This window comes from Etheostoma spectabile, unplaced genomic scaffold (assembly GCF_008692095.1).
Source record: "Etheostoma spectabile isolate EspeVRDwgs_2016 unplaced genomic scaffold, UIUC_Espe_1.0 scaffold00018528, whole genome shotgun sequence".
Taxonomy (NCBI): domain Eukaryota; kingdom Metazoa; phylum Chordata; class Actinopteri; order Perciformes; family Percidae; genus Etheostoma; species Etheostoma spectabile.
In genome coordinates, this window is record NW_022604307.1 from 4,159 (window position 1) to 75,003 (window position 70,845).

The window sequence follows — 70,845 nt, forward strand, 5'->3', positions numbered from 1 at the left end:
AAATTGTGCCAAAGGCAGAGAATTGTGTGTAGTGTTTTGAAAAAAGTGTGTTTTAGAACTGCAGTCTGAGTGTAGAGCAGGAATTGTGCTTGTAGTTTGGCAGAATAAGTTCAGGGGGTTGGTGACTGAGTTACATGTTGTGGTTATTGTGTCTCAAGTACCAGTATTTGTGTGTAAACAATTGAGAAAAACTGGTCAGAACATTTCCTGATAAGAAACAATGTCCCTGTCATCCAGAGTCCATTTGACAGTCCAGTACCCCCGGATGGACCTGTTCAGTCTCATCTAATCACGTAGTCCTAATACTTAAAAAAAACCTCATAGAGTCCATGTGATAGTCCCCCCCCCCCCCCCCCCCATGGAGGTATCTTTAGATGCCTGTTGACTACAGGGACACAGAGGACATGTCTTAATATGCTGTTACTACAGTGGACATGAAGGACATGTTGTTTATATGCTGTTGGCGTGTGTGTGTGTGTGTGTGTGTGTGTTGGGTGTGGGTATCTGTGTCTGGTTACACATCTGACGGCCGAAATATTTTCATTAAGAACATTTCCCTGTTCAGGAACAATGTCCCTTTCATCCAGAGTCCATGTGATAGTCCACACCTGTGTCTCTAATCTCATCACGTAGTCCTGATACTTCGAAGAAACCCTCAGAGTCCATGTGATAGTCCCAACATGTGTCCCATTCACATGCCATTATTAATGTAGCACTTGCCATTACACAGAAACACACACAGAACACACACTAACACACACAGACACCACCACACACTCACGCACACACACACAGAACACACACACACACCCTACCACACACAGACACACACCACCACACTAACACACACGACACACACACACACTCACTCACGCACACACACACAGAAACACACACACACACCCAGAAACACACACAGACACACACACACACCACTAACACACACAGACACACACACACACTCACTCACGCACACACACACAGAAACACACACACACACTCACTCACGCACACACACAAAACACACAACACTAACACACACGACACACACACACTAACACACACAGACACACCACACACTCACTCACGCACACACACACAGAAACCACACACACCACACTAACACACACAGACACACACCACACACACTACATACACAGACACACACACACACACACAGAAACACACACACCCACACACTAACACACACAGACCACACACACACACACTAACATACACAGACACCACACACACACACTCACTCCGCACACACACACAGAAACACACACACCACAGAAACACACACAGACCCACACACACACACACTAACACCACAGACACACACACACACTCACTCCACGCACACACACAAAGAAACACACACACACACACTCTCACTCACTCACACCACACAAAAAAACCACACACACTCACTCATGCACACACACACACACACATACACACTAACACACACAACACACACCAACACACTCACTCACGCACACACACCACAAAAACACACACACACTCCCTCATGCAACACACACACCCACACACATACACACTAACCACACAGACACACACACACACACACTCACTCACGCACACCACCCTAAACACACACACACACTCACTCACACACACACACAAAAACACACACACCTCACTCATGCACACACACACAAACACACACACACACACACACACATACACACTCACTCATGCCCACACCAACAACATTTAATAAAGTCTACAGTAATATTTTAAATTTCTACATTCTGTTGATCAATGTCTTTCAGCCTGTCACATGTCAGACGCATGTGACATGTGACATGTGTCTACGGGTCTACTGGTCTACGTGTCTACGTGTCTAGGTGTCTACGGGTCTATTTGTCTAGGTGTCTACGGGTCTACGTGTCTACGTGTCTACTGGTCTACGTGTCCTTCACTCTACAGGAACAAGGAAGTCCCCCAACCAGGGCAGAGTCGAGGAATGCTGTTTCTTATTTCCATCCAGATCGACGCAGGTGTATTCATTAGTCTTCTCAGGTCTCAGATGAGACTTCTGTTCAGTCTCATCTAATCACGTAGTCCTAATACTTCAGAGAACCCCTCATAGAGTCCATGTGATAGTCCCCCCCCCCCCCATGGAGTGTCTTTAGATGCTTTTGGCTACAGTGGACATGGAAGACAAGTCTTAATATGCTATTTACTACAGTGACATGAAGGACAGTTGTTTATATGCGTTGGCGTGTGTGTATGTGTGGTGTGTGGTGTGTATCGGTTCCTGGTTACACATCTGACGGCCTGAACATTTTCATTGAGAACATTTCCTGTTCAGGAACAATGTCCCTTCCATCCAGATCCATGTGATAGTCACACCTGTGTCTCTAATCTCATCACGTAGTCCGATACTTCGAAGAACCCTCAGAGAGTCCATGTGATAGTCCAACATGTGTCCCATTCACATGCCATTTTTATTATGTAGCACTTGTCATTACACAGAAACACACACAGACACACACTAACACACACAGACACACACACACACTCACACACACACCACACACACACAGAAACACACACACACTCACTCATGCATACACACAACACAAACACACACACTCACTCACGCACACACACACAGAACACACACACACACCACTCACATCACGCCACACACGGAAACACACACACTCAATCATGCACACACAAACATTTAATAAAGTCTACAGTAATATTATTACATTTCTACATCTGTTGAATCAATGTCTTTCAGCCTGTCACATGCAGACGCATGTCTACGTGTCTAGGTGTCTACGGTCTATTTGTCTAGGTGTCTAGGTGTCTACTGGTCTACGGGTCCTTCACTCTACAGGAACAAGGAAGTCCCCCAACCCGGGCAGAGTCAGAGGAATGCTGGGTTCTTATTTTTCCAACAAGAAGAGACGCAGGTGTGTTCATTCTTCTTAGGAAGACATCTTACACCTGTGTGACGTGTTTCTAATCTCTGAAAGCTCCCAGCTGTCATGACAACCCCCCCTAAATCAGCCAGACCTGGTGTTACAGTTTTTTTTGAATGCTTAAGCACTAATCGTGATTCTTGTAGCACAATTTCTAAAACTATTATACGTATAGCAAAACCACTCACTGAGTTTGCAAAACTAAAAGCACAAACACTGCATTGCACTCAGTTTGCAATTTTGTAACACACATTTTGCAAAACTGTAGGCACAATTCACTGCACAACACTCTTTTTTGCAGAACTTTAAACACAACTCACTGCTTACACTCAAGTACCACATTTCCAACACACTCCTAGCAAAATTATACACATGTATGGTTATCATTAACACTATTTTGCCAACTGTCTGGCACACTTTCACATGTGAAAACTGTTTTAGATAATTAGTTCACTTTGCAATCAGCCTAAGCACTATAAATAAGCCACAGGTAAGCTGTCTGTGTGGAGTACAATGGATGGAGCAGTAAGAGTGAGAAGACTGAGAATCAGAGGAGGCCGAGGGACGTGGAGTTGAAGAAGCAAGAGGGTTAGAGGAAGTTAGAGGAAAAGGACAAGGAGGAGCAAGAAGAGGACGAGGAGGGGAAAGAGGAAGGGTAAGAAGAGTAAGAAATAGAATAACTGATGACATCAGAGCTACACTAGTGGACCATGTCATCAACCATGGGATGACCCTGAGGGAACCTGGCCAACGGGTTCAGCCTAATTTGAACCGCTACACTGTGGCAAGCATCATCAGGACATTTCGAAATGAGAATCGGTAAGTACTTTGTGGCACTGCCATACTCTAATGAGAAACACAAGAGTGCCATACATGCAAAAACACTGAAATTGTTACTTTACAGAATTGCTAGACGTCCAGATGTTGGGGGCAGAGGAAGAATGTTCACTCCAGAGCAAGAGACCCATATAGTGAACATGGTGATTGCCAATAATGCAATAAGACTGCACGAAATACAGCAGCGCACGATTGATAATGACACCATCTTTCAAAATATACACAGTGTAAGCATTTCTGCACTAAGTCGTGTACTTGCGCGCCACAGACTAAGAATGAAGCAAATTTACAGAGTTCCTTTCGAGAGAAACACAGAACGTGTAAAGCAACTGCGATATGACTATGTGCAGGTAAGCTACAGTGTCATTGGTTCTGAATCTGGGATATGACTATGTGCAGGTGAGCTACAGTGTCATTGGTTCTGAATTTGGAAGTGCATACTGTAGTGCTGTGCATGGGCCTGATGTGATGCATTTGTTTTGTCTTGTCCAGAGAGTGATGGAACTAGAAGCAGATGCCATGGGACATGAGCTACTTTTTGTAGATGAGGCCGGTTTTAACCTCAGTAAAACCAGGAGACGTGGCAGGAACATTATTGTACACCGTGCCATCATCAATGTCCCAGGACAACATGGTGGGAACATAACCATGTGTGCAGCCATAAGCCAAAATGGTGTTGTTCACCATCATGCAACCATAGGCCCATACAACACTGCACACATTATTGCATTCCTGGACACCTTACATGACATGCTCACTGTTCAGAGACCAGAGCAGACCCCATATGTCATCATATGGGACCATGTTAGTTTCCATAGGGCTGCTTTGGTCCGCAACTGGTTTACAGACCACCCATTCTTCATGGCACTCAACCTCCCGCCATACTCTCCATTCTTAAATCCCATCGAGGAGTTCTTCTCTGCCTGGCGCTGGAAAGTGTACGACCGTCATCCTCATCAACAGGCAGCCCTTTTACAGGCAATGGAGGAGGCATGTGGAGATATTGACCAGGCATAATGTCAGGCCTGGATACGGCATTCAAGGAGATATTTTCCCCGGTGCCTTAGACTGGAGGATATCGCATGCGATGTGGACGAAATTTTATGGCCAGACCCAGAAAGACGACATGATGTAGGCTGATTGTTTTTTTGTTTTTTGTGAAATTACTATTTTGTGTTCTGACTTTGTCTTGGTTTTGATGAGTGTGAATAAACACCAATACTTGTTTGGATCCTTGTATGTTTACATGACACTATGACAAAAGTATGACCTCAAATTGACATCTGTACACAGAGAAAGAGAAAGCCAGATGTGTTTTGTATTCATACCATCAGTGTGTAGTTGGCACATTGTGTGCTTAGTAGATGATGGCTTGTGTTTACTGTTTGATACGAAAACACCATTTTTACGAAGGTGTGAAGAGTAAATCTAGCTGTGTTCGCTTTTGCAAGAGAACTACAATGTTTTGATAATTGGGTGAAAGGTTTCTTATTTGTGTGTAGAGTTTTGCAAAAATAGCCAATAGTTACAAAAATGTGCTTAAGCAATCAGACAAACTGTAAGTTTCAAAATATTGGATAGAAATTCAAGAAAACAGCGAGTCAACTTGTAAAATAAAAAGATCTGTTAAAATGATATTCCTAAATAAAGACCTTATAATACACAGTAGGCTTAGAGGCCACGTCAACTGTACGTAACCTTACGTGGTGTCCTGACGTAAGAACGAACGGCTGCTGACTAACTTTTTTAGTTTGTCATATATTACCTAAATGTGGTCTGAATTATGGTTTATACTACACGTGCTTTAGAACATCGTAACTCAAGCTGCGTGTCGTCAATAAAACAAAACTATTATACATAAATATACAGTATATATATATTAAATATTATTTCTTTGCCATTTATGATCCGTTAGCTTCCTCTGTGGCGAAAAGCTGATTGGCTCTCACGCGGCTTAGGAGTCCCATTTCTGGATTGTCATTGGCCGTCCCGTGTTGTCAGTCAGAAAATGACTCCCGCCCCTCGAGATATTTGACAGAGGCTAAATGCTAATGCTAATCCCTGTTAGCTTCGAATAGAAAAAGGTTTTAAAATAACTCGACGGTAAACTGCGGCTGATTCGGAAAGGAGACAACAACATGTCTGACGTTGTTCAGTGAGGTCGCGGAGTTTAACGGAGTAGTACTCCGCTCCATTGATAAGCTAACGCAGCTAACCGTTAGCCTCCGCTCGGGTTAGCCTGAGTGTGAATGGAGTCGTAAACAGTTTAATGTCTGCCATATGAAGCTGTCTGTCTACGGTTCTGATCGATTACAAAGCATTACATGTGGCATTACATGTGTAAATGAGAATCACAAAAAGCTTATTTACCTCTCGCGCTAACATTGCTTGTACACTGCACTCTTCATACTGTGATGAGCGCAGAGCGCATGCGCGAGTTGAGACCGCTGTGTGTTTATGTTTTAGGTTCATGTTCATCTCTTTGGTCAGTACACAAGAAAAATATAAAAAAAATACTATAGTTCTATACTATATATACTGTATATATAGTATGTGTCAGGATGGATAAGAACAATATAAATAGTATATTATACTTTACTAGTATACTATATATAAAATACTATATATAGTACATGTCAGGATGGCTATAAAAACCTCTTTATTAACGGTTTTAAGCTGTAACTAATGTTTAAATGACATAACAGTTCAGAAGAAGAGCTTGTCTTGTTGCTAAGAGACAGATAATTATTATCACACTCTTAAAAACCTTTGTCTTTGAAATTCACTCTTAAAAAAGTCTTTATTTCATTTTGGCATTTTTTCCCAATTACACTTTTATTTCTCATTTTATGATCAAATATAACAAGAAAAGCATCTAATCTCCATATAATATATTAAGATATAATCAAATAAAACAAGAAAAGCATCTAATCTCCATATACTATATTAAGATATGATCAAATACAACAAGAAAAGCATCTAATCTCCATATAATATATTAAGATATTATCAAATATAACAAGAAAAGCATCTAATCTTCATGTTTAAGAAGCTGCAAAAAGATGAATTGATTATAAAAATAGTTGCGACTAATTGATTAAAAGTGTAACTTCAGTACTTTTCAACATGGACCCTATTTAGTTAAAGAGTAAGATCCTTTTATTTTACCATGAAACAGAAATCACCGTCACCAAACCACCAGACTCCATGTAAATAATCACTACTTTTAGTGTGTATAGAGCAGCATATCTCCACCAGACTCCATGTAAATAATCCCTACTTTTAGCATGTATAGAGCAGCATATCTCCACCAGACTCCATGTAAATAATTACTTTTTTAGCGTGTATGGAGCAGCATGCGCATGGGAAAATAGGGTCCAGGTTGAAAAGGAAAATCCAGAACTGACTCTGAATCAGCTGATAGTTGCAGCTCTGTTGTGCTCCGTCACATCTTAGAGGAAAGAAAGAGACGCAGCAACTCAACACTACAGCTCGTCCCTCTTCCTCCTCCTCTTGTTGGTCTTCTGGTCTTCCTTGTGGAAGACTTTTCCATCGGCCTGCTTCCTCCAGCTCAGCTTGATGTTGTGGTCCAGCCCCTGGGCCCTCAGCTTCTGTTGGAGCTGAGACACATATCTTATTAGATTGGTTCTTCATGAAGGTAAAACAGTAGAAAACATGATGTACCTGCTCCAACATGGCCGCCATCACATCAGACTCATTCAGATCCCCATCCCCCTTCTTCACAAACTTCACTTTCATCACTTTCTTTGAAACAGGAACCACTTTGGAAAGATCAAAGAAACTTTATGAGTTCAAACATGACTTACATCTCAAAATATACAGCTCAATATCAACGGAAGAAGGTTTCTGGAGAACATCAACGCAGATCATGGTTTTAAAAGTTGGAACATTCAATGACAGCCAAAGACTTATTTAACAAGGAGAAATGAACGTGCACACAAGCAGGCAGACCCACTGGACCAAGAGCCCTGGTGGTCTAGACCTGCTCTATCTGTAGATTATAGAGTGGTCTAGACCTGCTCTATCTGTCAATTATGGATCAGTCTAGACCTGCTCTATCTGTCAATTATAGAGCGGTCTAGACCTGCTCTATCTGTAGATTATAGAGTGGTCTAGACCTGCTCTATCTGTAGATTATAGAGTGGTCTAGACCTGCTCTATCTGTAGATTATAGAGCGGTCTAGGACCGTGGTCTAGGACTGAAGCCCCTGCAGGATCACAGGACGCTGCTTCCATCATTGGGGGAGCTGGGGGGGAACGTGAAGTAACACCTCCATCACATTTAGTTCTGGTTACCTACAGAATATATTTAGACTCTTTTATGTAATTCAAAAAAAATATAAACATGGTGGTATATATATACAGTATATATTACTCATTTATAATATACTTGAGTCTGATGCGTTCCACATAAAAAATCTAAAATTTTGAACAATTCAGATAAAAAAATCTGAAATGAGCATCAAAGCTCACCTGGACCGTACCACTCACCCGGACCGTACCACTCACCTGGACCGTACCACTCACCTGGACCATAGCAAATGAACGCTCTCTCCATGTCACATGGCCAGTCCTCCCAGGCTCCGGATTGGCTGAAGTCTGCAGCCACGCAGGTCTGGTTCCCGTTCTTGATATCAGGTTGCCCGGTCTTCCAGAAGCTGAATGAGGAGGAACTTCCATCAGACCACTTCCAGGGGTCTCTGGAGAGGCCAATCCAGGGTTGAAGGGGTACTCCAGCTATCACCGCCCTCATCTTCTGGATATCTGCCATGTTTCTCACGCTGGCCAGGTCTGTGTAGTTAGCTCTGCAGTAGCTCTGGGCTTCAGTCCATGAAATAGTGGTGTTGACGTGGACAAAAGTCACATTTGACCCTGAAAATGGAGCAAAGAGAATTTTGGAGGCAGCAGAACATCCTACCTCCATCCATCCACATCTGGGATTCAAGTCTTCATAGTCTCTCCACTTTAATAAGAAATGTCCTCCTAAAAAACAAGATTATATTGTTTTGATTATACGTATATCTGCATATGAATATTTCCTCAGGGTTATTAAACACACATATGTTTATATTGTAAGATGTGTGCACATGAACATGCACAAGTTTAATCTCTTTAATAAGAGGACTTCCTCTGGTGGGGGTGCTGGTGTCCCCTCTCATTCTGCCATCTCATTATCTCTGGAAAGCTCTTTGAATGGCACCACCTGGCCAGAAGCTGCTGTTGGTTGGAGTGACTGTTACCACGGAGACCGGAGTAATGAAAACAAAGAGGCAATGCAAAGCAGTGAAGGGAAACTTCACTAGTTAATACTCTTACCTCTGACATCTGCGCAGACTGGACACGCCACTGTGTGAAAACCTCTGTCGTTACAAATGTAGTCGAACCAGTCTCCATTATTAGTAACTGCGACGCAGGCTTTTTCACTGTATTTAACATCTGGTTCTCCTGACCCCCATCGTGTGAAGTCCGTCTCCCCGGGTTTGTAGAAACTTGGGTCTGACAGGGACCACCTCCAGCTGTCCCCGGACAGTCCTACCCAGGCTCTCTGGTTGCAATTAGACACTTTGTTAATTTCCATAAATGTAGTTTACATTTCAGTTTTCCTAGGTGAGAGACACTTTAAGATTAGCTGAGCTAGACGGACCAATATTAACCAAACAAAGGTTTCTTTCTTTCTTTCTTCCTTCTGTTTCCTCTCTATCACACACTTCACAAATTACAAAATCTTGTAATTCTCAATCCCAGTTGGCAGCACAGAACCATTTGGCGGTGAAACTGTAGTGAAGCGTCACAAATATAATTAAAATGTATTTAAGAAATAACTGTCAGCTCTCTGGTTGAGATATGAAGAATTAGACTCTACTGTAGCTTTTTGTTGGAGACCATATGTTGACCTAATCCTTCCATTAGTTCTTAGTTCCTCTGGAGGGTGTAGTACCTCCGGTCAGCTCTCTGGTTGTGATATGAAGAATTAGCGATAGTTTCTGATTTTGAATTAGCTTCTCAAGAACATAGATCTCTGCTGGTGTAAATACTGTTTGATGATTTAGTTTTGTTGAATGTTTTGCTGCATTAGTTGTTTTTAGGTTTCAGGGTCTGGTATCGACTTGCTTCTATTGCTGCCTCTTCAAATACAAAGAATTGAAGCAAAACTAAGTAAAAGCGATATTTGACCCTGCTCATTTGATGCTTCTATGTTAAAGTGCCCAAATTGATGGTATTGCTCATGTTCAGGTCCATATTTGTATTTTGAGCTTGGACCAGAATAGGTTTTCATGGTTTCATTATCAAAAAACACCATATTTGTCCCATTGGCCCCCCCACCTCTGGGAGGAACTGCTGGGGTCGGGTGCGTTGCCACATAGGTGGCAGTGAAGATCAGGGGGCCTTGATGGACCAGACCAGGGGGGCAGAGGCTCTGGGGAGGTGGAACGTCACCTCTTTGTGAGGGAAGGAGCCAAAACTTGCGCGGGAGGTTGAGCGCTACCAGTTAGATCTGGTGGGGCTTACGTCTACGCACATTCTCGGTTCTGGAACCGTACTCCTGGATAGGGGTTGGACTCTGTCCTACTCCGGAGTTGCCCAGGGTGTGGGGATACTCACAAGCCCCCGGCTGAGCGCCGCTGCGTTGTTGTTTACCCCGATGGACCAGAGGGTCGCCTCCCTACGCCTGCGGGTGACGGGGGGGACTCTGACTGTTGTTTGTGCATATGCACCAAACAAGAGTTTGGAGTACTCTATGGAGATTCTTGGAGTGGATGATTGGGATGAACGATTCCCTGATCTAAATCAGAGGGGTGGTCTGTTGTTGGACTTGTCTTGTCATGGATTGTCCATAACAAACACCATGTTCGAACATAGGGTCCTCATAAGTGTACGTGGTACCAGAACACCCTAGGGTGCTCATAAGTGTACGTGGTACCAGAGCACCCTAGGCCGAAGGTCAATGATCGATTTTATAATCGTTTCATCTGATCTGAGGCCGTATGTTTTAAAGGCCTCAAGGATGAACCAGGACTAGGTGGAGAGAATAGATCTCCAACCTGGCCTGGGCACGCCTTAGGACCCCCCAGTTGACATGGTTAACATGGCTCGGGAAAGGTAAGTATGGGGTCCCCTGCTGGAGCTGCTGTCCCCGAGACCCGACACCAGATAAGTGGACGAAGATGGATGGATGTTCAATGTAAGTGAAGAAAACCACTCAGTAACAATATATATTCAAATGTTTATGTTAATTTGAGGGTTGAGCTGTCCGTGGACATCTTCCAAAGTTACAGTCTTTGTTTTTCTGCTGCAGCTCAACAAGGAAACTCTGTCTGCTGAAGGTTAAACTCAAACTCTTTAGACTTCTACTACATTTCAAAGATGAATATTGTAGTTTTTCCTGCTCTACATGTAGTTCTTAGTTCCTCTGGAGGGTTTCATCCCTCCTGTCAGAAAGACTTAGACATGAAGGAGAAAGGTGTACTCACGTAGCTGTTCTTGGAGTAGAACATGTGGTCTAGATCTGCGGTGTTGTTTAGGATTGTCACAACCTCCTGTGTATCTACAGAGACCAGGTCTGTGTGTTTCTCTCTGCAGTATCTCTGGGCTTCAGTAAAATTCTTCCTGTCATACACAAAATAGTACTGACGTCCAGCAGCTGATGAGACAGCACTCAGCCCTGTATACACACACACACACACACACACACACACACAGCAGATTTAATATTTATAGCAGAGTGTGTGGGGGGGGGGGCTGCTAGTGCTGGACCAGCGCCCTGAGTGGTTGGGGGGTAACGGTGCCTTGCTCAAAAGCACCTGATGGTGCCCAGCAGGTAAAGAGGCATCTCTCCAGCCAACAATCCACTTTGTACTTTGGTCCTAAGGGGACTTGAACCAGCAACCCTCCGGTTCCCGACCCAACTCCCTTTGGGCTGAGCTACAGCCCCCCCCCAATAGTAACCCCAAGAGCACTGTAGGGACAGACACGTTTAACATAACCACCTTTTTCAAGACCGTTCCATGGATAAGACCCTGTTGTGTGTTAGTTACACCAACAGGTTTCATGGTAGAATAGATGTGTGTTGCCATTTGCACAGGTACAGGGTCAATGACGCCATCACTGATTGGTCGACAGCGACTTGACTGTCATCACCTCAGAGTCGACTTTAATATGGAGCTGGAACTGGTTCTGAACCCTCGGAGCGCGAGGCAGAGAGGGACTGACCCGGCCCAGAGGAGGCCCGGGGCCCCCGTCTGGAGGGTTAGGGTTAGAGCATGAAGATGGATAGAACTGGCCAATAGGAACGTGGCCCCGCACAACTGGCCAATAGGAATGGGGCCTCTCCCAACTGGCCAATAGGAATGTGGCCCCGCCCAACTGGCCAACAGGAACGTGGCCCCCCCAACTGGCCTATAGGAAGGTGGCCCGCCCCAAGTGGCCAATAGGAACGTGCCCCCACCCGACCAATATAATGTAAAATTAATAAAAATAAATAGTCTAATAGGGCTCTTTAATGAGAATGAAGCCCTAAAATAAGAACTTTATATGCATGACTGAGACAATGAGAACAATATGGTGAATACTGCTGAATCACCACAATATAGTATATACATGTATATACACATATATATATATATATATTATATATATATATATATATATATAGTAAAGATCCCCAGCAACATGCACTGTAAGAAAGCTACGTGTAAATGTAGACGTAAAAATACGTAAAAATATATCATTAATATTATTATTATTAATATTAACAATATTATTGATATTGTTAATAATATTAATATTATCAATATTATTGATATTATTGACATTATTGATATCATAGATAATATTAATATTATTAATATTATTGACATTATTATTGTACCTGAGATGTTTCTCATGGTTATGGTAACTCTGGAATATTGGAAACATCCGTAGTCATCAGTTAGTTATTTTAAATTGTTAATCATTGGCTGCCCCCCCCGGAGGATCTTTACGGTTCCTGTAAAGGCTGTAAAAACATCTTATGACAGTATCAAGACAATCTTTATGGGCCATTACAGCCATTCCCCTTGATGTCAACGAATCTAAAGAACACAGAATAAGATATGGTGATACCTCATAATAGCAGTTAGAAATGATACAAACACAAATCCACTACTGTTACCACTGCTACAGTAGTACTAGTACTGTTACCACTGCTACAGTAGGTACTAGCACTGTTACCACTGCTACAGTAGTACTAGTACTGTTACCACGTACTAGTACTGTTACCACTGCTACCGTAGTACTGGTACTGTTACCACTGCTACCGTAGTACTAGTACTGTTACCACTGCTACCGTAGTACTAGTACTGTTACCACTGCTACCGTAGTACTGGTACTGTTACCACTGCTACCGTAGTACTAGTACTGTTACCACTGCTACCGTAGTACTAGTACTGTTACCACTGCTACCGTAGTACTAGTACTGTTACCACTGCTACCGTAGTACTGGTACTGTTACCACTGCTACCGTAGTACTAGTACTGTTACCACTGCTACAGTACGTACTAGTACTGTTACCACTGCTACAGTAGTACTAGCACTGCGCATTTAAGCAACTCTATGACAATATAGATTTACTCCAGTTGTAGTGTAGGAAAGAAGGGACCAGTATTACAGTGTACCCCTATGGTTGGTTTATGCCTTCCCTAAACCATCTTGAATTATATTGTTATTAGGACGTGGGTTAATAGGAAAGACGTCTTTTCAGAAAACATTAAAGTTTGGTTAAACAACAATGAACACAGTTTAATTTAACATATGTTTTTTTTTATTTGAGAACAAAGCGCACCACTTTAAAATAAATCCTTATGGAAGTTTTTAAGGAAGGAGCTAAATCAATATTTTACGGATTACGATTAGCTGAGAACTCCATTAAACATTTTCACAGTATACTCAACAGTACACGTATTTGTACACCGTTGTATCCTTCAAAAGTTTTTTTTGAAAGCTTTTCCGAGTCCGTTGTCTGTGAGGTTGAAACATCCACACCAGTCCAGGATCTGGATGAGTCATGGAGCTCAGACTTGGTCTTAAACTGAGAATCTGAACTTCATTCCCCTGGTCTGCAGACTGCTCGCCGCAGATGCAGCTTGGCTTCCACACTCGTGGTAGGACGCGTCCCTCCAGGCCGCTGTGTGGTACGACGCGTCCCTCCAAGCCGCCGCGTGGTAGGACGCGTCCATCCGGGCCGACTCGTGGTAGGGCGCGTCCCTCCAGGCCGCTGTGTGGTAGGACGCGACCCAAAAATAACTGCAGGTCGATTGTGGGCGACAACGCTGTCGTGGTTAGCTCGCCGAAACTCTACTACCGAAGTTGCTGGCTGGCTACGCAACGTTAGCTATATCCGCTAGCATCCGTACAGGCTAACTATAGCCAGTTAGCTTTGTGTGTAACGTAACAAAAACCCACCCATCTCGTAGGAGCGAAGCTTACTATTTTATTCAATACAAATATGGTATAAAAGGTGGACTACTGCCACATGTATGATGTTGACAACATGGACGCATATATAGGCAACACCAAAGGCAGTCGTAATATTTACCTAGCAGGCTAGGCTAACACTGTTGTGCTAACGTCCGGCGGCATAGCGTTAGCTAGCGTCTAAACTTGTGAAAAGCCAAACAACTTCCCCGTCTAAGTTGTGTTTCACTTTCCCTCCAATATTATTATAAACATAATAAAGTCACCTGGACTCAGGGGAGACCATAGACTGTTAATTTTAAAAGACCAGAAGCCAGATTAGATAATATGTTATGTTGTTTGCAGACACCTGGACACAGTTCCCTCCAGGGAGTTTCACAGCATCCGTCTAACTTTCCTCGTCTCTTTAAAGTGGACGGGGCCGAGTCCTCTGCCGTGTTTCAACAGGAACTATTTCACCAGAAGGAGCTCAGAAAATAACTTATGATTACTGAGCTGGACGTCTCTTATTTTATGGATTTGATTTGCTAATAAATGAATAAACTGTGATAAGAGTCCTGTTGTCACACGGATATGTAAATGTGTCATAATAATAAAGGCTAGTAACATTTACGAAACATGAAACACTCACCTGATGCAGCCATGATGAGCAGAAGAAGTCTGTCCATCTTGCTCTCGGTCGTCCTCGCTGTGTCTTCAGACAGGACGCTGCTCTGGGTCGTCCTCACTGTCTCCTCGCTGTGTCTTCAGACAGGACGCTGCTCTGGGTCGTCCTCACTGTGTCTCCTCGCTGTGTCTTCAGACAGGACGCTGCTCTGGATCGTCCTCGCTGAGTCTCCTCGCTGTGTCTTCAGACAGGACGGTGCTCTGGGTCGTCCTCACTGTGTCTCCTCGCTGTGTCTTCAGACAGGACGCTGCTCTGAGTCGTCCTCACTGTGTCTCCTCGCTGTGTCTTCAGACAGGACGCTGCTCTGGGTCGTCCTCGCTGTGTCTTCAGACAAGACGCTGCTCTGGGTCGTCCTCACTGTGTCTCCTCGCTGTGTCTTCAGACAGGACGCTGCTCTGGGTCGTCCTCGCTGTGTCTCCTCGCTGTGTCTTCAGACAGGACGCTGCTCTGGGTCGTCTTCGCTGTGTCTCCTTGCTGTGTCTTCAGACAGGACGCTGCTCTGGGTCGTCCTCGCTGTGAGGACGCTGTTCATATAACTCTTGTTACTTGTTCCAGCTCCTCTACTATTTACATGTTAGGTAAATAATGATCAGAACAGATAATGGAAACGGTTCCTCTTGGAATTTAAATGGTTGATGCCTACAGTAATATGCAAATAGACAAACTCTCTCACACACACACACACAGACACACACACACAGACATCCTTCCATGGTAGGGTGTAGTGAATAACGCACATAATATTGATAAGACACATGAAAGTCTGGAAAACCTGACCTCCGTTTGCGGGGTTCAGCGGTTTTCCTCCAACCCTGCGTAACATGTTACTCCTGCACCAGATGGGTCCAGATTCACTGTTAGCAGCTCGGTGGGGGGGGCTGTGCCATGTGATAGGTGATCAATGCTGAACATTCATCCCAGACATTGAAGGGAACCTCACTGACACCGTCCATCAGCTAGACCACCTCGCCACTAGTCTTAGGACTCGAGATGTCTCCCAAACTGGACTGGGGTGCTTGTAAATTGGGGGGGGGGAGGCTTGGGGGGGGGGAAACTTGTGGTTCCAATAATCTCTGTGATCTGTTTCTGTTTAGAAGTATTTGCTGTATTCTCCCATTAATAATGATTTCCTCTTTGTTCAGTACCAAGCCTACAACTCACAGATGGTGGTCCTGAACAGTTTCATCTGCTACTCGGACTCAGCGTCCAAATTTGAGTTGATCCAGATTCATAAAATCCATTTTAATTCTCATTTTCCTTCTTTTGGACTAGATGCAGTGGTCGCTTAACCCTTGTGTTGTCTTCCCATCAAGATTGAAAATCAATGTTTTGAACTTTTTATGATGTTTTTGCCCCTTTTTCAACCATTTTTTCCCATATTTGCAACATTTTTGACGTTTATCACTACGTAACACTAACTCTTTATTTAGTTTTACAGTTGTTTTGGGAATTTATGGTCAATATACCTAATTTATAGGAAATTATAGCTAAGGTTTGAGTTAGAAAAAGCAGAAATTAGGAATTATTTAGACTAAAATTAAAGGAATAGGTCTTTTACTCGATACTATTTTGAAACCACTTTTTTTTTTATGCTATGAAAATTAATAAGACACCCAAAAAATGATTGAAAGCAGTGATTTGTACTTTCCAAAGAGCGTTGTGTGGACTCAATCATGTTATTTTGGGGAATTAAAAAGAACATTGATACAGGAAAACGGGTCAATTTGACCCGAGGACGACATGAGGGTTAAACTAAGAGGTTTAGATTCCTCATTTGGGGACATGCAGATGTGCAATGTCTTCTTTTCAGTTATTTTCCATTGTGTTGTGATTAGTATGTAATCAAAAGGGGGGAATGTAATGGAAAATTACATTTAACCAATGATTTTCATGTTAATTATTCATAAGAAACACACAAACAGGCACACACATAAACACACACACACACACACACACACACAGACAGACAGACACACACACACACAGACACACGCACACACACACACAAGCACACATAAACACACACACACACACACACATGTTCCTTCAGGTTATTCATTGACGGCGTCCCTGGGGCCTCTTGCATGAAAGTAGAATAAAGATATCCAGGATAAGTGAAAAAGCGCAGCTTGACTTAGTGTGATCTGTTCATTGCGGCTTAATCGGTTGCACGCTTGCCGAGCCAGGATGAACAGGTGAAGATACGGCTCTTGTCAAACGGAGAGAAAAAGCCCAACATAGCGGACCCTACTGAATGTGTGGGGGTTTAAAAATATAGCCTTTGCCTCAAAAGAGAGCAGAGGGAACTAATGTTCCTCGGGAAATGGACCAAGGACTAAAGGCTTAATTTCAAACCTTTATTCACAACGCAAGAACATGTTTTACAACCATGCACTAATCTCTATAAGATAATCCTAATTCTTTGTACAATTAATGTTCATACAGAACAATCAGAAAGGGACAACAACTAGAAAAGGAAGTAAGTGACTTCAATACACGCTCTGAGCATATGAAAAACAATATTCATGTTTTTTTTATTCTTCTAACAAGTGACCGCACCAAAATAAAAAGATTAAGAAGCATTGTGGTGTTCCCGGTGTGATGAATATAAACTACACTACGTACGTGCTGTATATAGGCCACGTTATTAGTCCAGGGATGTGAGACTAATTGAGAAGATTATAAAACCAAAGTAAGCTATAATAAAACAACATTAGGCCCACTTATTAAGGAGTAACACAAACTGTCCTTTATTAGAAAAGGACAAGTAACAAGAAAATGAAATCATGAATGTATTGGTCTCTGACCAGTCTGCCGTTAATATCATCTGGGAATATCGCTACATTAACTTAATCTTCGGAGCGCGTCCTGTATAAACCTGAAGCTGAGACCACGGACGCTGCGCTGCTCATCTCTACTTTTACAGAGAGAGTGGACACTGACGCGACTCGCAGGTCTGCCGGCAGGCAGCAGCCACCGGCCACCGGGCAGCGACCGCACGCCAAGAAGCCTCGACATAGTACCGTCCCACCGGGAAAAGTCCCACTCCGCATCAGGGTGCCAGTTCAACCATTTCTAACATCTAAACAACTGTAGTAGGGTTTAAATCCAACTCGCGACAACAATAGTGACAAGTAGGCTAATGCATGTTACAGTTTTTCTCCATTGGTTTGGCTCATTTCTTGAAACAGAAATTACATTCTCAAAACTCTAAGATCATTTGGCAAAACATTCTTACAGTTTAGCACAACACTATAGCTCACTTGCAAAAGCTCATATCTCTCCCAAAACAGTTCACTCATGCTTCAAAACTAAATTCATTTCTCATATAAAGAATCAGTGCCACCAAAATGGCAAAGATGCTTCTCAATTGCTTCGCTCATTTCTCAAAACAGACCGGACGTTCTCCACACTCTTGGTGCTTTTGCCAAAATAACGTGGATGGTTCGGCACAACACCATGGTTCACCTGCAAAAGCTCACACCTCTCCCAAAACAGTTCACTCATGTGTCAAAACTAAATTTCCTTCTCATTTAACCAGTCAGTGCCCCCAAAATGCTTTGTCCCTTTAGCATTATGTAAGCACTGCAAGTCAGAATGTTTAGATATTTTGTCACTATGGCAGAGGACATGGAAATGTCCCTCATATCCACCTTTCAGTCTTAGCCCAGTCCTTCATTAACAATGGTGACAACCCGACAATGCGTGAGCTTAGAATTGTAAGGTTCTATCTCCGTTTAGGGTAGTTCTGAGATATTGAGCATCAAAGTTTTTACATCCCAGCTGACAAAACCGTTATGTAGTATAATCTTCTATTATAGCCTTATCTATTACATGTAATCTTTTTATTTTTATTTTTTTTTTACAAAAATAACACCACACAGGCATTACTGTAATAAACACCTAATGGATCAGATTGTGTCAAAAACTCAATGTCGACCAAAAGTGGAGATATAACCTTATAATTCTAAGCTCACGAATGGTACTGTACTGTTTTTTTGTGCTTACACAATACAATTATGTATAAAACTGAAAAAAGAAATAGGATTTAACAAAAATATATACTGTAATACAGAATTTTATTATCATTCACACACATACTGTAAAGTAACTTCTATACATCAGAGTAAAAAGAAAATGTATACAGCATAACACTGTAATATAAACACACAAATAAAAAATCAATGAAAATTATATACAGCCTACAGCGCCCTCACCCTCCCTCTCCTGACCTATTCCACCACCACGCACCCTTCCTCCTCCTCCTCCTCCTCCTCCTCCTCCTCCTCTTCCCTCCTCTACCTCCTCCTACTCGAGCAGGCAGTTGCTCTTGTTCATTTACCTGGCCAGGTGCCTCCATGTTCAGAATTGTGCTGGTCTTGCACTGTCAAGATCTTTCTATACATGTTTGGGAGCATTCACAGTCCTGGACAGCACCTGCGATGTAACTAAACATACTGTTTGATTGGTCATCTGAGATGTGTGAAACTCCTCCTTCGTTAGTAAAGTTCTAGTTTCACCTGACTGTCAATTGCTGTGAAAAAAAAAAATTATCAAATGTTCCAAGGGATTCATATGTGGTATTCATGGTATTATGTTCTTGACTCATTTTGACAATTGAACAGACTATTGTGCATGTAATGGCTTATACAATGAAATGATGCTGACAAGTTTTGGAGTGAACAACCATTAGACCGAGAATCAACAATCAGTTTAGATCAGCAAGATCTATTCACTTGGAAATTGTGCTAAATGTAGGCTACCTGTACTTAATCATTTGCAAAGATGTACTGAGACATTGAGGCATGTACTTAGGCATTTGCAATTTGATGAAATGAATGAGGAATTCATTTCTGTTGTGAACAATTGCCAAGTAGTTTGGAGGTTTGTCCATGTTGTTTTGAGAATGTAATTTCTGTTTCAAGAAATGAGCCAAACCAATGGAGAAAAACTGTAAAACGTGTTATTATATCTTGGTCTGTATCTATAATCTATCGTCTGAATAATAAACATTATTAAAAATGATTGATAGTTTTGATTCATTTTTATAAACAACACGCACACACACACACACACACACTCACACACACAGATACATACACATACACAGAGACACACACACACACACACAGATACATACACATACACAGATACATACACATACACAGAGACACACACACACACACACACACACACACACACACACAGATGCACACACAGATAGACACATACATACACACAGAGACACATACACACATACACACACACACGCACACACACACACACACACACCTTCTTACGTCAGCCTCTGTGTGTAAAGTTTCCTCTGATGATGAGATAAAGAAGTCAGAAGATCAGCTGATGACGAGCGTTGCCATGGTGATCTGACGGCCACATCCTGCGCGGAGATATCAGCCGACGCAACAGAGTAGAATCTCAATGAATTCATATACAGTATATATATACATATACATATACACATACACACAAAACAATAAAAAGTACAAAAAAGAACCTTTAAAGAACAAAAGCTCGTCACTGGGGTGGTACCCTCAGGCACGTAGTTGTACCTTGAATAAGAGGATCAAAGTTGTACCTTACCTGTTTGTACCTTCTAAGGGACAACATTATACCTTTGAGGATCAATAATGTACCTTAAACCAAGGTACAACAAAGTACCTGTAGAAAAGGTACCATGTTGCCCCATTAAGGTACCGCCCCAGTGACAAAGCCATTTTATACCTTTTAGTTGCAAAACAGTTCCTTTTTAACTCCTTAAGTGAAAGAAAAAAAGGCAAACAACTAAGTGAACTTTAGACATTTATTCTAGTGCGTTAAACGGAAATGTTTAATTCACAGGATCTCAAACACAACACGTAACATCCCAAAATAAAATGCAAAAATGTTTTAGGATGTCTAATATGTCTAATATAAAAAATATTTAAATAAAGGTTATTAACAATTTCATACTGCCATGTCAAAAACAAAGAGAATAGTCAACAATAGCAGAGAATAAATACAACAGCACTATTTATCTTTGCTTTAAAGAAGTCAAACCAAAGAAATGTACGTCATCCAGTATTTCCTGTTGAACAGTATGAGGAAGGTGTTTTTTTCCCTTGATTTCAGAATGAAGCCCAAAAGATTCTTTCTAAACTGCACAAACAGTTGATTCATATCAGGAGGTTCATGAGGACTGACAGCATCACGGGGCCCCCGCTCCTCCTCCACCACCACCGTTTCCTGCATATCATGAGCAATGGCTCGTCTCGCTATAATGTCTTTATGCTTCCTGTAAATATGTGGTCGAAAAGACTCATATTTAGAGAAAGTCGATTGACAGTTGTTAAGGCCACACGTTATGGAAAAATGGGGCTCATGTGCATGGACAAGTCCGTTGTGCTGGGTTAACTCCACCAGTGTGAAGGCTCTTTGAGAGCATTTAGGACAGCTGATTGGTGGAGGTATGGCTGTTGTTGATCAAGTTAAAATGTTGATTACCCCGGTCACACTAACAGGTGGAGGTTTGTCACCAATCTCAGACTCTTAGAACATATCGCTGAATGAAAATCAGGCTGCTCTTCAGACGAGATGGATATTCCACGTTGTAGACGAAGTACTAACACCTTCCTCCAAACCAAGCGTCCTGCAGACTGGGTGCCCATCCAGTCTGACCACTGCAGGGACAGTCCTCCAGTCAGAGACATCGTGGAGTTGGACAGTAGGATAGGGTGACGGTGGCTGATCCTGCAACAGATGTCACATCATAATGTAGTAATCACTCCGTTAAATTGTAGCAATACACCACAAACATTCATATAAATGTGTATAAATATGTATTAAAAAAAAATATATATATATATATATATATATATAACCAAAAATCCTTGTCACCTACTTACCTTGTCACCTTTTTACCTTGTCACCTCCTTACCTCGTCACTTTGTCACCTCCTTACCTCGTCACCTCCTTACCTCGTCACCTTGTCACCTCCTTACCTCGTCACCTTGTCACCTCCTTACCTCGTCACCTAGTCACCTCCTTACCTCGTCACCTCCTTACCTCGTCACCTACTTACCTCGTCACCTAGTCACCTCCTTACCTCGTCACCTCCTTACCTCGTCACCTAGTCACCTCCTTACCTCGTCACTTTGTCACCTCCTTACCTTGTCACCTCCTTACCTCGTCACCTAGTCACCTCCTTACCTTGTCACCTTTTTTTAATTTTTTTTTACAATTGTCACTTTTATTGAGATTTGTTCACATTTTCTTCACTTTATTTGAAAATTTTCTCTCTTTTTACATTCTTTAACTCTGTGTTGTCTTCATGCAAATGTGTGTGTGTGTGTGTGTGTATATGTCTGCCTGTGTGTGTCTGTCTGTGTGTGTGTGTGTGTGTGTGTGTGTGTGTGTGTGTGGTGTGTGTGTGTGTGTGCGTGAGATATATGTTGTTAATAATAATGAATCAGAACTCACAATCATTCTTAATAAGGTTATTATCCAGACGATAGATTATAGAGATGAGACCAAGATATAACACGGTAATAACATGGTAAAAACATGGTAACAACACACAATAACATGGCAATAACAAATAATAACATGGTAATAACACATAATAACGTGATAACACTACATGGTAATAACACACAATAACATGGTAATAACACGGTATTAACATGGTAATAACATTGACAACACTGCAACATAAAACTATTATAAATGCATCAAAGACAATTCATGTTCCTTCATAGATAATATACAACATCCCATAATCTTAAGATTTAAAATACATCTGGAATACACACACACGCACACACACACACACAGACACAGACAGACACACACACACACACACTGACACAAACGCACACACAGACACAGACAGACACACACACACACATACACACACAGAAATGCACACAGACACAGACACACACATTCAACATAAGTAATAATCTCTAAGGTGACTGTAAAGTTAAAAAGTGAATCCCCAACATGTTAAACTATTAAACCAATGCCCCCCCCACATTACCCCACAACAACACAACGACAACGACAAGATCAACTAACCCAATATATATATATATACATGTATAATAAAATACATATAACATATCATAAATACATATAATATCATCTATATATACACAGCATACTAATGTTGGGGTCAAAGGTTACTTTGTACCACTCAACTTATTATCTATTATTATTATATTATTGTAATAATATTATATTATTATAGTATTATAATAACAGTATTGTGATAATAGAATATAATTATATAATTAGATTTTTATTATCATATTATTTTATTATTGTAATGATATTATATTATGAAAATAATATATTATTGTATTTATATTATTGTAATAATATTGTATTATGATATTATTACAATAACATTATATTATTGTTAAATAATATATATTGTATTTATATTATTATAATATTATTATTATAATAATATAATAATATCATTGAGTATTTATGTTTTATTTCCATAATTTGAATAATTTCCATAATTTGTCTGTAATCTGTGTGTGTGTGTATGTGTGTGATCATATTAAGTGTGTGTTTTTGTGTGTGATCATATTAAGTGGTGTGTGTGTGTGGTGTGTGTGTGTGTGTGTGTGTGTGTGCGTGTGTGTGTGTGTGTGCGGTGTGATCATATTAAATGTGTGTGTGTGTGTGTGTGTGTGTGTGTGTGATCATTTTAAGTGTTTGTGTGTGTGTGTGTGTGTGTGTGATCATTTTAAGTGTGTGTGTGTGTGTGTGTGTGTGTATCTCCTCACAGCGACTACAGCAGCACAGAGCATCAGCAGCAGGACGCTGAGCACTGAGCATCTCACTTTGTAGAAGGTGGAGTAGACCCCAAAGGGCTCCACGTAGACCACCACCGTCCTCTCTGTGGACACACACTGGAAATCATATGGGTTATAAACTGCACACCAGTACCCCCCCGCGTCCCCCACTGAGACATTAGAGATAACCAGGGTCCCGTTATCATCGTCCCTGCTCACTCTGCTCATGCTCTGATCAGACCCTACACTAAAGACTCTTCCCTCTGTTCGGTCTGACTTGATGAACCATTCATGCCACCTATCCTCTCTCCTACCTGCGCACCTGAGAGTGACATCATCTCCCTCTGAGAAGAGCTCTACAGCGGGGGGGCCAAATGGGGGACACACCACCAGATGATACACTTGCACTCTCATAGAGGCTCTACAGTAGTACCAACCTGAGTGATTTAACATCAGAGATGAAAACACCAGCGAGTAGTTCTGGTCTACTGAAGGATCAGTCTGGTTCAGTAGTCCTGGGTCAGAGGAGATCAGAGTAGACCAGCGGGGGGGCTGTTCATCAGTCGAGTCAGCGACGGTGCACGGCAACACAGCGGTCTGTCCCTCTGAGCCGTAGATTGTCTCAGACGATGGGCTCAACTCTACATCCTCACCGCTGCTGACACACCGCTGCTGGTCCATCACCAGACAGCTGTAGTCTCTAAAGTCTGTTGCCGTGACGTTGGAAACACGAAGATCTGATGAGTTTGTCACCACTTGGTATCTTCCTCTAACATTGTCCACCACTTGGTATCTTCCTCTAACATCGTCCATCTCTGATGTCGTCTTGTCCCCAAAAACTCTGCTCCATGTCCCCTGCTCATATCCAGAGTCCCGTTTGAGCCACTGGACGTCCTGATGACCAGCTGGTCCCTTACATTTCAGGTCCACTGTTTCTCCGAGTCTCACTCTGATATATCTGTCTAACAATGAATTTAACCATACTGAAGAACAAACCATGATAGTGATGTTGTTGCCATGGGTTACGGTGCCCTCGGTCCAGCACTCCTCTCGGTACGGGCCGGAGTCGGACTGGGTCAGGTTGAGGATCCTGTAAGAAGAAGTCTCCACATCGCTGACCAGTCGTTGTTTCAGGGGTCCATGTACGGAGGACTGGTTGGACCAGAGGTCAGAGGTGTTCCACAGGACCAGGTTCTCCCCACCAACAGACCTGGAGATCAGGCAGGAGGTGGTGGTCTTGGGGGGGTTGAAGGTGTAGTCGTCTCCTTCCTCTCTGATGAAGATGTGTTCTCCTGCATGGATGCTGCTGATGAGAGAGACCACAGGAAGGAGAGCTCTGGGACTGCAGCCATTCTGCTCCGAGGTCCAGGACCACTGACACCGCTGTCACTCACGTAGCTCAGATACACTCTACACCCCCCCCCCCCACTGACACCTCCCAGCTCAGATACACTCCCCCCCCCCCCCCACTGACACCTCTCAGATCAGATACACTCCCCCCACTGACCGCTGTCACTTTTTCCGACTTCTTTATCTCATCATCGGAGAAACTTTGCAGCATCAGCTCTCTGTCTGTGTGTGGTGTGTGTGTGTGTGCGTGTGTGTGCGTGTGCGCGGCTAGCGTTAGCTCGACAGCAGGCGTAGATTGAGATAGATTGAGTTCCAGTGAAATATTATCAGTTGGGTCACCATGGCAACCGTCATCATCTCTTTTCCTGTTTTTACCAACCATGACGTCTTTATCTCCTCATCTCCAGCATCAGCTCTCTACCCAGGGATCGGGGGGGGGGGGGGGGTCACTTTGACTCTAAAGTAGCTACTCGCTCACTTCTCCATCGCTCTATCACACACACTCACACACACACACACACACACACTTCAGAGCATTTAAAAATGTACATGAAAGTATTGCATTAGTTACTTTCTAAAGTAAATAGTTACTTTCATAATTTGTAACTGAGTATCTAATTTAGTTACTTCTTGGAAGAAGTACTGTAACTAATTACTTTTTAAAGTAACCTGCCAAACACATACACAGACACGCACACACACACATCACTCACACATACACACACTCACACACTCTCAAACACATGCGCGCGCGCACACACAGAGACACGCACAGACACACACACACACAGACACACACCCACCGGCTCGACGCACACCCTGAGCACAAGTATAACTATCAGTTATTTTCACAACAAAGTGTGTATATATATATATATATATATATATATATATATATATATATATCTACAGAGGTGTAGTGGTAAAAAAAGAGGTGGGTAAACTATAAATTCTGTGATCACGTGGACCATGACGCGATCACCGATAAGTCTCTCTCTATATCTCCACTCACTGTGCTCTCTGCAGCAAATGTCAGTCTAACCTCTGTCTGTTACCATTAAAACCATTAAAATAAATTATTTAGCATGCATTAAATGGTTTAGGTATCCAGTCTGAATGATATATATATATATATATATATATATATATATATATATATATATATATATAGTAAAACCCCCTTGATTTTCTCCATATGAATTTTATTATCAGCCATAATGTGTAATATATATATATATATATATATATATATATATATATATATATATATATATATATATAATTAAAAACCCTTGATTTTCTCCATATGAATTGTTATCAGCCATAATATAAAAACCATCCGAGGTAGACTGACCCAGTTTCTGCTCCTGATGAAGCTAGAAGTCTGTATGATATCAACCTTGTAATATTGAATAGAAATAAGAAAAACAATTATCCACTATCTTGCGTAGAAAAAACTACATTACCCACAATCCTAAGCGTACAGCAACGTTTCTGATTTGTCCAACTCGCTGTTACCATAGAAACGTTTACCGTACCCGCGAAACGCTAGAGTGACTGACAACAATAACTAGCTAGCTGACTAGCAAAGGGAGCTTCTTGACACTAACTTTCAGTGGCCAGAGAAGGAAATAACATCCAGTTATTTATCAGACAATATATCCTGAATTTCACTAATGGGAAAAAGTAGCTAGGTGACCTGCAACTTCATGTCTGAAAGGGGAAGGCTAACCTAATCAGTGCCGTGGCTTTTTGAGTCAGTGGCATGCATCTGCCATTAACCAAATTAACCTCCAAAATATTAAGTTGAGTTCTGTTTTCCGAGCTCACTCACTTTGGGCTTCTGTCCGAGACCGTTTGCTGGCATCAGGAGGAGGGCTGCTGTCTTGGCGGCGCTTAAAAATTACGGATATCCATTTTTCAAACCCATTCATCATTAACTACATGTAGGATAGTATGACATGACTGACGAATCTTTGACTTTAGTCTGCCGCTTCCTGCTTTATGTTTTATGCCCTCAACTTTGACTTCCAGGCAGCGCTGCGACCGGGACTTAAAGGCACCCAACCATTGCCCAATCCTAGTATATTACAGGTAGCGCTGCCTGGAAGGCAACGCTGGGGGCTCTGTACCCCAAACACCGCAAGAGATTAGTCAACACTGACAGTAATGCAACGCAATATGATGGACTTCGTCTTAGGTTTAACAACCTATGAAACTAATAATGAACAATATGAAACTAAAACGACATAAGCTTAATTTAGAATGGCTTTGGGACAATAGGCTATTCAGAGGTGGGTAAACGCACTTTGGAGGTGGGTAAATGCCATTTCCGAATTTTGAGAGGTGCATAAACGGCGTTTACGTGCGTTTAGCCTCCACTACATCCCTGTATATATATATACACAGTGGTGTAAAAAAGTGTTTGCCCCCTTCCTCATTTCCTGTTCCTTTGCATGTTTGTCACACTTAAGTGTTTCGGAACATCAAACCAATTTAAACAATAGTCAAGGACAACACAAGTAAACACAAAATGCAATTTGTAAATGAAGGTGTTTATTATTAAAGGTGAAAAAAAATCCAAACAATCATGGCCCTGTGTGAAAAAGTGATTGCCCCCTAAACCTATTAAGTGGTTGGGCCACCCTTAGCAGAAACACGGCAACCAAAGCGTTTGCGATAACGTGCAATGAGGCTTTTACAGCGTCCTGGAGGAATTTTGGCCCACTCATCTTTGCAGAATTGTCCTAATTCAGTTACATTAGAGGGTTTTTGAGCATGAACAGCCTTTTAAGGTCATACCACACATCTCAATAGGATTCAGGTCAGGACTTTGGCTAGGCCACTCCAAAGTCTTCATTTTGTTTTTTCTTCAGCCATTCGGTGTGGACTTGCTGGTGTGTTTAGGATCATTGTCCTGCTGCAGAACCAAGTTCGTTTCAGCTTGAGTACACAAACAGATGGTCGGACATTCTCCTTCAGGATCTCTTGGTAGACAGAAGAATTCATAGTTCCTTTTATCACGGCAAGTCTTCCAGGTCCTGAAGCAGCAAAACAGCTCCAGACCATCACACTACCACCACCATATTTTACTGTTGGTATAATGTTCTTTTTATGAAATGCAGTGTTCCTTCTACACCACATATACTTGGACACACACCTTCCAAAGAGTTCCACTTTTGTCTCATCGGTCCACAGAATGTTGTCCCAAAAGTCAAGATGTGTTGTGGAGAAATTGAGACGAGCTTTGATGTTCTTTTTGCTCAGCAGTGGTTTTCTCCTTGGACTCTGCCATGCAGGCCATTTTTGCCCAGTCTTTTCCTGATGGTGGAAGCATGAACGCTGACCTTAACTGAGGCAAGTGAGGCCTGCAGTTCTTTGGACGTTGTTGTGGGGTCTTTGTGACCTCTTGGTGAGTCATCGCTGCGCTCTTGGGGTATTTTGGGCGCCGGCCACTCCTGGGAAGGTTCACCACTGTTCCATGTCTTCGCCATTGTGGATAATGGCTCTCACTGTGGTTCGCTGGATTCCCAAAGCTTTGGAAATGGCTTTATAACCCTTTCCAGACTGATAGATCTCAATTACTTTCTTTCTCAATTGTTCCTGAATTTCTTGGGTCTCGGCATGATGTGTAGCTTTTAAGGATCTTCTGGTGGACCTTACTGTGTCAAGCAGCTCCTATTTAAGTGATGCCTTGATTGTGAACAGGTGTGGCAATAATCAGGCCTGGGTGTGGCTAGAGAAATTGAACTCAGGTGTGGACAACCACAGTTATAGTATGTTTTAACAAGGGGGGTGTTAGAAAAACAATAACTTAACATCGCTTTTGTTCGGATCTCTGAGGAAAAGGAGCTGAGGGTCGAATTGAGAATTGGTGAAGGTTAAATGCAACAGCAGTGATGAAGATGATAAGCAAGACAATCAGACAATCAGACAAAACAAACACATAACACTGCAGCTGACAGCGGACTGCTCCACGCTCTTCCTGACGGAGTCACATGGAAGCAGTCCAGAAACTTCTTAGTTCACACTTTTTATGCACTGCACCGGTGGGCGTTTCCTTTTCACCTGGTGCTTTCAAATCCATTCTCATTGGTCCGCTGTTGTCCATGACAACATGCCGTACATCTCTCCTGTGCAATAAGAACTGGCTGCCTCCAACACCGCACCCTTGGGGGTCGCTTTGGTACAGAACAGAGGTTCTGTGTGTAAATGTGAAACTCCAACATCAACACATTCCAATCACATTGTATTGTTTTAGCCCAGACCAAGACCCCAGGGGACAGGAGACAGAGAGGACCACCTTTTGTTGAGCAGGAAGCCCCTTTCCATATGTTAATTGCTAGACTTGACCAGATCAATACTTTACAGTCAGAAAACGGGGGGAAGGTGAGGAACAAATGGCCATCCTGCCTTCTTCACAGACATATGCATATTAATCCCATCCTGGCTGCATAATACAGTTTATATTTTTATAACTCAACAGGGGCAATCACTTTTTCCCACAGGGCCATGATGGTTTGGATTTTTTTCCCCTTTAATAATAACACCTTCATTTACAATTGCATTTTGTGTTTACTTGTGTTGTCCTTGACTATTGTTTAAATTGGTTTGATGTTCCGAAACACTTAAGTGTGACAAACATGCAAATGAACAGGAATTAGGAAGGGGGCAAACACTTTTTCACACCACTGTATATATATATATATAAATATATATATATATATATATATATATTATTACTTATCATAAAGCATTGTAAAAACGCATTGTTTTATCCTGCCCAGTTGTGGCCCTGTGGGGCAATAAATATATATATAAATATTAATATTCCAAAACATCTATGTTGTTATTAGTATAGATATGGGGGGGGGGGGGGGCAACCCATATTTTGCCGCATACAAAGCAATTTCTTTGGCTCTTTCAGCAGCGTTATCCTTCAGGGTTTAATTAGGATTTGTAATGTGGGGGGGGTGGGGGGCTCTCCCTAGGGGGGTCTGGGGGTACACTGAAAAAAAATAACATGTTGGATTAATTCAATTGTGGACATTGGTTGCACACAGATGTTTTGCTTTGGCAGCAGCTTAAACATTTGAGTTAAATTAACACAAGGTATTCATGTTCTATAAACCTGTGTATGTTGTGTTGAGACAGAGTGATTGAAACATGTTTTGATTAAGTAATTCGTGCTCTTGGAACATTTTAATCCTTCACAATTTCATCACGTTGTTTCAACACTATTCAATAATTTTTACTCCGATACTATTTGGTCACTTAAATACTACAAGTTTTTGACACTAAAACAGATTGTATTGTTCTCTGAAGATGGTTGCCTGTAACCACTAGTAACCTTTCAAAATAAAATGTCTAATTTCACTGCAGTGACAATAGGTAAAGAATTAAACTAACATTACTGTTTTACTGTTAAACAAATCAACAGTGAACAAGTAATGTCAGTTTTTCAGTGTTTTACCAACTCACAGTCACAATGGAAATTACAGGCAACCATCTTTGAGAAGAACAATACAAACATAATGTTCAAGGTCTCTATTGTCAAGAATAAATTAAGTAACAATTGTAACTTAACCATTCAATGTAACTATAGAACAGATTTAAAATGCAAAAACATGAGTTACCATTGCCATTCCAGCAATCATTTATTTTAATGTCTAATACCTTTCTATTAACTCTCTTAACCCTTGTGTTGTCTTCACTTTCGGGACCCTCTCGTGTCCCTCGGGTCAAATTGACCCGTGACTTATTTGGGGTTTTAAAAACAATTCTGAAAATAAAAGTTACCTTCATAATCCATTAACAAATATATTCTCTCAATTTCAAACAATTGAGATAACATATATATGTTTAGGGAATGCAATCAGTCTCTACTAGAACACAATTAAAAATGCAAGTTTTTGTCATAAAGTTACAATTCATGTTAAAAATCCACTATGGAAAAAACATAAGTGGTCATATCCAGAACAGTGTTCTGAATTAATTCAGGAGTACATGTTTATTACAGAAAATAAGGTAAGGCCATTGATTTTCAGGTAGAAAAAATGTAACTTGTACCATTTTTCTTCTTGTAAAAATTTGAAATGGGTCAATTTGACCCGAATACCAGACAAGGGTTAATCATTAAAATGACCCATTTTTACCAGTTGCATTTGCAGTTGCAAAACCTTTATTCAAGAGCCCAAACTTCAACACTCAAAGAATCTGGTCATTAACTAACATTCAAGGTTTAAGTGTCACTTACAGACACAGGTACATATTTAAAAAATGTTACGCGGCCTTCAGTCCGGCCATGAGTTCACCCTGTACATAATGTAATGGGAAAATTACATAGACGATGGTTTTCTTTCAATAATTGTTCATCTCTTAAGGGATTTTTTCATTATAAGTATATCCTTCAATTTGCCTCTGAAATATGTGTATATCCTAAAATAAGTCCTCCAGTGTTGGAGACAGCTAAAAATGTTCTGACTCTGCATTTCTCCACTGTAAGCAAGGTTGGAGCCATGAGGCCTTCTACAGACGAGATAAATCTCTGATTTCTCAGACAAAATGACGGCTACAGTCATTCTGGACGCACTAGAGACAGATATAAGGAGGATATAAGGAGGTGTATTACTGATCGTATTTGGCCACATTGTAACTCTGTACATTGTGAAAGCTGTTCTCGTCATTTGATTGTTCTCTGCAGAAAACAATTAACCCTTCCACCGAATACCTAAACTTTTAATCCAGTTTGCAGCCTGTCTTTATTTTGTTTCAACAAGGTCTCTTCTTCACTCAAATTCCTCCCTCGCTGTACAGAAACTTCCACAAGTTTCCACATGCTGAGTGGTGCTTTTTGCATCGTAATGGACGCTGAGGGGCACTACCCAGCGTCCGTATTTTCTTAGTTGGGACGGAGAACTTGGCTTGGACTACTGGAACTACCATTTCTTTTAAGATCGATTTCTGTTTAATTACTGGATAAAGAAAGAGGAAGTATAGCAGCAAGAGGTAGAGTTATGGACAATTACTTGCTAAGCCCTTTGTAAAGTGTTCTGAAGTGTTTTTTCTGGCCAATCTTTAACCTGGGACTAACTCAACCCCCCTTCAGGGTTTGAACCCTTAGAACACAATTGTCACATTAAATAAACACAGGATTGATTTTGTAAAAGTCTGACACATTGAGAGCTCCAGAGCTGATACATATCATAACAACACTAGTTTTTGTGCCCACTACTTCATCTACTTCTGCATTCCTACTCTCCAACCCTCCCCATTTTCCCAGGAGACCCCTGAGTTTCATTGCCCTCTCCTGGTTTCCTCCAAGGGTCACTACTCCTCAAAATTTCCTAGTTGATCAGAGTTCAAATTGCCACACCTTTTTTTCTTTGTCATCTCAACCTGTTTCTGTCACTTCACAGCGAGTTTAAGCCCTACGACTCTGAACGTCTACTGTTTCCATCCAGACAACAACACAGCTACACCAAATGTTAGTTGTGGCATGCAGGTGACTCAAAGGAGAGCCTAGTCCTCCTCAGAAAGAGAGGAATAGAGATTACTGTATATCTTATCAAACTTTTGCTAAATAGACTACATTTTTGGTCCTTTTGACGAAGTGAAAAAAACAGTGTCCATGGTAGCTGTTTTTTTCAGTCAATAACCAACCCCATTAGAGTGTCTTGTTCTTACATTTACTTTTGGGTTTACTATATTTCTCAGCTCTAGGATGAGTGTGATTGGCCACATTTGATATACTGTACGTACCCGAGGAAATTTACAATAAACCCCTTGATGATAATTAGGAGCCGAGCAGCAAAGCTTTTTTTTATTTTGGCCACAGACACAACGTCACTGAGCACTTTGTACTGTGGATTCTTCAAGACACGTGATAAGTACAAGAATGGGAACATTTGTATTTTTTAGGGACACATTTAACACCTGTCTATAGACTAATTTGATCCTACAGTGTTGTTACGTTGCACTTGCTTGTGGATCACTACAAAAAACAATGCAAAGTCATTATCTTAAAATAAAAGACATAGCGTCTCTTGGATCGCATACAGTATGAACAGGTAACTAAGTGGTCTTGAAGAAGATTCTATTCTGTCTTTCATTTGGACTCGGTCCTGACTAGTCCTGGTCTTGAACTTGACAAAGGTTGATTTGACTACACCACTATTCATCATCTCATCTCAACTGCTTTACTTCATTCCTATCCTGAAAAATACAAGTCAACAGCTCCATCTTCTGGCGAGTCAGCAGACAGTAATAACTGGGGCAGTTTAAGTTTGCAGATAATGTAGCTGAACAATGATTGTTGCGTGGCACAGGCTGCTATGATAAGGGGGTTTCTGCACGCATCTGTCATCCAAGTGGACCGAAAAAAGGACTCAGGCTTTAACACCTGCCTCATTTAGTTTGGCTGAATCCCACTAGGGTTGGTTTCCCCTGTGGTGTGGTTCTTTTGGACAGGTTTGAATGCAGCTATCACACCCAGATGACCAGGAGTGTGAAGGTTGATAAAACTTCTCATTTGGGTTTTGTTCCGGAGGTTTCAACATGTCATTATTGTCCTCTGGTCATTTCACATCAGTGGGAAAAAATTGATAAAAAGAGACAAAATTACATTGTGAATAGGTCTGTTTATTATCATATGCCACTTTACAACAAATCTCTATGCTATGTAACATTAATTAAATCACAATTCAGATGATTTTCTAATGAAACTGATTACAAATTGCAATCCATTACTCTTACCATAATTTGTTGAACTTGATCTTTTTCTGTCCTATGATTACATCTTTCTCTGTAAATGTGACTTCAATGATCTGATAGTAGATAATCCTGTCTTTTTAAATAATCTATTAATTTTGCTTGTTGCAACAGGTCTTCATAGTGCTTTAAATAATTGTCATAAAGACTATATACTGTATGTTAACCAGGGATCACATATGAATGACACTAAATTGAAATGATTGCAACAACTAAAGGGCCCTAGATCTTTTTGTACTGACAGTTTTATGTGAAACAAAACTACAGTTCACAGCTGATGTTATTCTACACTTGATGGGCAAGTGTTTGTCTTTAAACTGACTAAGTGTATTGAACAAATTAACGACTGGATGTGCCAGAACTTTCTGAAATTAAATGAAGGAAAAACTGAGGTGGTTGTTTTTGGAGCAAAAGAGGAACGATTAAAAGTCTGCGCTCAGCTTCAAACAACAATGTTAAAACCAACAGACAAAGCCAGAAATCTTGGTGTAGTCATGGACTCAGACCTGAATTTTAACAGCCACATTAAGACAATTACAAAGTCAGCCTACTATCACCTTAAGAATATATCAAGGGTTAAAGGACTTATGTGTCAACAGATTTGGAAAAACTGGTCCATGCTTTTATCTTCAGTAGACTTGACTACTGTAACGGGGTCTTTACAGGTCTCCTTAAAAAATCAATCAGACAGCTACAGCTGATTCAGAACGCTGCTGCTTGAGTCCTCACTAAGACCAAGAGACTGGATCACATCACTCCAGTCCTCACTAAGACCAAGAGACTGGATCACATCACTCCAGTTCTGAAGTCTTTACACTGGCTTCATGTGTTTTAAAGAATTGATTTCAAAGTACTTTTGTTAGTTCATAAATCACTAAACAGTTTAGGGCCAAAATACATTTCTGATATAGGATCTGATCTATGACCCCCCCAGACCTCTCAGGTCATCTGGGACAGGTCTACTTTCTGTCCCCAGTGTCAGAACTAAACAGTGGGAAGCATTTTAAGCTTGTTGTGTATTTCATTAGCATTGTGTTGGGGTGATAGGGGCAGGTGGGGCTTCAAAATTCCCCTTTCATCCAATTTTACAATCACTTTTTACTGACAAAATCAAGTCTGTGTTTTGGTAAAAATATTTTGTATCAAATGTTTCCTGTTTTCAAATGAGATCAAAAGCTGAATCGGGCCGTGGAGCCGTGAAAAGACCCCATGCCAATCTACTTGACCATAGTCTTTCAAGTCAGTTACAAATCCAAGCTACAGTTCCTTTTTTACCAAAATTCAAGTTCCAATGTTGGTAAAAATGTTTTGCTTCAAAAGTAGTCTTTCGTCCACTATAGTCAGAAAGCTTAATCTGGCAGTGGAGCCATAAAAACACTACATGCCAAACAAACTACTTAACAATTGCCTTTCGAGTCACGGACTGATCAGATTAACTTGATTGAAAATTTCTATTATAATGTTTTCAAGTGGCTCGTTGGTCTAGGGGTATGATTCTCGCTTTGGGTGCGAGTGGTCCTGGGTTCAATTCCCGGACGAGCCCTGAAGGCAAGAGACTTACAATTGTAATCTGAAATTTAAAATCCAGTTTGATGTTAAATTAGCCCAGATTAGGAACAATCAAAATTGTATTAGAGCATGCTGGCAATTTTTCATGTCCTGCTTCAACTGCACGCAACAGAAAAAACTAAGAAATAATAAGAGGAACAATGAGCAGGACATGGCCGTCTGCTCGTGATCAGCAGAAAACCCTAGTCGACCCAGTCGCGACCCATCGCCGGCAGTGAGCCTAACTGGGTGTCCGAACTAAAATGATAAGAGGCACTGTGGTAGACTCCTTACTGATGTTTATATCTGTACTCACAATGCCCTTTTTTAAAACCCCAGCCAATCACAAGTCTCAGATGTGAATATTCAATGTGTGAGTAATCAGGAAGCTCACATAAAAGATAGTTGCAAGGTCTACCAAATGTTTAACTTTACAACCCGTAAGCTGTTGGAACCTTGGTTCTTCCCATAAAATGTGAATCAGAGATTCTCGACCGGCCTTGAAGCTCAGACCACCAGAGCAGAGTGGCGCAGCGGAAGCGTGCTGGACCCATAACCCAGAGGTCGATGGATCGAAACCATCCTCTGCTAATTGCTAATTGTGTCAGCATTGAGTCCATGACCAGACTGTTGATGTTTAACAAAGCATCTGTCAAGCAAGTGTGTGAAAGTTACACCTTCAGTGGCATGTCAAGTTTATTTAATCCATAAAAATGGAAATAACAGTAACACACTAAAAAAAAACTGGAGCAACTGAAACAAAAAATATACTACACAACATTACTATACAAAAGTACGGTACAATAAAAGCTGTGAAATATGCACATGTAAAGTGCTTGTTGTGCTGTCTGGCTTCAAAACTTGGAAATGCTGTGGCTGGAAATCAAACCTGGGCAAAATGATTGCAATATGGTATAAATAATAGTCAAAAAGTAACACACCTGTTCTACTGGACAGGTGTGTTCACCTGTTCTGCTGGACAATACAACGCTCACTGCAAATGAAACGTTTCCAGCAGAAAGCCCCATTTTAAGGACACACAGCAGATGGACAATGGAATTGTAATTGCACTGCTTTGATAATAGTAGGAACCTTCTTCATCCCAAACCTGATGGTGCAGTACTTGATCCACATGGATCCACTTGCTGTCCCTCTGGCTGTTCCTCTCTCTGTCCCATTTACGTTTTCTTCCTCACTCTCTTCTTCATGCTCTTCACCCTCTTCTTCATCTTCCTAACCCTCTGGAATATCCCTCTCTGTGTCAGAGCCCTCACTTTCATCACATGCCCTCTCTCCAAACTCCCAAAACTCCTCTGGCTCTCCCTCTTCCTACTCTTCAGTCCCTTGATTTGTTTCTCTCACTGCTGTTTTTCTCAATTTTTGTTTACTAGGGCGCTATATTGCTTCCTCGTTTCATGATAAATATTATACAATCAAGTTGTAAACATATCGAGACCAGACATTTACTAACGTGATTTCATTCTCTGTGTGAGGAGCAACAGGAACACAGTTATGTGCAAGAACAACAAGTCTCTTACGAGATCGACCATAAATGTAAATATTTTCGTCTTAAATAATTGATTTAAATATTACGACAGTCTTGTTTTGTGGTCTATACAGTCGTGTGCATATGCCGTATGTAGGAAAGTATACGCAGGAATAGTTAGCAGGGACCTTTATTTTGAAACGCATGACAAGCCACGTGTTTTACATAGTAGAAGAAGAACTATGCCGGAGGAAACATGGTATCCGAGTTGGACTCTTTATTGATTTTCCCACGACAGCATTGGCTGTAAGTTTACTTTTTATTTCTGTCGTTACTACTTGCATTATTCCTGTAGCTGTAAAGTTAGTAAACCTTTCATTCATTCATTATTGAATTCACATTGTTTCTCTGCTAGCAATACTATCTTGATGTTTCTGCTAGCGCTATGTGTGTTAATGGGTAGTTAGCACATTGTTCATGTGTTGTATAGTTGAAGATAGCTTAGTATGCCATAGCTATTTGCAGTAGAAGAGACTAAGCTTCCGTCTTTTTCTTTCTGTTTAGTTTTCACTCGTCAATTTCACCCACCTGAAGATAATAAAAGGAGCAAGATGCTCGTGGTCCTGGCTCGTGAATTTGAGTTTGGCTCGCTGTTAAACTGTGTCAACGTACTGGAAGTGCATAACACATAAGGAGAACAGTATAGTCATAATCTCTTGATGCATCACCCTTTCAGAGTGTCTACCATTGTGTCACCAGCAAAAAAAATTAGCAGAGGATGGTTTTGATCCATCGATCTCTGGGTTATGGGCCCAGCACGCTTCTGCTGCGCCACTCTGCTAAAATTCACCACAGACGGGACTTGAACCCACAATACCTGGCTTAGGAGACCAGTGCCTTATCCATTAGGTCACTGGGGCTTTACATAACTCTATTTCACCAGTTCAGGAGAAATACATATACAGTTCTGGAGACGTAACGAAAAAGTAACCTTGACCTTTGACCTCCAAAATTGAAATCAGTTCATCCGCGACTCCAAGTGGTTATGAATGCCAAATTTAACATTGAACATTTAAACCTCCAAAATCTCATCAATTGATCTGTGAGTTCATGTAAAAGTTTTTTGCCAAATTTAAAGAAAGTCCCTCCAGGGGGTCCTGTGTTATCACATTCACAAGAATGAGAAGTGCGTACGTATGTAGAGATGGACGGACGACCCAAAAGCATAATACTTCTAGGAACAGCTGGTGCCGAGACATAACAAAAGACAAAAAAAGAGGGGGGGAGACAGAGTTAAGCCCTGACAGAATAGAGAACTACAGACAAAAGATGTAAAATAGTGCCAAGTGTGACCAGAAGAACTGGAAAAAATTAGAACTATGAAGGACAAACCTTTCTTAAGCAACATGTCACCCAGAGGCTTTCACCCTCAGAAACACCAAGGCTAAGACAAGTGGCAATAGTTTACTTCAACATTTTTCCCGGGTAGGGGTCCCCACACAAATCTTAACCGATCAGAAAACTAAATGAACATTGAAGGAGGTATACTCCCTGTTAGGGATCCTGGGCATTAAAACAACACCCTACATAGTTTGTGGCTTCATGAACAATATTGTATTATAGGTACTGGAATCCACCCGTCTCCACCAATGCATTTCTCAATGCCCAGATGTGTTACAAGATTTACATTGAGCGTTGTATTGTCCAGCAGAAAGGCAACAGATGTGTTACTTTTTGACTAGATTTGTACCATAGCTGCGCAAGCATTTTGCCAAGGTTCAATTTCCAGCCACCGCCATGTTTTGAAACCATATGCAATATAATTCACCCAGGTTTCTTCTCTTATTCAATGATCTCAGAAAAAGTTAAAAAAAATACACAGGACATTCAGGGGATGTAGCTCAGTGGTGGAGCGCATGCTTTGCATGTATGAGGCACTGGGTTCAATCCCTGGCATCTCCAACTATTGTTATTGTCCTGCCTGTAGAAGCCCTTACTCTAAAAGTGAAAACTATTAATAAGGTAATCTCCTTGCATTCATGGTAATTAATGCAAAAATCAGTCTCAATGACCAGATGTGTTGCAAGATTTGCGGTGAACAGCGATGGTGGTATAGCGGTGAGCATTGCTCCCTTCCAAGCAGTTGACCTGGATTTGATTCCGAGCCATCGCAGTAGTTTTCATTGTGTGGTCAATTGCTTTATTTGTGAAGATTAGCCAGAAAGGTCACTTCCGTAACCCAATTTGATAAAATCTTATATCTCTGTTAAGGTACAAATAAGGGAGCATATCACATCACTCCAGTTCTGAAGTCTTTACACTGGCTTTCCTGTGCATCAAGGATTGATATAAAGTACTTTTACTAGTTTATAAATCACTCAATGGTTTAGGGCCAAAATACATTTCTGATATTCTACTACACTACAACCCCCCCCCCCCCCCCCCCCTCCAGACCTCTCAGGTCATCTGGGACAGGTCTACTTTCTGTCCCCAGAGTCAGAACTAAACAGGGTGAAGCAGCTTTCAGTTCCTATGCTCCTCATATCTGGAACAAACTCCCAGAAAAACCTGAAGGCAGAAGACCTTTCTTTTTAATGTTGCCTTCATTAAATGTTTGTTCATATCTTTAATTTTTAATTTCTTATGCTGCACTGTAACTTTTATTCTTGTGTTCTATCTATTTTAATTTTAACTGTTTTTGTGTAAAGCACTTTGAACTGCCTTTTGTTGAAAGGTGCTAGACAATAAAACTACCTGGCCTTGCCTTGAATAGGTTATCACTATTAGTGCAAATCGGTGTAGTGTTGGTTTTCAAGTTGTCGTGGCCGAGTGGTTAGGCGATGGACTTGAAATCCATTGGGTCTCCCCTTGCAGGTTCGAATCCTGCTGTCAACGAAAGCCCTCCTTTAATGTGGTCACGCATCCCTTAAACAAATGGCAGATGTACCTTCGTGGACAATATAGTAATATCTCATAGGTACTGGAAGCCACAGATGCTCTAGAGCGATTACTTTCAGTCTCAATGCCCAGATGTGTTGCAAGATTTGTAGTGAACGTTGTATTGCCCAGTGATGGTGGTATAGTGGTGAGCATAGCTGCCTTCCAAGTAGTTGATATGGCTTTGATTCCCAGCCAGTAACTTTCTTCAACTGACGTTACTTGATTTATTTGTCAAAAAGTAACCAGAAAGGTTCTCTCCCAACCCGGTTTGATAAAACATTAGATCTCTGTATATCGCACAAATAAGGAGCATAACTATCAATCAAGCTGTCTCCACAGGACATTCAAATCCTGCCGACACCGGAAGCCAATTGCAGATGTGTGTTCATGAAAAATTTGTGTTATCTCATAGGTACTGTAAGTCACCCGTCTCCACCAATGTATCTTTTAGCGTTTATTTTCAGTTCAACGCCCAGATGTGTTACAAGATTTGCAGTGAACATTGTATTGGATTGTGTTTACTTTTCGACTAGGATTTACATCTTAGCAGTTCAATCATTTTTCCCAGGTTGATTCCAGCCACTGCAGTTGCATTTACAGGTTTTGAAGCCATATACAACATTAACATTACATGTTTTACCCAGGTTTCTTCTTTTATTCAGAGATATTTAATTTCCTTGCCGGATTCATCCCAAAAGGATTAATAAAGATAAGTCTAAGTCTATCTCAGAAAAAAGTAGAAAAATCTGAAATCTTCAGGGGATGTAGCTCAGTGGTAGAGCCTTTAAAAGAGCTGCAAATGATATTACCTCCTGTGGTAATCTGACTGGTTGGGTTGTAGAACCCATTTTCCATTTTTATGGATAAACTCAACTTGACATTCCATTAAGATTACTCTTCAGCAAGTGGAGACATTTCACTTCAAACACTTGCAACAACAGATGCTTTGTTAAACATCAACAGACTGGAAATATACTTAATGCTGATATAAAGCCAGAGAAGGGAAGTAACAAAGTACAAATACTTCGTTATTGTACTCAAGTAGATTTTTCTGATATTTTACTTTACTTTACTACTTATGTCTGTGGCAACTTTTTACTTCTACTCCTTACATTTTAACACAACTATCGGTACTTTCTACACCTTACATTTTACAAAATTGTCTCTTTACTTTAGTTTTGTACAAAAGGTCGTCATGCCGGAAAATAGCGCGGACACGCGCCACACACCGCGAACAGGTGCGCGCGTCAAACGGAGAAAAAAGTGAAAGAAAAAAAATGAGACTAGCTGTCCGGAGGATAACCAGTTGAGATTGTGAGTTATCCTTACCAGAACTCTGAACCACCTCAACTGGTTTGTGAAGTATGGTATTAAACAGAATTATGCATTGAGGAATGTAGCAGTAGCATGTAAATCACCGTAGTTTTAGACGTTAAAATGTGCGCACAAGAAAGCTACGGGATTACTGTGGCGAAATGAAGAATGGCTAGGTTAACTGATGATTTTAAACATTGTAAAAATTAACGAAACATATGAACACGTTAAACGTATTCGGGCATCTAACATATACCTGCAGTTTCAGTCTTTGGATGGTATAGGTAGCATATCGCTACCGTGACGGCCGACATGCGCCCCTTCACAATTACAGACAATTTTGGCAATGAATGAGTATTTCACATTGAACCCTTACAATTGGGTGGTCATTAAAAACAGTGCATTGCAATTACAGATATAAACAGCAGAGGCAGGAAGGAGTCTAACAAAAGGTATCTTATGACTTTAGTTACTTCACCAAGTTATGTCATAAGAGATCAACACAATTGATTCAACTCCAAGTCTTCACATTAGTTTCCTTCCAGCTATTTAACATTTGCGAATAGCAGTGGTGGTCCAACGTGACTTCAAGGCCTTGTAACATTGGTAAGCAGCTGGTAGAAAAAAACTCCCCGTCAGGGAATCAAACCGCGGTCTTCCGCGTGACAGGCGGAGAAACTGTTTATTTACTAACGAGGAATGCCAAGCTTAATACTTGGCACAGCAATCGATAGGTGGGCCACTAGTCTAGCATTTAGGCCAAAGTAAATACTTGAAGATTTATTTAAAGCACACCTCTCGTTGTCGGCAGGATTTGAACTTGCGCGGGGAGACCCCAATGGATTTCTAGTCCATCGCCTTAACCACTCGGCCACAACAACTGAAAAGCAGAGCTACACCGATTTGCACAAATGTTGAAAGACTTTTCGATTGGTTAGTAGTAGTTACCAGACACGGGCAAAGTGCAAATTGTAGTGCACTGCCTGTATCTGTGGATCCTCGTGGAGGCCGCTTGATTGATTGATATGCTCCCTTATTTGTACCATAACAGAGATCTAATATTTATCAAATCGGGTTGGGCAAGTAATCTTTCTGGTTACTTCTTGACAAATAAAGCAAGTAACCACACAATGAAAACTACTGCGATGGCTGGGATTTGAACCCAGGTCAACTGCTTGGAAGGCAGCTTTGCTCAACACTATACCACCATCACTGGGCAATGCAATGTTCACTGCAAATCTTGATACACATCTGGGCATTGAGACTGATTTTTGCATTAATTACCATGAACACAAGGAGATTGCCTTTTAATACTTTTGTCTTTCAGAATAAGAGGTTTGCAGCTCTTTTACAGACTGTTGTAACAGAACACTTATTGGAGATGCCGGGGATTGAACCCGGCCTCATACACGCAAAGCATGCGCTCTACCACTGAGCTACACCCCTGAATGTTTCTACAGAAACCCCTACCGGGAAAAATGTTGAAGTAAACTTGTTTGTTGTTTTATTTGGATCCCCATTAGCTTCAGCATGAACTAAAAGCTTTTCTTCCTGGGGTCCTACAATCCTTTCTTTGACAATACTCTTTATGACATTTCATTACACACACAGACATAAATTAGAAAATACTAACCATAATTAAATCTTAAAGTTAACGCAATTTATACAAGAAATAAAATAAAAGACACTACTCCGAATAGATAAATCAATTTAAGAAATAAGATAACAAAAGCCCTATGACAAACTAATTTTAAATTACATATTAATTCCTTTGAATAAATATGTCTTAAGTGATTTTTTAAAACCATACTGAGAGTTGTGTTTGATAGTCGTTGGGAGAGAGTTCCATTCACACATCGCTCTGTACCTGACTGAACGTGAATTGATTAGTTTTCACTTTAGGTAAAATAAAACTCCCTCCTACTGCACGCCTCGTTGGATAATGATGTATAGCAGTACTAAAGGATAGTTTTCTGTTTGAAATAAAAGGTGTTTGTTTGTTATACGTTATGTAAAAAAAAAAAAGTAGCAAATACACAAATATTTTTAACTTAAACCATGAGAGTTGTTCATGCATGTTAGCAACATTTGATCTAAACCCACACAAGAGAGACACACGTGCAGCTTTATTCTGAATCACTTGTAGTTTTTTCATATTAATTGCTGAAGTGCTGGACCACACCACTGAACAGTAATCCATATGTGAGTCAGGTTGCCATGGCCACGCTCGTCATCAGCTGATCTTCTTCTTCTCTTACCAACCACGACATCTTTATCTCATCAGCTGATCTTTTCTTCTCTTACCAACCACGAGTTTTATCTCATCAGCTGATCTTTTCTTCTCTTACCAACACGACGTCTTTATTCATCAGCTGATCTCTACCCAGAATCAACGTCCTTTCCAGTCTACAACCACGTATGTATCTGTGTGTGTGCATAAAGTAAACTTTATTAGTTAAATTACAATTTACACTGTTGTTATTACACACATTACACAAAGGCCTGAACTACACACACATGCTCAGTACCTATACATGCACTAATGGAGAGATGTCAGAGTGGGGGGGGCTGCCCATGGAAAGACACCCCGAGCAGTGGGGGTTCGATGTCTTGCTCCAGAGCACCTTGGCAGTGCCAGGAGGTGAACTGGCCTCTCCAGCTACCAGTCCACCACCAGACCTGGTCCGTACGGGGACTTGAACCAGCAACCCTCTGGGTCCCAGCCCAACTCCCCACGGACTGAGCTACTGCCCTCCAATTTGTGTGCTCAGTACCTGTGTATGTTTGTGTGTGTGTATCTGTGTGTGGTATGATTTTGTGTCTGTGTCCGTGTGTGTGGTGTATCTGTGTGTCTGTGTCTGTGTGTGTGTGTGTGTGTGTGTGTGTGTGTGTGGTGTGTGTGTGTGTGTTTTATCTGTTTTTAAAAAAAAAAACAGATATAAACACCAGAATAACCTTCAGACTCCGATCATCTCACTCGGCTGCCAGCCTGGGTATTATTAGTTAAGTGAAGCAGGTTTAAAGGAATCCACTGGTGCTCATGAGTTACCCCCCATGCTGGAGTTGACTAATAGCCCCCCCCCCCCCATCATAGAGATTACTGGTCTTTAATAATAAAAATGTGCCTCTATAGGATTTAACATAGGGGGGTGTATACTTATGCCCTGTATTTTAACATAGGGGGGTGTATACTTATGCCCCTGTATTTTATTTATTTATTTTATAAGTTATATATTATATAAATGACTACAAAGTGCTTTTCTAAATGAACTGGAGCCTCATACACACACACAGACACACACACACACACAGACACACACACACACACACACAGACACACAACACACACACACAAAAAACACTAACCACACAAAAACACTAACACCCAAACAACATTACACATGATACACACACACACACACAAAAATACAAGCAACACAGACACACACACACACACACACACACATACACACACAGGACACACACACACACACACACACACACACAGACACACAGACACACACACACACAAAACACTAAACACACACAAACACACATACACATGAATACACACACACAAAAAATACATACGCACACACAAACACACAAAAAATATACACACACATAAACAACATACACATACACATGAATACACACACAAATACACAAACGGACAAAAAACACATACACACATGAATACACACACACAAATACAAAACCAACTGTCACACAAGACTCCATGTAAATAATCACTACTTTATCATCGTAAAACACACTTCATTAAAAGTGGACAGAAACTAAATAAAACTACCAAAAGCCGTCTTGGTTCATCTTTCCACTGTTCCACAATCACCACTCTGGTCTGGTTGGAATAAACTCTTAATTCACACATTTACATGTAGAGATATGCTGCTCTATACACGCTAAAAGTAGTGATTATTTACATGGAGTCTGGTGGAGATATGCTGCTCTATACACGCTAAAAGTAGTGATTATTTACATGGAGTCTGGTGGAGATATGCTGCTTTATGCATGCTAAAAGTAGTGATTATTTACATGGAGTCTGGTGGAGATATGCTGCTCTATACATGCTAAAAGTAGTGATTATTTACATGGAGTCTGGTGGAGATATGCTGCTCCAAACATGCTAAAAGTAGTGATTATTTAGTGGAGTCTGGTGGAGATATGCTGCTCTATACATGCTAAAAGTAGTGATTATTTACATGGAGTCTGGTGGAGATGTGCTGCTCTATACACGCTAAAAGTAGTGATTATTTACATGGAGTCTGTAGTAGTTGTCACGTCTGCTTTACATGCAGAAGGTCCTTGGTTCAATCCCCAGTGGAACCAGACTTAAGGTTTAAAGTAAGAACTATTGTGTGTTACCACCTGGCAGGTGTCTCTTTAAAAGGGAGTTAATGACACCTAACAATAAAAAAAAACTACTCTAAAGACATATTGTCTATCTGAAAGACTTCTTTTGCATTTTGTTTCACTTTCAGAACCTGACCTCCATCTATTTTTATTTACAGTATGAATCCGTTTATGTTAAAGACTTTATGGGTACAGAGGTTCCATAGTGTAGTAGTTATCACGTCTGCTTTACACGCAGAAGGTCCTGGGTTCAATCCCCCGTGGAACCAGAGTGTTGTCTTATTATGGATCCTGTCAACTGTGAAATCCATCACTGTAAAAATTCTTCTAAGAAACTGCTATTATAATGTTTGTTGTAAATTAACTTTCAATAACATCAACATAATGCATGTAGTCTGACACTCACAGGGGCATTTTGAGTATTTCTGTTTTGCAGTAGCCTAGTGAAGTAAAGAATAGTGCTCTACTACCGTAGGAGCGAGTGCCAGTATTGTCTCCGTCTAACATATTTCTAACATTTCATATTTCATACCACGCCATGAATCGCTCAGTACTCACTTCCCGTACTCAAGTAGAAGTACATATACTTAAACTAAGTATCTGGTAAAAGTAGAAGTACTGATTTAACTTCTTTACTCAAGTAAAAGTAACAAAGTACAGGCTTGGAAATTTACATAAAGTATAAAAGTAAAAGTAGCAAACTACTTGAAAAAGGTTGACTTGACTACACCAGTATTCATCTTCTAATCTCAACTGCTTTACTTCATTTCTATCCTGAAAAATACAAGTCAACAGCTCCATCTTCTGGCGAGTCAGCAGAGAGTAATAACTGGGGCAGTTTAAGTTTGCAGATAATGTAGCTGAACAAAAAAACAATAAAAAGAGACAATATTACATTGTGAATAGGTCTGTTTATCATCATATGCCACTTTACAACATATCTCTAGGCTATGTAACATTAAATAAATGACAATTCTGATGATTTTCTAATAAAACTGATTCAAAATTGCAGTCCATTAGTCTTTACATAATTTGTTAAACTTGAACTTTCTCTGTCCAATGATTACACGTTTCTCTGGAAATGTGACTTCAATGATCTGATAGTAGATAATCCTGTCTTTTTAAATAATCTATTATTTTTGCTTCTTGCAACAGGACTTCATAGTGCTTTAAATAATTATGTCATAAAGACAATATACTGTATGTTAACCAGGGATCACATATGAATGACACTAAATTGAAATGATTACAACAACTTTGTAAAGGGCCCTAGATCTTTTTGTAGTGACAGTTTTATGGGAAACACAACTACAGTTCACAGCTGATGTTATTCTACACTTGATGGGCAAGTTGGGCTGTGTTTATCTTTAAACTGACTAAGTGTATTGAACAAATTAACGGCTGGATGTGCCAGAACTTTCTGAAAATAAATGAAGGAAAAACTGAGGTGGTTGTTTTTGGAGCAAAAGAGGAACGATTAAAAGTCTGCGCTCAGCTTCAAACAACAATGTTAAAAACAACAGACAAAGCCAGAAATCTTGGTGTAGTCATGGACTCAGACCTGAACTTTAACAGCCACATTAAGACAATTACAAAGTCAGCCTACTATCACCTAAAGAACATATCAAGGGTTAAAGGACTTATGTGTCAACAGGATTTGGAAAAACTGGTCCATGCTTTCATCTTCAGTAGACTTGACTACTGTAACGGGGTCTTTACAGGTCTCCCTAAAAAATCAATCAGACAGCTGCAGCTGATTCAGAACGCTGCTGCTCGAGTCCTCACTAAGACCAAGAGACTGGATCACATCACTCCAGTTCTGAAGTCTTTACACTGGCTTCCTGTGTCTCAAATAATTGATTTCAAAGTACTTTTGCTAGTTTATAAATCACTAAACGGTTTAGGGCCAAAATACATTTCTGATCTGCTACTACACTATGACCCCCCCAGACCTCTCAGGTCATCTGGGACAGGTCTACTTTCTGTCCCCAGAGTCAGAACTAAACAGGGTGAAGCAGCTTTCAGGTTCTATGCTCCTCATATCTGGAATAAACTCCCAGAAACCTGCAGATCCGCTGCTACTCTCAGTTCTTTTAAATCAAGGCTGAAGACCTTTCTTTAAATGGTTGTTCATATCTTTAATGTTTGATTTGTTATACTGCACTGTAACTTTTATTCTTGTGTTTTATCTATTTTTTAAATTTCATAACTCCTTTTTAAGTGTAAAGCACTTGGAATTGCCCTGTGGCTGAAATGATCTATAAAAATAAATAAATAAAAAATAAATAAAGCTGCCTTGCCTTGAATAGGTTATCCATATTAGTGCATCGCGGTATCGCATAGCTTTTCAGGTTGTCGTGGCCGAGTGGTTAAGGCGATGGACTAGAAATCCTTTGGGGTCTCCCCTCGCAGGTTCATATTCTGCCAACAATGAAAGCCATCCTTTAATGGTGGTCACACAAAATTACTGGTGCTAATGTTAAGGTCTTTTTATCTAATTCTTCTACATACTCAGCTGTGTTTGAGGAATTTAAGCCCGAGGTTGTACAATACATGAAACCTACCAACTGTCCCTTAGACATTTAGAATGGTGAAGGAGGTTTTTAATAGCACCATTGGGGCGAGTCCTCTAATTGCTAAGCCTGTACTTTGTTACTTTTACTTGAGTAAAGAAGTTAAATCAGTACTTCTACTTTTACCAGAGTATTGTTAACACAATTATCTGTACTTCTACTTAAGTATGCGCATTGAGTACTTTTGCCATCACTGACGGTCATTGGTATGCAGGTCACTTGATGTAATACAAGCAAATACATAAGGCCCCCCCAACAGTTTTGTGACAAATGGCGTGCAACTGTCTGTCAATGATCCAGCTTGTCGCTGTGACCAGGAAACCACCAGCAAAATTACTAATATCATCAGTTCCGGAATTTTCTTGGATGCCAAATATTTGAATTCTAAGTCAGAATCCAGTTGACATGTAAGAAAACTACAATGCACGTCAAGCTTCTACACTTCTACACTTCTGCATGAGTCAGCTTCCCCAATTTTCTGAGTAATAGCCTGATAAGCATACATGTGCCGCTAAACCTCAAAAAGCTATAAAGCAAACGCTTGTGGCTTAAACATCAAGTTCTCGCTCATAAAACACCAGCTAGATGCAGTCTCTGTGGCGCAATAGGTCAGTGCAGTCGGCTGTTAACTGAAAGGATGGTGGTTCAAGTCCACCCAGGGATGTTTGTTGCTTAAATAACCTGGAGAGAGCCAACTCTGGGATTTATCCTTCTCCAGAAGACCATAGAGCAGCCCAAACAGTGGCCTTATGTCTATTAGAAGGTACAGTTCTACAAACCATGTACACATTAATCTTTACGGTCATTGTTATGCAGGTCACTTGAGGTAATATAAGCAAATACATAAGGCCCCCCCCAACAGTTTTGTGATACGTGGCGTGCAACTGTATGTCAATGATCAAGCTTGTTGCTGTGACCAAGAAACCACCAGCAAAACGACTGATACATCATCAGTTCCCAAATTTTCTTGGAGGCCAAATATTTGAATTCAAAGTCAGAATTAAATTGACATGTAAGAACAATACAATGCACGTCCAGCTTCTACATTTACGCATAAGTCAGTACATATTAATCTTTAGCTAGGTTACACCTGTTACCTAGGTTACACCCGGCTGTTGATTTGATATAATGGCGATTGTTAAATTGTTGTTCATTAAGATAATTATTTACTAGCATATATGATTCCTATGCATTGTGTATGGTACAGTATTAAATCCTGCTTACAACGAAAGTGGTAGCAAACTAATGACACATCACATTATACCAAATTGCAGATGTGCCTTTACGAACAATATTGTGTTATCTCGTAGGTACTAGAAGCCACCCGTCTCCATCAATGCATCTCTCAGCATTTATTTTCAGTCTGTGTTACAAGATTTGCAGTGAACGTTGTATTGTCCAGCAGAAAGGCAACAGGTGTGTTACTTTTCGACTATAATTTATACCATAGCAGTGCAATCATTTTGCCCAGGTTTGATTTCCAGCCACCGCAGTTGCATTTACAGGTTTTGAAGCCATATACAACATTAACATTACATGTTTTACCCAGGTTTCTTCTTTTATTCAGTAATATTTCAATTTCCTTGCAGGAGTCATGCCAAAAGGATTAATAAAGATGAGTCTAAGTCTATCTCAGAAAAAAGTAAAAAAGAATGTAGCTCAGTGGTAGAGCTCATGCTTTACATGTATGATGACCTGGCATCTCCAGCAGGTATTATGGTAGAGTCTTTAAAAGAGCTGCTAAAGATATTACCTCCTGTGGTAATCTGACTGGTAGGGTTATAGAACGTAGTGGTAGACTAAGACCTCCTGTGACACAAACTTAGCAGTATGCTCTCTTTCATACCTCAGGTTATCAGACAGCACAATTTCACATGCCAGTAAGGGTGTACCCTTCAGCTTTTATGGGTGTTAAAGGATGTATGACCACTGTAATTTCGTAACAGCCTTCAGCAGGTGCAGAAATTTAACTTCAGACACTTGCAGCAGGAGCTGCTTTGTTAAACATCAATTTAAAGCTGAAGCAATTCATAACAATTAACAGAGGATGGTTTTGATACATCAACCTCTGGGTTATGGGCCAGCCCTCTTCCGCTGCGTCACTCTGCTCTCCTTAACCTGCCCAGGGGCTGTTAAATCTGTGATTCACGTTTTGAGGGAAGGTTTAGGAAGGACCAAGGTTCCAACAGCTATCTTTTATGTGAGCTTCCTGATTGCTCACACGTTGACCATTCACATTGGTGTTTTAAAAAAGGCAGTGATTTTAGCTTTGATTTACTCATCAGCTCTTTTTTTAAGTGATTTTAGACGTGTAACGAGCCATCTTTTATTTCCTGTGGAGGTCCAAGTGGGAACGAGCGCAAAGAAGAAGCCAAAAGAGGGAAAGGAGTGCCGGACCTGTTATTGTTTTTAGGGAGCAGATTTACAGCTATGCACTTTGCCGCCATCAACGATGCCATTTGGACCTCCAGAAACTTGCTGGTAAGAAATCACATGCAGATGATACATGATACATGAACATATTTTAAAGAGTGGTTTTATATCTGTGCTGCAAATTTTGACAAACTGTTTTGATCACTTGAGATATTTCCATGTAGTCTTTGGTCTTGGACAGGTACCTTGCAATCTAAAACTGTATATCCTATCGTCTCTGGAACAATAGTTGGCAGTTGGAGGAGTAATGGCTCTTTACAGTGAATATGCAAAAGAAGATGTTCATAAATTCAGCCCAGGTAAATGTTCAGCCCATATTCACACAGACCTAAACCTACTCACTTAATGCTGGTTACAATATTCTAATATCAACAATGCCAGAGAAAAATGACAAAGTGTGATAACATTTTTTAATAAAGTATTAGCAGTTTTTAATAAGTATTGGCTATTTCCTTGCAAAGGTTTTTTTTTTCCAATACCATTACCAAGCATACCTTTATTTATGAAGCCGGTGTTTGTCACAATGTGGAGAGCTGATGTTTGCAGGTAGTGTGGCCGAGTGGTCTAAGGCGCTGGATTAAGGCTCCAGTCTCTCTGGAGGCGTGGGTTCAAATCCCACCACTGTCATTTGCAAATGTTACATAGCTGGAAGCCAACCAGTGTGATGTCACAGCTGTGTCATTTGGGCAGAACTTGGTGAAGTAACTAGAATCATCCATCAATCACCTTGCTGAGATTATTCCTTGTTAACCTGAGGTTCAATGATTGGTGAAACCTTCCTTTCCAGCACTTTGGAGTAGAAAATTAACAGATAATTGTGATATTCTCCATATTGATCAAACTAATCATGAGTATCACTTTGACCATAATCGTGCAGCCCAAAGAGATCTAATGTTTTATAAAACCAGGTTGGGCAAGTAACCTTTCTGCTGACTTCTTGTAAAAAAAAAAAGCAAGTAACATCACTCAAAGAAAGCTACTGCGATGACTGGGATTCCGCGTTCCCAGGTCAACTGCTTGGAAGGCAGCTATGCTCACCACTATACCACCATCACTGGTCAATACAAAGTTCACTTCAAATCTTGTAATACATCTGGGCATTGAGACTGGAAGTGCACTCTATCACTGAGCTACAGGCCCTGATGAGTCAGAAAATCCCTCCAGGGTGGTCCTGTGTCATTACATCAACAAGAATGGGAAGTGTGTTCATGTACATTGTTGCCCTTCGATAGCTCAGTTGGTAGAGCGGAGGACTGTAGAAGCGTAAATTTGAAATCCTTAGGTCGCTTTTCAAGAGTTTCCCTTCACAGATCCATAAAGTTTTTCTGATTCTGATGTAGAGATGGACAGACGACCCAAAGCATAATACTTCTTGCCGAGACATAACAAGAAAAAAAGAAGAGGTGGGGGAGACAGAATTAAATCCTGACAGAATAGAGCACTACAGACAAAAGATGTTAAATAGTGCCAAGTGTGAACAGAAGAATTGCAAAAAAACTAGCTTCTCTTTTCTCCTGTTTTGTACTCAACCCAAAGTTTTACAAAACAAAATATAACTTTCACCGAATCCCTGAGTTAAATCACAGTCAACATTTGTCTCAAAAACCATCTCAATGTCCAATTTAAATAATTTATCCAACAGAATTGAAACTTTAACTTACCCCTGCTGTTTGAAAATGCTTCCTTGTCGTTTGGATTTCCGAGTGGAATCAGCGAGCCCTCCTTGGTGGGAAAATGCAAAGACATAACAAATTCCGTTGTCTCCTACAAGGAGAAGACACTGAGGAAAGATACAGAAGTCATATACTCTGAGAGGCATTGGAGATCTTATTATGAATAATTAATATGAAAATCATTGGTTAAATGTAGTTTATCATTACAAGTTACAGTTTGAAAAACGGAAAATAATTGTTATTGAGATAGAGGCAGATGAAGTGTTTATGACCCATCAGTGATGACAAAAGGATACATCCGCTGTCGGGGGTCTGATTTAAAGGAAATGCTACTTTTAAAAAGAGTTGGGGTTTAGCGTTAAACTATTGAAGAAGAATTTGACAGATTTAAATCAAGTTCAGGTCTCACTCTTTCAAATATTGCACCTGCATCTGTCAAGTCCTGACCATTCCTTGACCAGGAATCGAACCCGGGCCGCGGCGGTGAGAGCACCCAATCCTAGCCACTAGACCATCAGGCAGTCGCATCTATCAAATTTATCTTTGTAGATGTGAGTTTCCTTTCTCTTACTGGAATAACTCATGTTTTAGGCGAGGAATGGCGCCTGGCTAGAGCTTCAGAAGGCAGGACATGACAGATTACACATCTGTCACATAGTCAGTTTGTAGTCTTAAATACCAAGTCTCCTGCTGTTCCTTGACTAGTTGGCCCCCCCTGCTTTGCATCGCTCCAGATAAGTAGAAAGCAATCTGTTATGCACCTTTGCATTGCACTAAAATGTCACAATTTGGACCTGAATCCAAAATAACATTACTCGACACTCACATACATTGGTTTTCAGGTAAAAAATGTTGGTTAGGGGTTTAGTTACTGTTTGAAAAAAAGAAAAGAATTGTTATTGAGATAGAGGCAGATGAAGTGTTTATGACACATCAACAGAGATGACAAAAGTACTCAAGTAGAAGTATAGATAATTGTGTTAAAAAATATTCTGGTAAAAATAGAAGTACTGATTTAACTTAACAAAGCACAGGCTTAGCAATTTACTTAAAGTATAAAAGTAAAAGTAGCCTTATGAATGACAAAGCTACCTGGACCAGACAGATGTTACTAGAGAGACGCTGAGGAACTACAGTGGACATGGAGAAAAGACTTGCAGAAATAATAACTAACTCCAGTGAAATCATTTAAATTTAGTGAGCTGAACTGATTCTGGTTTCCAACCTGGTCCCAGGTTTGTCAGTTAAAACTCAGACGGAGACATCTTCTCTCTGTTGATGCTTTATTACAATCAAGCATCAGAATAAACATTGGGGGGGGGGGCAGCTCTGCTATGGCTGTGTGTGGTAATAAAAGAAATAAATAACATTGTAAAGGCTACCATACACAATGCAGGAATCATAAATGCTATTAAATAATAACAATAAACCACTATTAATTACATTATCTTAATGAGCACGTTCAACAATCGCCATTATATCAAATCAACAGCCAGGTGTAACCTGGGTAACAGGTGTAACAAGTGTAACCTAGGTAACATGTGTAACTTAGGTAACAGGTGAAGAACACCAACAAGCTAACTTTTAAATGTACCAGAACTACAGACCAATACAAGAAAAGGCTTAAATGAACGGACAACATCACTTATATGACTTATAGTTCTCAAAGATGCACACGATCTCAGCTGATTATCCTTTAGACAGCTAGTCTCTTTTTCTTTTCTCTCACTTTTGTCTCTGTGTGGCGTGCGCGCTTGCTTGCGGTGTGAGGCGCGTGTCCGCGCTATTCTCTGACATGCAATCACAATCACACCTGATAGACAACATTTAGAAAAAATACTCTGGTAAAAGTGGAAGTACTGATTAAAGTTCTTTACTCAAGTAGAAGTAACAAAGTACAAGCTTGGAAATTTACTTAAAGTATAAAAGTAAAAGTAGCCTTGCGAAAGCTACCTGGAGCACACAAATGTTACTGGAGAGACGCTGAGGAACTTCAGTGGACATGGAGGACACAGTCTATATGGCAATGGCTACATTTTAAATGGATGTCTGCCAATAGGCCTAAAACATAACATATATGATTATTATGACGGAGACTGGGACTCCAGGTTAATAAGATTCTGACTCATTAGCAAGATACAAATTCAGTTGTGATTCTGTGAGAATTCACAGATCCAGTTTCTATTTTTAATCTTCCCCTTAATATTTAAATGAGTCTACGTGTATGTGTGTGCTCAAATATGGCTTCAGGGAAGAATATAAAAAGGATTAAAATATGAATGATTAAACTGACATTATGAAGAAGTTCCCCAGCACGATGCCTCTCGTTAACGCCGCATTTCTGGTAGACAGCACATGGGAACAAACCGTCTTAGCACGGGAGGAGGTTGATGGGGCAGGAAGTGGTCCAAGCGGGGAGATTTAAGTTTAATTTGTTTATTTATCCCCAGTGGGGAAATTACAATTTACACTCTGTGTACACACTTTGTTAGTATCACTACACACAGCTAGTTTCATTTGCAATGAGAGTTATGGAAAGTTCCCCATGTTGATCTCTAGGTATGGTGAAAGGTAGAAGAACAAGAGAACTTTATCAGGATGCATAGTATCCTGATCCTTGAAATAACTGGCCTTTAAAAATAAAAATCTGCCTCTATGGGAATTTAACATAGGGGGGTGTATACTAACGCCCGCAAAATGATTTAACCCTCATGTTGTCCTCTATTGTCTCAATGTTCTTTTTAATTCCCCAAAATAACATGATTGATTCCACCCAACGCTCTTTGCCAAGTACAAATCTCTACTTTCATTAATTTTGGAGCGTCTTATTCAATTTTATAGCATCTGAAAACAAATGGAAGTGTTTTTGAAATAGTATTGAGTAAAAGTTGACATATTCCAGTCTGTGATTATCATCAACATCCATTCCTTTAATTTTAGTCTTAATATTTCCTAATTTCTGCTTTTTTAACTCAAAGATTAGGTATAATTTAGGTATATAAACAATCGCTGCAAAGTCCAAGCCCACTGTCACCCCCCCCCCCCCAATGTGAGCAGAGTGAAGATCTGAGTCGCGCATGCGTCACTTAGCTACAAGTAGTCAACAAGATGCTAACGAGAGACTTCTGTAATGTCAACACAGTAAAAATGGACCTACTTAATGAAGTTTGTTCACTGCAGGCTACAAGTTAGCATCAAACACAACAAAGGCTGTCCGTTGAATGTTGTTTTGAGCTAACGTTAGCAACCAAACTGTCATAGATAGCTACAACGTCTTTGAAATGACTGCTAGCTTAGCTACAAGCTAGCATCAAACACAACAAAGGCTGTACGTTGAATGGTGTTTTGAGCTAACGTTAGCAACCAAACTGTCATAGATAGCTACAATGTCTTTGAAATGACTGCTAGCTTAGCTACAAGATAGCATCAAACACAACAAAGGCTGTACGTTGAATGGTGTTTTGAGCTAACGTTAGCAACCAAACTGTCATAGATAGCTACAACGTCTTTGAAATGACTGCTAGCTTAGCTACAAGATAACTTAGCTACAAGCTAGCAATCAACACAACAAAGGCTGTCAGTTGAATGGTGTTTTGAGCTAACATTAGCAATCAATCAATCATAAACCGTATAAATCTGAGCATCTGTCCTCGACTCACATCGGTAAGTGACCCCCACTGTGGTTGTCTGTTTCTGCTGTCTAATAAAGAGCAATATGGATCAACTGAATGTTGGGTTATGATACAGCCTAGAAATCAAACGCACCCTAACGTTGGGTGACCTGGTGATCTGGTTTCCGGGGACGTCTGGTTTTGGGGACCTGTCCCCGGAAATGTCCCCGGTTTTCAGTGTGACTGACAGACCCGACATTGAAATGAAAGAAAGAAAACACTGACCAAACGGAGCTCCAGACAGCAGAGCCAGCGCTGCTCAGAGAGGTTTCAGAAAGCCGTATTTTACGATGCTAAAATCACTGATTATTTACATGGAGTCTGGTGGGTTTAGCGAACTCAATTTTGCAGAATTTTATTTTTTAAAGGATCTTAATCTTAAGAAAGGTCGACCTCATTATGTAATGTTTTTAGACATTTAGAATATTAATCTGAGTCTGTCAGCAGCAAAACAAGCACTTTTATCAATGGAAATACAAGCTGGACAATTATCCTATTAACTTACATTGTAGCTTGTTTCTCTACTGCAGACTGCAGAGATCTCATTTAATACTGAATCAATGTCAAAGGAAAATATTTCCTCAATAGTTTATATTGTCTCCAATACTTGATGAGCTGTTGCAGAAACAAGCCTGGAGCAATAAAGCAAAAACTGTCAGATAAATGTAGTTCAGTAAACATTACAACATCCCCCTCTGAGGTGTACGGAGTACAAGTAGGAAGTAGCAGCTCATTTTTTATTTTGCTTGTAATTAGAGTTATACTGTAATATTGCAGATTACACTGTTATGAAAACAATTTATTTTCATGTCCTGTTCATAATACTGATCATGTTTAAAGAGGGTTCCACACGATGCAAATAATGGTATGCTTCATTTAACTGGACTTTTATTTTGAAGGAATTGTTATTATATTATTATAACTTATATTATTTTGGAAAAGATTAAGATTTATATAAGGGTTAGAATGTGTGACATCACACATTCTTTGATGACACTGCTGTAGGTTTGGTGTGATGTCACAAGCGTGTGACATCACACATCCTTTGATGACGTTCTCTGGCTTTGAACACAGAGCCTGTATCTTACTGAGAGACACACCACCTTTCACTTGAACCCTGTCCTCCATTAAGAGACACATCTTTGTAGGAACAGAGCTCAAAACTCAAAACACTTCTCCAAACTGCAATACTACAAGTACTACTACAAAATACTCCAGTACTGCAAGAAATATTGTTAAAATATCTTCAGAAATAAGTTTTGTGGCTATCATGGCGACCAACGCACAGCTCGAGAGCCTGAGAAGGACCCTTCTGGAGGTCCGAAACCAAAAGGAGGAGCTGGTCTCAGTGAATGCTGGGCTGGTGGAGGAGAAGGGGAAAATCCTCAAGGCTCTAGAGTCAGAAAGATCCATGAGGAAAAACCTGAAGAAGGAGATCATCCAGAGCGAGGCCAAGTGGAAAATAAAAGTGTCGGCTCTGGAAAATCAGGTGAGGCGCGAGAGGGCTGCAAAGAAGGAGATCTCCGAGATAGAGGAGGAGCTGGAAAGGATGAGCAGAGAGACGGAGGCCGAGTGGGACCGCAAGGAGGCTCAAATGAAGGAAGAGATAAAGATCCTCCAACAGCAAAACACCGAGCTCAGCCTCAGTCTGACGGAGCTGCAGAAGAAGAAGAGAGAGACGGAGGACGAGTGCCTGGTGGAGGAGAAGGGGAAAATCCTCAAGGCTCTACAGTCAGAAAGATCCATGAGGAAAGACCTGAAGAAGGACCAGAAGCTCAAGGATGAAGAGATCCGCCTTCTCAAGGAAAGGTTGACCCAAGACAACAACCTCAAGGAGTCAGTCACACGCCACTGTAGCTCAGAGGTCAACGGGTTCAATGGATCCATTAAAGAGGAGGACGAGAGCAGGAGACAGGCCTGGCAGGACGAGGTCAACGGCCTCAAATTGAAAATTAAGGATCTGACGATGAAAACTGAGGATCTGACGAAAAAAATGAGGATCTGACAATGAAAAATAAGGATTTGTCAATGAAAAATGATGCTGAAAAATAAGGATCTGATGATGAAAAATAAGGACTTGATTGAGTTAGACCGACGGGAAAAAAGCACCATTGTGATAATGCAGCAGGAAGTCGTCGAGCTCAAAATTGCACAAGAGGTCTTCGACAAGGAGTTAAGCCGGGTCGTTGTGGAAAAGAACGACCTGATCAACAAGATATTAACCCTTGAAACTGAGACGTTGGAGTGTCTGGCCAAGCTAGAAAAGAAAGAGAGCGAGATCATCCAGAGCGAGGCCAAGTGGCAAAGAAAACTGTCGGCTCTGGAAGATCAGGTGAGGCACGAGAGGGCTGCAAAGGAAGAGATCTCCGAGAGAGAGGAGGAGCTGGACAGGAAGAGAAGAGAGATGGAGGACAAGTGGGACAGCAAGGTGGTTCAAAAAGAGGAAGAGATGAAGATCCTCCAACAGCAAAACACCGAGCTCCGGGTTCTTCAACTCAGCCTCCAGGAGCTCGCCCAGAAAACCGACAAGGAGAAGGCCAAGCTGAGAAGAAAGGAAAAGAAGGCAGAGGAGGAGGAGTTAAAAAGACAGAGGAAAGAAAAGGAGGAGATGGAGAAGAGAGACAAGAAGAAGAGGAAGGAGGAAGCAGAGAGAGAGAAGAAAGTGAAAATGGAAAATGAGAAGAGAAGGAAGGAGGAAATGAAACAACTGAAAAAAGAAGAAAAGGAGAAGGAGAAGAGAGACAAGAAAGAGAGGAGGGAGGAATTGAATTCCCCGCCTATTACCCTCAACCGCTAGACTTTACTCTAAAGTCTGGGATAAAGTCTTGTGTGAACTGGACATTATCTATCTATCAATATCCATCCATCCCTCCATCCCTCCATCCCTCCTCTTCTGAGGAGACGTGGCAGTACTCCGGGTGATCCGGTTTCCTGCCATGCTCCAAAGACCTGCAGGTTCAGCTGTAGAAGTGTAGGGTAACTCCGGGTGATCCGGTGGTCCTGACAGATACATGATTGAAATAAAACAAAAACAAAATTGAAAAGAAATTCCTCATCTGTTTATTTGTCTTTTATAAAATAAAAATTGTGTTTTGCAGAGTTGGAAATCAGAGTTTCCTCCATCGCAGAGCCAAAGGTTAACCCTCTGAGACCTGAGGCCATTTTTACAGTTTATTGTCCGTCTGGATTTATTTTATAAAAAAGCTTGTAAAACATCGACCCTGTTGTCTACAGTCAAGATATGAACATCATTTTTTTAGGACAAACTGGGTTATTAAAATAGTTGGGTTGCAGTGAGGTCACTTGCATGTTAAAAATTGTTGTAGGGCCTTAAAAACAAATAAATAAATAAAACGGAACATGAATCTTCCAGATATGTATTAATATCACAGACATATAAGTAAAACCTAAGCCATTTTCCATTCTAAAACACTTCTCATATGTCTTGGGAGTCACACTGAATAAATAATCATTATAACCTATACAGTTTACAAAATACATACTTTTTTTCAAAGAAAGTCAAGACGCTTTTGCTCTCATGACATTGACTTATGCCAATAATAACATAATAATGTCATATTTATTGATATTACACCCACAGCAATACTACATAAGCAAATTTGTGTCAAAAATGTGCTCCTCTTGGCTTTCTATACAGCCTATTGGCCTTTTTGTCCCCTCTGGCCTTCCATACAGGATGGTGACGTTGTCTCCCATATATGGGCATACTGGGGCCTGTATTTCCCTAAACAACAGAGAGGAGAGACGGAGCTGCGAGCTAGCGGCAGAAATGAGCCAAAACGCGATGAATTATGGACATAAAGTGGATCAATCTTGGATGTAACAGTGTGGATTTAAAGCCCAACGAAGTTCCAGGCTGAATAGAAAATCACCTGTAGAGGCTAGAAAGACCCGGAAGAGACCTGCGTAACCGCTAACTTGTTACCTTTCAGACACAACCATTGGTAAGTCGCTAGCTTGTATGGTTGATAAACTATTAAACTATGAATCAGAGGTGGTGTTTTTACGCGTGGGCAAGCGTCTCGGGCTTCTGCAGAAATTTTAAGAGTGTGCCTACTACTTAGTGCACATCCTTATATAAATTAAACCAAAAATAATAAAAGTGTTACGTGTCTTAACCCATCAGAGACCTTTTTAAAATCTATATAACCCTTGTGTTTTCTTCCCGTTAACCATGAACTTGTCTGTTAAGAGTTAGTGTTGGACCCGGACACAGAACGACCACAAGCGGGAGTGTGATAAAAAAAAGAGCAGGTTTAATACTGGGGAGAAAGTATAACCAATTAACAAACAAACAATCTTGACACGGGAGGTGATGTGGGAGATGAAGGAGATCCATAAATGAGCATTGGCTGAAGCAACACAGAAGATGAGATGGGACACGAACGCTGTGGCAGACACACAAGTTTAGTACAAGGCAAGGTATAGGAATAACAACCAGCTTAGTACTGGACCAGTTACCACGGGAATGTAGGTAACGAACTGGCGCCCAAGAGGTGGTCAGCCCAGGTATAAATATGGATGAGGTGATAATGATGATGGTGCTCAGCTGTGTAGCAAGACGGAGGGGGGGGATGAGTAGACACGCCTCTAACTGGATCCGCATAGGATTTGTTGGTGCAATTAAATTAAATCATTAAATTGTTTATATGTATCTCCTCCATAGGTTACAAACACAGCATGACATTTATAGATATATACACACAGCATGCAAAAAGCATCGTAATTAATTACAACATTAACAGATAAAGTGTGAAGTATCACACCACATGGTTAAGCTTTTGAGTCAATTAGTTAATGAATATTTTATTCATTTTTAAAAGAATAACAACCAGTGTTCAAAGATCACTCACTTCCACTCACTATATCTACATTATGTGGTTTCATTGCTGCTATAAGGTCTCCATAATACAGTAACGGTACTGAAATAATACAACTGTTTATTTCTTCCCTTAGTTAGCATTTTCATCAATTTTAGCTCACAAACACAGAATTGCTTGTCGGTCAATACACTGGTATGGACATTAGCTACTCTACTGTTAAAACATTTTTTTTAAAACTACGACCAACTTCTGATCTGTGGCAGAGGCAGCCAAGAAGAGCTGATACACTAAATGTTGAGCTCGACCATGCCATAAGTTATGGTAAACATTCAAAGTAATGTTAGAATAAAAGAAGTGGTAAATTTGGCGCTAAGTGGGTCTGGGGCATATTTTACGGAACGTTACACATCCCCAACAGTGTACATTAAATAAATTGCCCATACCTTTGAGCATTTGTCGCTTCTAAAAAAACACACAGTTAACCGTTAATAGTTAAGTCTTAACTAAACGGCTAAACAGAGTCTGCTGTAACGTTATAGCTAGCTACCTACCTACGTTAGCCACGTTAGCTCTATTAGCCCCACTGATTAACTCTGGGTAATGTTAGCTAGCCAAGAAACGATCGTAGCCTTAGCTAACTAACTTGACGTTAACTACATAACAACAAGAGGTAACGCACTCCGTTTCAGTCAGAGTTGACTTTATTTGCTGAGCAAATTATAAATATACGTTAGCTATATACATTCATGTTGTGTTGCAAAGAAAATACGTTAGCATGCTAACAATGTCAATCAGCTGGCAAACAAACGGTTACTGTTAGTGCGGCAAGAAGTCCTTCAATGATGAAAACTGTGAAAATAGTGCTGATATCTCTCCCTTTCTCGCTATCTCTCCTAATCTCCGTATCTCTCTCTGTATGTTTGGAACCTTATTCTCTCCCTGAGTACGTGAAAGCACTCAGTTTAAGAATAAAGCACGGTTTAACCGCATCCACGGGGATTTATTCTACGCGCCGCCCCTTTCAAATATTCAATTCAACCAATCACAGAGGGGGTGCAAGCATTATTTCTCCTGATAGAAAATCACAATAAACATATAACAAACAAAGTTAATTATGGTTTTATTTTTTATTAATGGCCACTAATATAATATTTTATCTTCTTTGAATTTTAATTATTTATTATTATTATTATGTGCATTTTTCTGCTGATGCTGTCGATCACCTGGCACCTTAAAAGAATAGAAAAAGAGAAGTTGATTCTTCACTGCGATCGGGAGAGAGCGCCCCCAAATCCCTTTTTGTGGAGAAAGATTGAATTACTCCATTCTTTCATTTGGATTGGTGCAGCGAACAGAAGTCAGTAAAGTTGTCTAGGTATTACATTTTTAACAAATGTTATTTTTTTTTCTTTGTGGTGTTAAACATATGGCTTAGCATTTGCTGGTGTAGTTGCAGACTTTCAGAAAGACCATTATAGATAGCCTATAGGCTTTTATAGATATTTTTATACATCAAGGTTAGTTCATTAGCTAGCTAATCCAAAAAGCACATGGCAGGTTAGCATAATTGCTTTGAAAGTTAGTGACTAACTTGGATGCCGTTCTGGTTCTAATTGTGATGTGCCTTGATTTGGCTAAATATTAGTGTAAATGTTGCATGCTGAAATGTAGGATTTTTCTTTTTTGCTCCGTTTGTTCAGATGGCATCTCCAATGAGACTTCCAACTGTAGACAATCCAGAAATTGAGACGGCCCGCCAGGCCCTGCAGCTTTGTGCAGTAGGTTGAATGTTTTTTGTGTGCTTTGATTCTTAATAATGTCTGCATGTCATGAGCATGTCAGCTGCGTGGCGTGACCGTTTTATTTCGGCTCCCATGTGAAGAGCTTGTACACGTCCTGCGTGACACATGCATTCTAGAAATAGCAACAATTCCAAAATGTGCAGTACAGTGAAAAGGTTCACAAGTAATTGCAATTGACATAATAGTCTCTTTCAGTCAATTTATTTAATACTTTTTTAAGAAATATAAAAGTTTGATTGAATCCCATCTTTAACTTATATTGCTGTCATGTAACACAGATAATGTAATAACACAGGTACACAGCAGCCCGACGTAAACCACACATCTTAATTATCATAACTCAATTATCATAACATTTTAAATAACAATACAAATATAATCACTTATATAAATGCATTTTTGCATGTCTAAACAAGGGGCATATAGTAAGATATGTGCAATGTAGTAGCAGTGATATATACTGGTAATAATTAGAAGGCTAAATAGTATGAAGAGCAGTAGAATATGGCTATGTACAGAGCTATCTCACCAGGTCTCTAAAAGTTAATTTACAATTTAAAAAATAGGACATAACATAATTACAAGTAAGCCTCAATATAACTAAAATATTTTAAGCTTAAAGAATAAGAGGAAGGATGGATCCCTTATTTTTTAACATCAGTACTTGATAATGAAATATTACAAAGATAATAAATCTGATTAAACCATAAAACAAACAAAATATAAACACATCCAACAATGAAAAATATAATTAATTCAATAAATTGTTCCATGTGTCAATCTTAAATGTATAAAGTGCTAGACCATGCAGTTGTATGACAATCTTTTTTTTTGGAATTGCAGTACGCATGCAACGACCCGGCTGTTCCCCGGCACACCCTGTTCCCCGGTTCTCCCTGTTCCCCCAGTTGATGGAGGCCACAACTGGGGTGATGACAGTGGTGTGCTGGGAACACCGGCAAAGGAAGGCAGCAGAAAGCCAGCAGAAATGGATGCGTAGGAGGCTGGAGAGCCTCCAAAGGGACAAAATCAAAGCGGAAACAAAGGTGCAACAACTCCAGCTCTGCACCTCACCGCAGCGTTCATTAGAGATGGTAAGTTTTTAGTTGCGCTGCATATTGTCACAGCTACGACTGTGATAGTATGGGTAATTAGTAAGTAAGTACTATCTGTTCAAAAAAAAACTAGAGTAGTGTAAGTGGGTGGCCAGACCAATAACAAAAAAATAAGATAAAATAGACCATTAATACCACACTGGGAAAACATCCCTTGTTACAGTTGCTCAAAACAAAATCACACAAATCAAAATAATAATATGTAAAGTATTATAATACTTTTTTATTTAATCAGGTAGACCACTGAGAACTGATTCTCATCTGCAATGGCAACCTGGCCAAGTAAAATATGAGCGTACAAGACAACATATTGTTCCACATACAATAAAATCCAATATTACAGATTACAAATAAAGTAGAGATTTATTTGGTATTATAACAAGGAAGTTAATGGATATGTAAAAGTTATAAAGTAATAACAGAATAAACATGAATCACTAGTGACATACTATACTGTAGTAAGACTCAGCGTACAGTACATGTGCATTGGTGTCTGTAATTCATAAATAAACATGCATTTTCCTGCATTTTCTCAAGTTATAGCTCATGTTACATGGTTGTTAATCTTTTAAAAGGATAGGCTATTATGATATGTTGCTCAAAATCAACTTAACAAATGTTTCTAGCAGCAATACAGACATTTACCGTCCAGGAACGGACATTATAAACACCACTATACAGGATCGGAAACTCACCGACAACTTAGCACATTTAGTGTGTGAAATAGGTTTTGTTAATAGGGTTATTAGAAGATTATTTTGATACACAAAGCTTACTTTTATATTGATTTTTTTTGCAGATGCAGCAATGGAGGCAGAGGAAGGAGAGGAGGGAGAGGAGTGATGTTGGTGGACAACTACTTGTTTTTTTTCTGTCATTTTTTTTACACTTTTCTTTTTCTTTTTTCACTTTTTTTTTAAAATAAAGGTTTTATTGAAAATGAGTTTCACATGGTATTGTTTTAATTGAAGTTGAGGTTTCCCAAACCTAGCATCATACTGTTTCAAATTAACTAAAAACCTTTTTCTTAGAGAAAATACAAACACTTTTTATTTTTATATTTATTAACAAATACAATTACAACCATTAGATTAGATTAGATTAGATTATACTTTATTTATCCCACGACGGGGAAATTCTGTCGTTACAAGTAGCAGCATAGCAGCAACAGCAAAAAACAGAAAAACAAAACAATAACACACAAACAAGTAAGCACGAAAGAAATGCAAGGCAAGAAATACAAGGCAAGAAATACAGGCAAGAAATAGACAATGAAAATATGGTAGACTGAGTAAGTAAAATGCCGTCAAACAAAAGGAATTTTAAAGTGCGGTTGCCATGATAAGAGAAACAATATTGCGGTGTAAGTGACGCTAAAAATTAAGTTAAGTTGAATGTGTAATTAGAGCAAAGAAGCAAGAGTCGGTAGCATAATTTAAATTATATTAACCTGAGACCATAAATATTGAAAAGTAAGTACTTGTAATAAAATAATATAAATACCAATATAAAGATAAACAGAAAGTGTGTGATGTAGATGGGAGAAAAACAGGAACAGAAACTACAACACTATCAGGTAGAGCAGGTGTTGTAGAGTCTGACAGCGGCCGGGATGAAGGACCTGCGGTACCTCTCCTTCTTACACCGTGGGGGTATCAGTCTGCTGCTGAAGGAGCTGCTCAGGGACCCACAGTGTCATGTAGGGGGTGAGAGGTGTTGTCCATGATGGATGTCAGCTTGGCTAACATCCTCCTCTCCCCTACTTCCTCTATGGGGTCCAGAGGACAGTCCAGGACAGAGCTCGCTCTCCGGATCAGTCTATTGAGTCTGCTCCTGTCCCGGTCCGAGCTGCCCCCCCTCCAGCAGACCACAGCGTAGAGGATGGCAGAGGCCACCACAGAGTCATAGAAGGTCCTGAGGAGAGTCCTACACACTCCAAAGGACCTGAGTCTCCTCAGCAGATGGAGGCGACTCTGGCCTTCTTGTAGAGTGCATGGGTGTTATCAGTCCAGTTCAGTTTATTGTTTAGGTGAACACCCAGGAATTTGTAGCTCTCCACTACATCAATGTCCAATCCCTGGATGCTCACCGGTGAGAAGGGGGATGTTTTCCTCCTGAAGTCGACTATCATCTCCTTTGTCTTGCTGGTGTTAAGCTGAAGCTGGTTGAGCTCACACCAGCTGACAAAGTCCTTGATAACCGACCTGTATTCCAGATCGTTCCCCTCAGAGACACAACCAACAACGGCTGTGTCATCAGAGAACTTCTGGATGTGGCAGTGGGTGGTGTTGTGTGTGAAGTCCGAGGTGTAGAGGGTGAAAAGGAAGGGGGAGAGCACCGTACCCTGAGGGGCACCTGTGCTGCAGTGCACCACGTCAGACACACAGTGATGGAGCCTCACATACTGTGGTCTGTTGGTGAGGTAGTCCGTAGTCCATGCAGCCAGATGTTGGTCCACTCCGGCACTCTCCATCTTCACTCTGAGGAGCGAAGGCTGGATGGTGTTAAAAGCACTAGAGAAGTCGAAGAACATGACTCTCACAGTGCTCCCGCTGTCCTCCAGGTGAAGCAGCGATCTGTGCAGCAGGTAGATCACTGCGTCGTCCACTCCAATCCCAGGCTGGTAAGCAAACTGCAGGGGGTCCAGCTGTGTGCCCACCAGGGGTCGCAGGTGACGCAGGATGATCCTCTCCATGGTCTTCATCAGGTGAGAAGTCAGGGCAACAGGCCTGAAGTGGTTTGGCTCCTTGGGTCGCGGTGACTTTGGTACCGGGACCACACAGGAGGTCTTCCACAGGGCTGGGACCTTCTCCAGGCTCAGGCTCAGGTTGAATAAGTGCCTGAACACACCACAGAGCTGGTCAGCACAGTCCCTGAGGAGACTTGGGCTGATGCCGTCCGGGCCCGGGGCCTTCCTTGCCTTGAGCTTCTTCAGTTGACTTCTCACCTGATCATCTGTTATGGAGAAGTGGGTGGAGGATGACTGGGGTGTGTGGATGGTAGGAGGTGAGGGTCTCAGGGAGGGGGAGAGGGGGGTGGTGAACTGATGAGCGGGGAGAGGGGGGAGGAGCGGGCTGGTGGGTTCATTGCTGATGCGGGTCGTTGAAGGTGGCAGGCTGAGGAGGGGAGGGGGGGAGGAGGAGAAGGCCAGGGGAGGTGTGAAAGAGGGGGCTGGGGGGTGTGAAGAGGGAGGCGAGGAGGCAGAGTCAAATCTGTTAAAAAACAGATTCAGCTCATCTGCCCAGTCCTTGTCTCCTCCGGCTTGGCTTCTTCCCACAGCTTTGCCGTGGCCGGAGATGTTCTGCAGCCCTCTCCAGACGTCCCTAGCATTGTTCTGCTCCAAACTCTTATCTAATTTCCTCCCGTAGATGACCTTCCCCCTCCTGATCCTGAGTCTGAGTTCCTTCTGGACTCTGCGCAGCTCCTCTCTGTCCCCTGATGCAAAAACCCTCTTCTTCTCATTTAGCAGAGCTTTTATCTCAGAAGTCACCCAGGGTTTGTTGTTGGGAAAACACTGGACCAACTTGGAGGGCACAGTGTTCTCCACACAGAAGTTGATATAGTCTGTGATGCATTGTGTCATGCTGTCAATGTCGGTGCCGTGGGGGGTGCAGAGTGCTTCCCAGTCTGTAATTTCAAAGCAGTCCCTGAGCCTATCACTTGCCTCCTCAGACCACTGCTTCACAAGCCTCTTCACAGGTTGTTGTTTGATCACCACAGGGGAGTATTCTGTGACTAGATGGACGAGATTGTGATCTGAGCGGCCGAGGGGGGGAGGGGGATGAGGTGTATGCTTCTTTGATATTAGCATACAGTAAGTCCAAAGTTGTGACGTCTCTGGTGTGGCATTTAACATACTGGGTGAAGGTGGGGAGAGCAGAGGACAGGGAAGCATGATTGAAGTCCCCAGAGATGAGGAGAAGGGAATGGGGGTGCTGGTTTTGAAGTTGAGACACAACAGTATGAATCTGATCTGTTGCAGCAGCAGCGACCGCCGAGGGGGGGATGTACACGGTCACAGCGATAACCTGTGAGAACTCCCTCGGGAGGTAATATGGCCTAATACTGACTGCTAACAGCTCCAAGTCTCTGGTACAGAGTTGCTCCTTCACACTGATGTGTCCCGGGTGGCACCACCTATCGTTCACAAACACAGCGATCCCCCTCCCTTCTTCTTACCGCTCTCCGTTGCTTTCCTGTCCGCTCGTAAAAGTTTAAAACCGTCCAGGGTGACGTGTGCGTCAGGAGAAAGTTCACACAGCCACGTCTCGGTGAAACACATGAGGCTGCATTCCCGGTACTCTCTCTGCAGTCGGGTCAGCGCCGTCAGCTCTTCCATCTTGTTAGACAGAGATCTAACGTTGCCCATGATGACAGACGGTAAACATGGTTTATACCGTCTTTTCCGCTCCCTGCGCTTCACACCCGCTCTGCTCCCTCTTCTTCTTCTCCGTAACTCCTTCGGAATCTCCTGCCGCTCCGCGCAGAGAGGGGGTGTGTGGCGCAGGGCTAACAGCTGATCCCGGGTGTAGAACAATGGGACCGTCGTTGAGTGGGGTGCTTTGTTGGATGAGTTTCCATTTGCTGTGCCAAAAAGTTCCAAAAACAGCAAGAGACAAGCTACGAACGTAACAATATGAACATCCATAGCTGCCCACTTGCTTAAAGTGTCGGTAGTGACAAAGAAAAAAATAACAAAAAAGACAAAAACACCGTAAAAACACTAAAAAGATGTATCAAACTGCAGAGCTACTGTAACAAGCTGCCACTCAAGCGGCGCCATTAAGCCAGTCTGACATTGCAATTCAAAACATGAAGTTCTAGTAAGGGAAATTGCAACATTATATAACATAAGATCAGGTATCAACGGTAAAAAAAAAACAATGTAAACAAAACCATGAGGTAGACAGTGTAGTAATAAAAAGAAATGTAAAGGAAATTAATGTGTCAGATTTGTAATATATTGTGGCAACAGGTGTTTTTATTAAAATGATTGGAGTATATATCAGATATGGTTATAGCTTTTTTATTTGTTACTAATTTAAGAGACTCAAAATATATGTCAAATTAAATTTGAAATAATTTAAAGCAAGGTCTTGAATTGGAAAATTTAGATTTATGTATATGAAACTTACCTAATGAAGTAAAAAGATTCACAATATTGCATATAAATCTATCTTTACATTGAAAATATGTAATAATATGTTTCCCTTCCAGTGTAGATAAAATCAATTTGATATAACAGATTATTTTTGGTAACCTTTTTTTTTTGTTGGTATATCTCACTCATTTAAAAATAAACAGCTAAAATACACTCACCGGCCACTTTATTAGGTACACCTGTCCAACTGCTCGTTAACACTTAATTTCTAAGCAGCCAATCACATGGCGGCAACTCAGTGCATTTAGGCATGTAGACATGGTCAAGAGAATCTCCTGCAGTTCAAACCGAGCATCAGTATGGGGAAGAAAGGTGATTTGAGTGACTTTGAACGTGGCATGATTGTTGGTGCCAGAAGGGCTGGTCTGAGTATTTCAGAAACTGCTAATCTACTGGGATTTTCACGCACAACCATCTCTAGGGTTTACAGAGAATGGTCCGAAAAAGAAAAAACATCCAGTGAGCGCAGTTCTGTGGGCGGAAATGCCTTGTTGATGCCAGAGGTCAGAGGAGAATGGCCAGACTGGTTCGAGCTGATAGAAGGGCAACAGTGACTCAAATAACCACCCGTTACAACCAAGGTGGGCAGAAGAGCATCTCTGAACGCACAGTACGTCCAACTTTGAGGCAGATGGGCTACAGCAGCAGAAGACCACATCGGGTGCCACTCCTTTCAGCTAAGAACAGGAAACTGAGACTACAATTTGCACAAGCTCATCGAAATTGGACAATAGAAGATTGGAAAAACGTTGCCTGGTCTGATGAGTCTCGATTTCTGCTGCGACAGTCGGATGGTAGGGTCAGAATTTGGCGTCTACAACATGAAAGCATGGATCCATCCTTCCTTGTATCAACGGTTCAGGCTGGTGGTGGTGGTGTCATGGTGTGGGGAATATTTTCTTGGCACTCTTTGGGCCCCTTGGTACCAATTGAGCATCGTTGCAACGCCACAGCCTACCTGAGTATTGTTGCTGACCATGTCCATCCCTTTATGACCATAATGTACCCAACTTCTGATGGCTACTTTCAGCAGGATAATGCGCCATGTCATAAAGCTGGAATCATCACAGACTGGTTTCTTGAACATGACAATGAGTTCGCTGTACTCAAATGGCCTCCACAGTCACCAGATCTCAATCCAATAGAGCATCTTTGGGATGTGGTGGAACGGGAGATTCGCATCATGGATGTGCAGCCGACAAATCTGCGGCCACTGTGTGATGCCATCATGTCAATATGGACCAAACTCCCTGAGGAATGCTTCCAGCACCTTGTTGAATCTATGCCACGAAGAATTGAGGCAGTTCTGAAGGCAAAAGGGGGTCCAACCCGTTACTAGCATGGGGTACCTAATAAAGTGGCCGGTGAGTGTATATCAAACTGCACTATGTGTATAGACCCTTTGGAAGTGACGTCACACTCTAATCGCACAAATTATGAACGCCATGACGGGCTGCAGAAGAGCTCTGCTGTAGGCAGACGGAAAGCCAAATGCATACATGTTGATTCATAAACAATCTGCAGAGCAAGCATGTGTATCGTCGGCATTTCATCTTTAAATGTCTGACATACAGCCAACATATGTTAACATGTAAATGAGTAACGTATGTGTTGATTTCTACCAACACTAAAGTTGTGATGGTTAGAAAAAGTGTAGAGAAGACCAAAAACAGTTTTTCATAGTTTTATTTGGTTTCTTTCCAGTTTGAATGAAGTGTGTAATACAATGCTAAAATTAGTGTTTATTTACATGGAGTCTGGTGGGTTTAGCGATGTGAGCCTCAACAGACTGTATATAAATAAAACCCAGTTTTGCAAAAATTTTAATTTTAGTTTTAATGGTGAAGTTTTAAGTGTCTTATCCCTTCAGAGAAAGACCTATTTATAACCTATTTAAAGAGGAACTGAACTGAAAAACTAACTTTTGATAACTTGTTGGTTATCGTAATTCCAAATGAATTACACTAAAAAATATTATTTAAAAAATCAATATAGCTTTTTTTTAAGCAACACAAAAATTGCATTTGTTAGTGTTAGAACGCTGATAA

At 40.9% G+C, this 70,845-nt stretch overlaps 1 protein-coding gene, 1 long non-coding RNA gene and 6 other non-coding genes across 8 annotated transcripts; 5 read left to right on the forward strand and 3 right to left on the reverse strand.

The window, feature by feature from the left end:
* Positions 1-2,896: 2,896 nt before the first annotated feature.
* Positions 2,897-10,385, forward strand: LOC116680985 (uncharacterized). The gene is made up of 3 exons (XR_004329940.1): positions 2,897-2,907; positions 2,947-2,954; positions 10,237-10,385. It is a non-coding gene; the product is annotated as an uncharacterized LOC116680985 (long non-coding RNA).
* LOC116680984 (C-type mannose receptor 2) lies at positions 6,966-15,467 on the reverse strand. Its single transcript, XM_032509563.1, has 6 exons — positions 14,905-15,467; positions 11,294-11,484; positions 9,138-9,366; positions 8,349-8,693; positions 7,485-7,582; positions 6,966-7,420 (listed from the first exon to the last, which is right to left on the reverse strand). The coding sequence occupies exons 1-6, from the start codon at positions 14,939-14,941 to the stop codon at positions 7,286-7,288; spliced, it is 1,035 nt and encodes a 344-aa protein (XP_032365454.1). The 5' UTR covers positions 14,942-15,467; the 3' UTR covers positions 6,966-7,285.
* A 19,867-nt stretch (positions 15,468-35,334) lies between these two features.
* On the forward strand, positions 35,335-35,406 carry trnap-ugg (transfer RNA proline (anticodon UGG)). The gene has a single exon. It is a non-coding gene; the product is annotated as a tRNA-Pro (tRNA).
* Positions 35,407-39,712: 4,306 nt separating this feature from the next.
* Positions 39,713-39,792, forward strand: trnas-uga (transfer RNA serine (anticodon UGA)). Its single transcript has one exon. It is a non-coding gene; the product is annotated as a tRNA-Ser (tRNA).
* A 2,158-nt stretch (positions 39,793-41,950) lies between these two features.
* Positions 41,951-42,032, reverse strand: trnas-aga (transfer RNA serine (anticodon AGA)). The gene has a single exon. It is a non-coding gene; the product is annotated as a tRNA-Ser (tRNA).
* Positions 42,033-42,527: 495 nt separating this feature from the next.
* trnaa-ugc (transfer RNA alanine (anticodon UGC)) lies at positions 42,528-42,597 on the reverse strand. The gene has a single exon. It is a non-coding gene; the product is annotated as a tRNA-Ala (tRNA).
* A 3,124-nt stretch (positions 42,598-45,721) lies between these two features.
* On the forward strand, positions 45,722-45,794 carry trnav-uac (transfer RNA valine (anticodon UAC)). The gene has a single exon. It is a non-coding gene; the product is annotated as a tRNA-Val (tRNA).
* A 5,282-nt stretch (positions 45,795-51,076) lies between these two features.
* Positions 51,077-51,158, forward strand: trnal-aag (transfer RNA leucine (anticodon AAG)). Its single transcript has one exon. It is a non-coding gene; the product is annotated as a tRNA-Leu (tRNA).
* Positions 51,159-70,845: the final 19,687 nt, after the last annotated feature.

Bases quoted from the DNA above. Each gene is read 5' to 3' on its own strand.
- LOC116680984 (XM_032509563.1), bottom strand. From the start codon at position 14,941: ATGGACAGACTTCTTCTGCTCATCATGGCTGCATCAG. The intron at 11,485-14,904 runs GTGAGTGTTTCA...GTGTGTATACAG, and splicing joins GCTCATCATGGCTGCATCAG to GGCTGAGTGCTGTCTCATCA. The intron at 7,583-8,348 runs GTGAGTGGTACG...ATCTTTCCAAAG, and splicing joins GTTCATTTGCTATGGTCCAG to TGGTTCCTGTTTCAAAGAAA.